The sequence below is a fragment of the Stegostoma tigrinum genome, chromosome 35, assembly GCF_030684315.1.
Source record: "Stegostoma tigrinum isolate sSteTig4 chromosome 35, sSteTig4.hap1, whole genome shotgun sequence".
Taxonomy (NCBI): domain Eukaryota; kingdom Metazoa; phylum Chordata; class Chondrichthyes; order Orectolobiformes; family Stegostomatidae; genus Stegostoma; species Stegostoma tigrinum.
In genome coordinates this window covers 13,481,220-13,553,308 of record NC_081388.1, presented here as the reverse complement: position 1 = coordinate 13,553,308, position 72,089 = coordinate 13,481,220, and the positions used below count along the sequence as shown (strand labels likewise).

At 39.6% G+C, this 72,089-nt stretch overlaps 1 protein-coding gene across 4 annotated transcripts; it reads left to right on the top strand.

Annotated features, from left to right (window-relative positions):
* The first annotated feature begins 18,403 nt into the window (after positions 1–18,403).
* On the top strand, positions 18,404–66,863 carry stxbp2 (syntaxin binding protein 2). Of its 4 annotated transcripts, XM_048521792.2 has the most exons (19): positions 18,404–18,473; positions 30,797–30,846; positions 36,029–36,110; positions 38,405–38,481; positions 40,873–40,951; positions 42,113–42,216; positions 42,935–43,083; positions 45,937–46,021; positions 51,603–51,733; positions 52,235–52,342; positions 54,652–54,709; positions 56,795–56,860; positions 57,189–57,269; positions 57,540–57,678; positions 59,570–59,676; positions 60,544–60,642; positions 61,056–61,141; positions 61,756–61,913; positions 63,167–66,863. In XM_048521792.2, exons 1-19 carry the CDS (start codon positions 18,437–18,439, stop codon positions 63,244–63,246), a joined length of 1,776 nt encoding a protein of 591 aa, XP_048377749.1. In that variant the 5' UTR covers positions 18,404–18,436; the 3' UTR covers positions 63,247–66,863. The 4 variants fall into 4 exon arrangements, with proteins under 4 accessions (XP_048377749.1, XP_048377751.1, XP_059496012.1 ...); XM_048521794.2 differs by lacking the exons at positions 18,404–18,473; positions 38,405–38,481 and having other exon boundaries at positions 30,820–30,846; XM_059640029.1 differs by lacking the exons at positions 18,404–18,473; positions 30,797–30,846; positions 36,029–36,110 and having other exon boundaries at positions 38,467–38,501.
* The last annotated feature ends 5,226 nt before the right edge of the window (positions 66,864–72,089 follow it).

The following is a 72,089-nucleotide window of genomic DNA, read 5'->3' as shown; positions in this document are numbered from 1 at the left end:
ATTATGTGTCTGTGTGAGTTTCCTCTGCGTGCTCCAATTTCCTGCCACAGTCCAAAGATGTGCAGGTTAGGTGGATTGGCCATTCTAATTTGCCCATAGCATCCAGAGATGTGCAGGCTAGGTGGATTAGCCATGGGAAATGCAGGGTTACAGGGATGGAGTAGAGTGTTGGGCCTGAGTGAGATGTTCTTCAGATGATCAATGCAACTCGATGGGCCAGAATGGTCTGCTTTCACATTGAAGGGATTCTGTGAAGACACTCTATAAAATGTGCATCTTTGACCAAGCCTTGTGATCATCTGCCCTGGTATCTCCCTATATGGTTTGTATTTCTTTAAAGGAAGGTTGGACCAGTCAGCAGAATTTTGCTCATCTGATTCCTGGAATGATGAGAATGTCATATGAGGAAAGATTGAAGAAATTGGGCCTGTTTCTCCAGAGTTTCAAAGAATTAAATTTACAAAATTTATAAGGGAGATGTTGACAGGATATTTTCTCTGGCTAACGAGTCTATAATCAATGGACACATTCTCAGAATAAAGGGCAGGCCACTTAACAAAGATGAGGAAGATATTTTCTCAGTCAGGGGATGGTGGACCTTTAGAATTCTCTACCCCTGAGGGCTGCAGAACCTCAATCATTTGAAAACAAACCTCCGAGCTTGGCGAACACACCAACATCTACAACCAGCACCTGAGCTACAAATCTTCACTCAAACCATGAATGTTCCTGATATTAATGACATCAAGCATATGGGGATTTTGGGAGAAAATAGAGGAGGTAGATGTTCAACCATAATTTGTTTGGATGTCAGAAAAGTGAGCCTAGTGGCCTATTCCTGTACTACTACTACTTAAGTTCCTACAATGTCTCTGTTAGATCTCGTTATGTTAATGGTGCTATACAGATACAAATTGCTGTTCTCATGAACAGGAGAAAGGCTCAGTGTAATATTCAACAAGGGTAATTATTTAAGGTAATTGTAGACTCAAAGATAAGTTGCAAAAAGGGATGATAAGACATAACCCTATATGTTCATCTTGACATAGGAATTATTACAGACTCTCATTAGAGCATCTGGAAAAGAGATACATGATTCATCAGCTTGTGAAATTATTTGAGGCAACTGGCAGTTTAGTTCTATACTGGAGCTTTTTGTCAAGGTGCTGCACAAATAGCTATTGGCTGTTTGTCTTGTATCTTAGCACACATTTGTTTTTCTTTGTGGGACTGGATTACCAAGCTGATCATCAACCTGTAAACTGTATTGTGTTGGCCGAGGAAGGAACTTCTGGCTCAGAGACAGGTCTGCCACCAACTGACCACCTTAATGGCTATTTAATAGGATAGAGCCCTTGATTGGACCAAATTGGTGGATTTTGTGTTTTATGAAGAATTGGATATATTCTTGGAGGTGGAAGGTTCTATTAACTGTAATGATACAATGTGGCCATTAATTACTTGTGTGTTCTCTTCAGGGGGATAAGGGCTAGGGCCATTGTTCCACATCACCATCTGTATTCCGGACAAAGGTATTAGACAACCGACTGAAATTCAGAAATGACGAAGAGATTTATGAAAATTAAATAAATTAGGGAAAGTCTTTGACAGATACAGTCATGATGGACCAAATGGTCTCCTATGCTATAACATTTAAGGAAAGTGAAAATCAGTGATTTCTCCAGTTTTGCGCAACCTAGCAACAGTCACCATCTAAATGCATTGTGAAGACTAGCTTTACTGTTAACATTCGATCAAAAACCTTTATCCTTCTGTCTGCAAAATGTGGAAGAGAATTTCAGCATCAGTACTGCTAAAGCAATATTCAACTTCAAAAAGAATAATAGAGTGCATAATGCATTCCTATGCTTTAGTCATTTTTCAGAAGAAATCTTATTTGTGCAATTACGGGTGACTTTGAAAGTGAAAGTAGGAAGGTTATTAAAATTTGTAGTGTGAAGTAGCTCGTTCAACGTCAGTAGACAATGATTAGTGCAGAGAGCTCAAACACTCATTTTAATTGACTGCAATAATTAAAAGCACTCTCTCACTTAGAAGCATTAACTCTTACAAGCTCATCACCCTCAGGAAATACTGCAAACTCTTTGACTATTGCATTTTCCACATATTTATTAAGGACAGCTTCCATTTATATTGAGTCTTTCATAAGCTTGAACTTTATGAAGCCCTGAACAGCAAATGAAACACAGTCATTGTTATCATGTAGATAAGAATGGGGGCAGGCCATTCAATCCCTCAAACCTGTCCAACATGCAGTTCAATCATGGTTGATCTGCATTTTCATCAACTGCCTTGGTTCCGAAACCCTAAGTACCTTTGTGTTGCAAAAATCTATTGATCTCACCTGGGACATTCCCAATTGTTCCCTGAACTCAATAGCTATTAGGGGAGAAAGTTTCTGATTTCAGTTCTACAAAGTGGGGACCAAATAGAGCTTTATTATATGTTTATTATGTATAACATCACAGCCACAGTATTAGACAGCTACTGTTTTATTCATGACCAGTTACTTATTTACCTGCCTTTTCATTGACAGAAATATCGAACTGCTCAGCTTGAATTATTCACCATTTGCACTGGGTACAGATGAGAACAGGCATCAAAGGAAAAGGTCTTTTGTTTTATATCATTGGTGTCTTCAAAAATTAATTTAATATTTGGCGGCATGATGGCTCAGTGATTAGCACTGCTGCCTCACAGCGCCAGGGACCCAGGTTCAATTCCACCCTTTGGCGACTGTCTGTGTGGAGCTTGCACATTCTCACCGTGTCTGCGTGGTTTTCCTCCGGGTGCTCCTATTTCCTCCCACAGTCCAAAGATGTGCAGACTAGGTGGATTGGCCGTGCTAAATTGCCCATAGTATTCAAGGATGTGTAGATCAGGTGGGTTATAGGAGGATGTTTCTGGGTGGGATGCTCTGATAATCAATGTGGACTTGTTGGGCCAAAGGGGCTGTTTCCACACTGTAGGGATTCTATGATTCTGTATTTAGAGTAATTAAATAGTTTTTAAATTGATACACGAGGAAGAACAAGTTTTGTTTCAAAGTTAGACCGAGAAAGTCACAAACTAATTTTTCATTTAGGTTACACATTCTTGTGTCAAAAGAATAAATAAAAGCCAAACTTGCATTTATATAGGGGCTTTCCTGATCTAAAGACATACCAAAGTACATAGCAAAGCTGATGAAGTAATCTTGAAATGTATTTCCTGTTGTAATGTAGAAAATGTAGCAGTTAGTTTGTACACAGCATGCTTCTAAAAATGGCAAAGTGATCATGACTAGTATTTTTTTGATAACATTGATTGAGGGTTAATTATTGACCAAAACATCAGTGAAGACTAGCTTGTGCTTCCTCAACAGTGCAACACTCAGTGTAGCACTGTAGTATTAGCATCGGTATTTGTGCTGAAGTCCTGGTGTAGGATTTGAACCCAAATCCTTCTGACTAAAGTGTTAGACAATTAAATATGTGGCATGCAAACCTGAACTAGTAGCTTACTTTGGTCTCTGAGATATATACTATTCCATAAGGATGGTTAATGGGTTTGTAGAACTAAATGTTCATGTCAAATTGAGTATAATATGTAATAGTTAATTGTGGACTTGTGGGGAGGTGTTGTACAGTACAAGATAATGTTCATGTTAACTTGAGCACCACCATTCTGATGATGTTACTTAGACTTTGAGCAGAGGCAGTGAGTTCCGTACAAGTACCTGAGGGAGATGATGTATTCTGTACAGTTCCCCAGTGCCCTTAAGCCATATTATGTAGGAGCAGAAGTAGGCCATTCAGCTGATCAATTCTGCTGTGCCATTTAATAAGCGGACCATTGATCAGAATCTGCAACACCACTTTCCTGCATTTTGCCGATAGCCTTTAATTCTGCTACTTGTTCAGATCAGCAAGCTTTGCACAGTCAGGAAGGAGAGATCACATCCAGAGTGAAACACTGTCGATGTTAGTATATAGTTTAGGAAATTTGGAGGCAATGTGGGAATAGAATAGTAAATTTTGCTTTTCTTTCTCCACTTTAAAGGTTTAAAATTCAGTAGTCCAGTTAAAAAGTTAGTAAGGTAGCTGACTAAAGGACAGTTATCAGTCAATCGCCTGAAGTCTGAATAGGCCCTCAAAAGGAGTTAATTACTATTGAAGTTTAACTAGTCTGAGTAAATTGCTGCAAATGCTGGAATCTGTACTGAAAACAAGTGCTAAATTTCGCAGCGGCTCGGACAGCATCCATGGAGAGAGAGCAAGCTAACGTTGCAAGTCTTGATAACTCCTCATCAGAGCTGAAGTAAAGTGTGGAGGGGGCAACGTTTATGCTATAGTCTTTTTCAGGGTAAGGGGGGTGTGGGTAGTAGGTGTAGGGTGCAGGTGGCGAAAAAAATGTTCCCATGGCCAGTCATTTTAACACAGCGTCTTGCTCACATGCCAACCTGACTGTCCTCGGCATGCTGCAGTGTTCCATTGAATCATGGTGCAAACTGGAGGAGCAACATATCATCTTCAGACTAGTCACTTTACAGCCTTCTGGACTCAATATTGAGTTCAACACCTTCAAATTGTGAACGAACTCCCATTTCTTCCCTTTCTTTTAGCTTGTTACATTCTGTTACCTTCGTCAGAAGTCACACACATCAGGTTACAGTCCAACAGATTTATTTGAAATCACAAGTTTTCAGAGCATATCCCCTTCATCAGGTGAAGTGAGAGAGAAGCACACAGAATTTCTGGGCAGAGAGTGAAATGTCGAATAATAAGTCTCTGCAGGTGATCAAAAGTGTTAGAAGGTATGAATAACGTGTCAACAGCTGATTAACAAGTGAAGAGATTACCTCTCATTTAATTAAATGAGACAGAAAGATAATTACAAAACGTTAAGAATAAGGTGGTGCTGAAAACAAACCAAATGACTGGAATAAGAGATAACAAAGCGTGGAGCTGGATGAACACAGCAGGCCAAGCAGCATCTTAGGAGCACAAAAGCTGATGTTTCAAGCCTAGACCCTTCATCAGAAAAGGGGGATGGGGAGAGGGTTCTGAAATAAATAGGGAGAGAGGGCATGTGGATCGAAGATGGATAGAGGAGAAGATAGGTGGAGAGAAGACAGACAAGTTAAAGAGGCGGGGATGGAGCCAGTAGAGTATAGGTGGGGAGGTAGGGAGGGGATAGGTCAGTCCGGGGAGGACAGACAGGTCAAGGGGGCGGGATGAGGTTAGTAGGAAGAAAATGGGGGTGAGGCTTGAGGTGAGAGGAGGGGATAGGTGGGAGGAAGGAGAGGTTAGGGAGGCAGGGACAAGCTGGGTTGGTTTTGGGATGCGGTTGGGGGAGGGGAGATTTTGAAGCTTGCGAAGTCCACATTGATACCATTGGGCTGCAGCGTTCCCAAGCAGAATATGATTTGCTGTTCCTGCAACCTTTGGGTGGCATCGTTGTGGCACTGCAGGAGGCCCAGGATAGACATGTCGTCTAAGGAATGGGAGGGGGAATTAAAATGGTTCGCGATTGGGAGGTGCAGTTGTTTATTGCAAACCGAATGTAGGTGTTCTGCAAAGTGGTCCCCAAATCTCCGCTTGGTTTCCCCAATGTAGAGGAAGCCACAACGGGTACAGCGGATGCAGTATACCATATTGGCAGATGTGCAGGTGAACATCTCCTTGATGTGGAAACTCTTCTTGGGGGCTGGGACGGGGGTGAGGGAGGAGGTGTGGGGGTAAGTGTAGCACTTCCCGCAGTTGCAGGGGAAAGTGCCAGGTGTGGTGGGGTTGGAGGGGAGTGTGGAGCGGACAAGGGAGTCGCGGAGAGAGTGGTCTCTCTGGAAAGCAAACAAGGGTGGGGAGGGAAAAATGTATTTGGTGGTGGGGTCGGCTTGCAGTGACTGGAATAACATGACCGGTCTAAGAGTCGCATGCCGAGGTTCTAACCAAAGTAACAAGTAATCCAAAACTGTACAAATAAATTAAGGTAGAGAGATTATAACAATTTATCAAGGAGATGGTGATACAACAGGGCAGTAGGGAAGATTTTACAGATATAGAACAGTGTGTTAATGTGGTGTGACATGAACCCACGATCATGGTAGAGGCTGTCTTCATGGGTATGAAACTTGGCCAACTGTTTCTGCTCAGCAATTTGCTGTTGTTATGTACCTCGAAGGCTGCTTTGGAAAACGCGTACCCAAAAATTGGAAGCTGAATTTCCTTGACCAGTGAAGGGTTCCCGAACTGGGAGAGAACATTCCTGTCTGGCTTCCTGGTTCCATACCCATGAAGACGGCCTCAACCATGATCCTGTGTTCACATTGCGCTACTATATTCCCTGTTCAATTTCATGAACCTGATTCTCTGTGGAAGATACTATGTAAATGCAATTCCTTCAATTGAACTTTGGTCTAATGTACGAAAACCAAGACTGGTTCACCCAGCTGATTTCAGCTGATCCTTTCAGTGAACGTCAGGGAATGCAGACTTAATAATATGTCTCTCTTGAGTTTTAGTTGAAAGCTGATAATGGAAGTCAGAGAGCACAGTTTTGACAAACTGGATTGCTGGGACCTTGCATTTTCCTTAGCTGAGATCAAAGTGCTAAAATGCCCCTATTGAATTGTAACTCTGACCAGCAGGTACCTGTATGAAATAAACCAGACAAGAGCTAATCTTACATGCAATACAAATCCTGCCAGCAACAAATGGAAATGAGGACAAGTCAAGTTTACACAAGAGAAGAATTAATTTTGCATATTGTATGTGACAAGAATGAAATGTCTCCCCTTGAAAGGTTCCCATTACCGGTTCTGAACACTTAAGAGATGAACAACACACTTGAAAGATTTTATTCTGATTCCTTAAGGCTGGAAATATTTCCTGATTTTTACGAATGGGGATTTTTTGGCTGAAGGAAAGTATCCAATGTGGAACTTTGTTAGACAGTAGCTATACAATTAGCAGAGCTCTGTCTCTGAATTCTAGTCTTGCCTAGACCACATTTCAAATACTGTGTGCAGGTATGGCCAGTAGGATTTCAGTGCATTGGAGACAGTTAAGTGAATTTAAGGGCCATAAGCTATAAGAGCAGAATATGGCCATTTGGCCCATTGACTCTGCTCCACATTTGGATCATAGCTCTCAACCCCATTCTCCTACCTTCTCCCGCTAACCCTTGACCCCTTACTAATCAAGAAGCTATCCATTTCTTTGTTAAATACAATAAATAACTTGGCCTCCACAGTCCTCTGCAGCAAAGGGTTCCACAGTTTCACCATCATCTGCCTGAAGAAATTACTCCTCATTGGAGTTCTAAAGGGTCACCCCTTCACTCTGAGGCTGTGCCATCAGGTCCTAATCCCTTCTAATAATGGAAACATCTTCACGTTTGGTCTACCCAGGCCTCTCAGTATTCTGTAAGATTTAATCCCCTCTCATCCTTCTAAACTTCATTGTGTCCTCAACTGCTCCTCATATGACAAAACCTTCATCTCTAGGACCATTCTTGCGAAGGAAGTTTACTTGATTGATAGATGGAATGAGGGGATTGTCTCATGAGGAAAGGTGTAACTGGCTGACCTTGCTTCACTGGACCTTAGAAAAGTGAGGACTGATGTGATTGACGTGCGTAAAACCCTGAAAGACCTTGACAAGGTGTTTGCTGATGAGTGTGAGTCCATACCAGGGGGGGATTGTTTAAAAATTGACATTGCCCCTTTTAGGACAGAGATGAGATTTTTTTTCTCGGAGGACTGTGTGTGAGTTTGGACCTTTCTGCCTCAGAGGTGGAGATGTTTGCGTACTTATAAGTTGGAGGTGCACAGATTCTTGTTAGGCAGGGGAGTCAAAGGTTATCGGGGTAGCTGATAATCTGGCATTTAAACGGATGAACTGTGATCTTATTGAATGACTGAGCGTGCACAAATATCCTACTTCTCCTAATTCATAGGTTCATACTTTTGGGAGCAGGGCCTTGATATAACCCCGAGTGTACGCTATCAATTTCACAAAAATCGAGTAACAAAGTGTCAATGTTGAGCCTGCATTGATTTGTAATTGTGGCAGCCTTTGATCGATTTAGTCCCAATTCTTTGCTCTTTCCCTGTATTTCTCACCTAATACACTTGCCAAGTAAACATTTCTATCCCTTTCAAGCATCTCAATTGATTTTGCTTAGACTTCTTTCTTGACCTTTCCATCCAATATTCTCACAGCCCTTTGGTCCAAAATGTTCACTGATTTCCTGGAAATAGTCACCAGTGAAATTCGTGTTGAATTTGTTCATGGCCATTGCCAATGCACCAAATGCAGGCAAATGGGGCTAGATTAATTTAGGTTAACATGGACCAGTTGGACCGAAGGGTCTGTTTCCGTGCTCAAGAGTTTTGATCAGGTATTCCTAAAGCTCAACCAATTCAATACTATGGGTGATCTTCTACCTCAAATCCATTTTCCCTCTATCCCCCCATACCCTTTGATTCCTTTAATGTCCAACAATCTAGCAAAACTCAGTCTTGAATATAGTCAATGACTGCACACCCACAGCTCTCTGGGACTGAGAATTCCAAAGATCGCACAAGCCTCTGATTGAAGAAATTTCTCCGTAATTCAGTCCTAAGTGGCTGACCTCTGGTCTTCAGGCCACCAAAGTTCTTGAGTCTTAAGCTAGGGGAACAGGCGCTTTCTGTCTAACCTGTCAAACTCTCTTTCAATGAGATGGTACTATACATTTTTAAAAATGTAACTAGCAGCCAATGCATGGTTCACATTGCAGCATGTAGCTTGAGTGATTCGTGGCTATCCATTCCTACAGCAATAGTTGCCAAATCTCAGTACCAAATCTGTCTGCTGAGCAATTCTTCAAAGAAACAGAACCTGAGATTAGTACATTTTCTAATTAGCACATCTGCTAATGTGGTATACTGCATCTGCTGTTCCCATTGTGGCCTCCTCTACATCAGCAAAGCCAAGTGGAGGCTTGGGGACTGCTTTGCAGAACAGCTACGCTCGGTTCGCACTAAACAACTGCACCTCCCATTCCTCAGACAAAATGTCCATCCTGGGCCTCCTGAAATGCTACATCGATGCCACCTGAAGGTTGCAGGAACAACAGCTCATATTCTGCCTGGGAACCCTGCATCCCAGTGGTATCAATGTGAATTTCACAAGCTTCAAAATCTCACCTCCGACCGCATCCCAAAACCAACCCAGCTTGTCCCTGACTGCCTAACCTGTCCTTCCCCCCACCTATCCCCTCCTCCCACCTCAAGCCCCACCCCCATCTCCTACCTACCAACCTCATCCCACCCCCTTGACCTGTCCGTCCTCCCTGGACTGACCTATCTCTGTCCTACCTCCTCACCTACACTCACCTTTACTGGCTCCATCCCTGCCTCTTTGACCTGTCTGTCTCCTCTCTACCTATCTTCTCCTCTATCCGTCTTCTATCCACCTCCCCCTGTCTCCTTATTTATTTCAGAACCTCCTTTCCCTCCCCCATTCCTGTAGAAGGGTCTAGGCCCGGAACATCAGCCTTCCTGCTCCTCTGATGCTACTTGGCCTGCTGTGTTCGTCCAGCACTACACCTTGTTATCTCAGATTCTCCAGCATCTGCAGTTCCTACAATCCCAGAGCCTGAGATTGTTAGGTTAATGTAAGCAAGCACAATACTATTTCAGGTTTTCGGCAAAGATTTGTAGCTTGGGTTCTGGGTGAGGTTTTTGACTTGCTCTTCAAGTTGGCTGGTTTTTGTTCAGACATTTCGTCACCATGCTATGTAACATCATCAGTAAGACCTCTAATGAAGCAATGTTGTTATACTTCGCTTGGAATTTATACTGTCTGGTCCGTTATGGGAAGTAGTGTCATTTCCGTTTTTTTTTTCTGGATGGATTTGTATATGGGGTCCAATTCTGAATGTTTGTTGATTACGTTATGGGTGGAGAACCATGCCTCAAGGATTTCCTATGTGTGTCAATGTTTGGCTTGGGCTACTATAGTTTTGTTGTCCCAGTAAAACTGATGGCCTTCATTGCCTGAGCGTGCTGATATTAATGAAAGTTCACTGTGTCACTTTGCTGTTGGCCGATGTTCGTGTATTGTGATGGCTAGTTTCCTTCCTGTCTGTCCGAAGTAACGTTTCTGGCAGTTGTTGCATGATATTTTGTAAAGTGCATTAGTTCTGCATGTTGTAGGAGTGGAGTTTTTAATCCTTATGAGTGTTTGTCGTAGTGTGGCTGTGGCTTTGTGTGCTATCATGATTCCTACTGGTCTTAGGAGTTTCGTTGTCAGTTCTGATATAATCTTGATGGAGGCCTCACTGATGATGTTACCTAGCATGGTCACAAAAAGTCTGAATGAAAACAAGCCAGCCCAGCAAGCAAGTCAACAACCTCAAACACAATGCCATAATAATTATTTTTGTTATTCATTCAAGCATCACTGGAATTTACATATATTTTAAATTAACCACTTCAGACATGTTATAAAACACCCCCAGTGAAAGTGGGACTTGAACCCAGGCCTCCTGTCTCAGATGTAGGGAGACCACTATTGCACCACTGGAGGATAATTATTAACTCCCCAATGTCCGCCACACCTTGATTGACAATCTGGCCCTTGGTTTTCAATACCGATGGAAAATGTGCATTGCAGTTTTGACGGCAATACGCTGGCTCATTGGTTAGCACTGCTACCTCACAGCACCACGGACCCAGGTTCAATTCCAGCCTCAGGCAACTGTCTGTGTGGAGTTTGCACATTCTCCCTGTGTCTGCGTGGGTTTCCTCTGGATGCTCCAGTTTCTTCCTACAGTACAAAAATGTGCAGCCTGGGGGAACTAGCCATGGGAAATGTGGGATTACAGGAATAGGTGGGAGGGGCTGATTCTGGGTGGAATGCTCTTCAAAGTGTTGGTGTGGACTTGATGGGCCAAATGGTCTGCTTCCACACTGTCGAAATCTATGAATGTTATTAATCATGCAGAACTCAGCCTCGGAGAGAAGGGACATATCTCCAGACCATAGGTTGGTGGACAATTGATACATTAATAGAAGTGAACTCTGTTATTTTTGGTGGCCATGTCTGACTTAGTGTGTTTTAATGTGGGGTGCATATACCAAATGTGAATTTTTTAATACACTGCTGCAGATTGAGGGAAATATTTGACTTATAAAAACTGTTTGAAATGCAAACTTTAACTGAGCTTAATTTAATCATCCACTCAACTGGAAAAGTGCCATTATTTATTATGATTCATGCAAACAAGGCCTTTGAGATGATCCAGGTGTTGCATAGCTATTAAATTTCCAGAAGGTAAATCTGAAATTATGTTTATACAATTGTCAGCATTCATCAGGACAAATTGTTTTCAATTTGAACAGGAGCTATTGTGGTGCAGTGGTATTGTCCCTGCCTCTAAGCCAGAAGGCCTACATTCAAATCCCATCTACTCCAGTGGTTGGTAGTAACATCTCCAAACAGGTTAATTAGAAAATGTCTTTAAATCAGAACACACACAGTTCAAAATCAGTCTGTGCAATAAAACTTATTTAAGGTTTCACATGATTAAATACAAGAAGTAAATGCTCTGTAGCATAACAGTGCAGAATCACTCCTGTTTATGCATGAAGAAGGGTTTTTAAATCAATCATTGAATCCTACAGCACAGCAAGAGGCCTTTCAGCCCATTGTAGCTCTTTGATGGAGTTTTCTAATTTGTTCAAACTTGCCAGACCAAATGCTTCACAGTTACAAATAAATAGCAGAAATTTTTTTTTAAAAGGCAAGGAGCTACTCTCTTCTTAAGTTCAGGCACAAGATTTCTGTACAGCTGAGAAGCTAATGACTCCCCGACAATATTGTGATCTTGTCCATTCCATGGTTTAGGAACGCAGCTTTGTACTTGTTGTTCGCTTTCTTCAAACGATTGATAAACTTGCCCTAAATTCCCCTATTCATGCTTGGTTACCTGCAGCAAGAGAAATTTTGGTGAGTTTGTGAAGCGTGCCTGTAGCCTTGAGTCCATCATCTGTCACCAGTTTGACCATCATCTGGTAAAAGGTTTTGGGATTCCCTTGCTTACAGCATTTCTGGTCTACCTACAGAACGCGGACAGCGGTGGTTCAAGAAAGCAACTCAACACTTCTTTCTCAAAGGCAACTTGGAGAAGTCAATAATTGTCAACCCAACTGATGACAGCCACATCCCATGAGTGAATCATAGAATCCCTATCATGCAGATAGGGACTGTTTGGTCCATCAAATCTGCACTGACCCTCCGAAGGATACCCCATCCAGACCCAATTCTCTCACCTTATCCCTGTAACCTCACATTTACAATGGCTAATCCACCTAGAGTGAGTTAAAAAAAAATCACAGCGTTGCCAGTTCTTGTTGGACATATTCCTGGAGGCTCCATGCGTGACTTCCCATCTCCACCCAGTTGACCTTCCACCTCTGTCTTAAGAATATTTGTAGTTAATAAGCAAATACATTTAAAATAAACAAAATGCACACTTCTTTTCTAATCACAGTCAACTGTTGCTTGCAGCAATGTTCAGAAGATTAGTCTTTAATTCCACAAGGCTCCAAGGCAAACATGTAGGGTTGCCAACGCTGCTCTGCAGCCTCTGCATTGCTTAAGACTTTTTAATGGATCTATCAGAAAACCTCCAAGTCCCGAGAGATTGAGCAGTCTTCACAATGCAAGAAGCTATAAACAATCGAGCTGACCAACGACAGGTAAATTGGCTGCTTACAATTCGTCCATCTTCTGGGTTTGAAACATACAATCCATGAGTTATGAATTTAACAGTCAAACTACAGACTTCAGATCCTAGAATCCCTACAGTATGAAAGCAGGCTATTTGGCCAGTCCACTCCACACCAACCTTTCCACTCAGACCCACCCTGTATCGCCACATTACCTATGGCTAATCCACTTAGCCTAGACATCCCTGGACGTGGTGGGAAACTTAGCACAGCCAATCTACATAACCTGCACATCTTTGGATTGGGGGAAGAAACTGGAGCACCCGGAAAAAAACACACACAGGGAGAATATGCAAACTCCACACAGTCGCCCAAGGCTGGAATTGAACCCAGGTCCTTGGTGCTGTGAGGTAGCAGTGCTGACCACTGAGCCACTGTTTCGGTTATCTGAAATTAAAACAGAAATTGCTGATATAGGGGCACGGGACTCAAAACGTTAACTCTGTTTCTCTATTCACAGATACTGCCAGACCTGCTGAGTTTCTCCAGCATTTTCTGTTTTATGAATTGAGCAAGTTGTTTACTGCAGTAAGGTGTTCAAACATTTACTTAGTATTGGTTATGAAAAGAAAACTTTAGGAGTGGAAGAGAGATCTTATTCCTTTTGTCAAGCACTTTTCTTTTTGCCAAAATAGTAGTTAGTCAACATAATGTGCTATGAGAGAATACCATCAAAGTTGTCAATGCAAAAGAATTTTGTATTACAGAGCTCCTGCCAGACAGATTTTTAACTGGTAACGATTGAAGGGTTATGGAGAGTGAGCAAGGAAATGGAGACAGTAAAGACTGCAGATGCCAGAAACTAAAGTCAATAAATGTGGAACTGGAAAAGCACAGCAGGTCAGGCAGCATCCAAGAAACAGGGAAGTCAATGTTTTAGGCCTGAAATCCTTCTTCAGAACTGGGGAGGGGAAGGGCTGGGGCAAGATTAGGTGGGATGGAGCTAGATGGATGCAGGTAGGGGATTATTGTGGTTGGTCAGCGGGAAGGGTGAAGCAAATAGGGGAGTAGGAAGACGGACAGGTTGGGGTGGAGATTTTGAAGCTGGTGATGCAAGTAGGGGGTTATTGTGGGAAAATGCAGTCGAGTCCAATATGATATCAGCCATTATTGTGTCAAATGGTACAATAGGGTCAAGGGGCTGAATTACCAGCTGTTGCTCCTAGTTCTTACGTTCTGACCTCAGGATGTCCCCAGACACTTTCCAGCCCTTAAAATAGACCTAGATTTTACGCTCAAGTCTCTGAGGTTAACGCAACCCTCTTGATTCAAAGCTCAGACTGCTACCCAGCAAGTCATCATTGGCTGTGCCACAGGAGATCTTTCTGGAGAAGAAAGGAAGCAAAGAATAGTGGACATTCTGTTAAGGTCTTACAGGACATTAATGAGACCTTTTCTAGAGTACTGTGTCCAGTTCTGGTCACCCTGTTACAGGAAGGATACTATTAAACTTGATAGGGTTCAGAAAAGATTTACCAGGATGTTGCCAGAAGTGGAGGGTTTGAGTTATAAGGAGAGGCTAGATAGACTGGTGCTTTTTCATTGGCGCATAGGAGGTTGATGAGTGACCTTACAGAGGTTTGTAAAATCATGAGGGGTTTAGATAAGGTGAACAACAGGCGTCTTTTCCCTAGAGTGGGGGAGTTGAAGAGTAGGGGGCATATTTTAAGGTGAGATGAGGTAGATTTAGAAAGGGCATGATAGGCAATTTTTGTTACACAGCGAGTGATTCATGTGTGAATGAACTTCCAGAGGAAGTGGTGGGTGTGAGTACAGTTACATTCAAAAGACATCTAGATTAATACTTGAATAAGAAATGTTTGGAGGGATATAGGCCAAGTACAGACAGTTGGGATTAGTTTAATTTGGGATTATAGTTGGCATGGACTGGTTTGACCAAAGGGTCTATTTTCATGCTGTGTGACTCTATGACACCATGTCTCCAATACAGTGAATGGAGCACATTTTAAAAACAATTATTCCAATTTGTTGTAGTGTCTTTTATCCCTTGTGCCTCCTTTAGATGTGATTGAAGGATACTACTGCTATCTTTCATGTTTGACTGCACCAGGCATATCGAGGCAAAAGGAGTGGTGGACACACTTTATACATTGATTTTTCTCACTTTTTCTCTGAATGAATGGTTCCAATCATTTTAGCCGGCTGCCAAACGGTATTATTTGTGGAAGTTGTGCAATAAAACTAGACAGTGCTCAAACAATCTAACATGATTTGTACAGGCTAGCTTTGCAATGTGCAATACCTATATAACTGATGTAAAATTGATTGTCTCCTGAAACAATCAAAAGACTTCATCAGAATTTCAAGCACGGACCACATGGCTTACAGGCATCAATTAATTGAAGCAGGGATTGTTAATCCTTATGGAGAATTTGGAAGATCTTTATTAAGGCTCTTGTGAATGGCTTAAGCAAAGACACTACCTCCAATGATTGGGGCTAGCAGGTGCGTTGCCAATCCAGTAAGCCTGAGGTCTGGAATAATGATCCAGATGGATGTAAATTTAAATCCCACCATGGCCACTTCAGAATTTCTTTCTAAAATAAAAAGGGAAAATTTTTTAAAAAATGCCACATGCGAAAAATATGAAGGACCATTTTTTATGCGGTAAATGGTAATGACCTGGAACTCAGTCACAGTATTCCCATTAATTTCTTATGTTCCGAGCAGATTTCTGAGAAGCCTGTAGAGTTACTGGAACTGGAAGTCAGTGCTCTTACTGGTGTTCAGTGTGCATGGACAGTTGGAGACACTCAGTCAACCACACAGCTTGGTGGGCACGTTGCTTACTCCACATATGGATGATGGAAGAAGTGATGACAAATGATTTCAAGAGGAAATTGGATGGGCACTTGAGGGAAATTTAATTGCATGGCTACAGGGATAGAGCTGATGGGCTAATTGGGAAGTGGTGTCTTTCTGTGCTACAGTGATTCTTGTGAGTGGTAAAACTATTTCTAGATTGCCAATCCTCACTAAATCTCTAGGAATGAAATAGCTAAACACAGGAGGTATAATCAAAGGGGCATTTCAACAAAATTCAGTGTGTTTTGCTTGCCCCTCTGTCTGCTTTGGTGGCAGAAAGTTGTGGGGTGTACCTTTTGATTTGATTAATTATCGTCCAGTGCTAAGATACAATGAAAAGTAATGTTTTGCATAATATGCAGGCAAAGAATACCGTACAAATGTACATCAGAGTATTAGACCAGAATGCCTCTCTGATGAAGGGTCTAGGCCCGAAACGTCAGCTTTTGTGCTCCTGAGATGCTGCTTGGCCTGCTGTGTTCATCCAGCCTCACATTTTATTATCTTGCAGAATATAGTGTTACAGCTACAGAGAAGGTGCAGAGAAAGATCAGGTCTAATATATGAGAGGTCTGTTCATAAATCTGATAACAGTGGGGAAGAAGCTGTTCCTAAATCTGTTGATTATGTCTTCTGCCCAATGGAAGGGGATGGAAGAGAGTATAACCGGATCGGGAGGGGTCTTTGATTATGTTGGCTGCTTTCCCAAAGCAGCAGGATGTATAGATGGAGTCAACAGAAGAAAGGCTGGGTTTCATGATGGACTGGGCTGCATTCACGCTCTCTAATTTCTTGTGGTCTTGGGCGTTACAGTTGCCATACCAATCTGTGATGTATCTGGATGTTTTCTGTGGTGCATCTATAAAAATTGTTAAGAGTCATCATGGACATGCCAAATTTCCTTAGCCTTTTGAGCAAGTAGAGGCACTGTCGTGTTCTTTTGACAGTAGCATCGATGTGATTGGACCAGGAGAGATTGTTAGCGATATTTATTTAGGAACCCGAATCTCCCAACCATCTTCACCTCAGCAGCATTGATACAATCAGGAATATGTACAGCTGGAGTTAGTAAATCTAACTTGTGTACGTGTGCAACAAGACTTAAGTAATATTTAAGTAGATCTGCTCAATTTACAAGATCATTGTGTACCAGCACCAGCGTGACCAAATCTACTTTCTCAAATTTACCAAATTATTTTACTTCTGCATTGCCATCAAGAGTCGGTGCCTACTGGTGGGCAAATGGAAATTTGTTAAACAAAATTGTAAATAATTAAGGCCCCAGCAGTGATCCCCGTGACACTCCATTCTTTATATTTTGTTGACCCAAGATTAACTTGTATTTTGTATGGTAACGTTTGGCATGGTACTTTGACAAATGCCTTCTGGAAATAAATGTGTACCTTATTCACTGGTTTTCCTTTATCGACTTTGTTCCTTCATCAAAGAACTACAAATAAATTAGTCAGACACAATTTCCCTTTCAGAAAACCATGTTAACTTTGCTTGATTGCATTGAGATTTTCTGAGTGCTCTGCTTTTACTTCCTTCACAATAGATTTTAGCAGTTTCCCCATGACAAATGTTAAGCTAACTGCCCTGCAGTTTCCTTTTAAGATAACTAATTCCACCCAGGAATCAACCTAGTGCACCTTCTCTGATGTGCTTCTAAGGCAAGTCTTTGCATCCTTAAATGAGAACACCAAAATTATACACAGTACTATACATGCGGTTTCACCAACAGATTGTGTAGTTCCAGCAAACATGCCTGCTTTTATACTCCATCATCCCTGCTGAGGTAGTTTGGAGAGATAGGAAGGCATGTGGCTGTGCTTGTTGCATCTTATATTGGCGCCTACACTTTTTTTCAAGTGACCCAAATGCAAATTGCTTTTCTTATTTTACCAAGGGGTCACTGACAAGGGCAGCATTTGTTCACCATCCCTTGAAAAGATGGTAGTCAAACATATTGCAGTCCAGCTGGTATCTGATAAGGACTGTTACAGTTCAGTGGCTTGCTAAGCCTTTTCAAAGGACAGTTAGCAATCAACATGTTGGATGTGAGATTTCTTGGGTTTTTCTGACATTCTGAAATGCTAGCTTCAGACATTTTGAAGTCCACCAGCTGTCATTGTTGGTTTTTGAGACTCATGCCCCTAGAGCCTTGGCCTGTGGACTACCAGCCAGTGGCAGTACCGTTCAGAAGAGATTCTTGATAGCAAGGGGATGAAAGGTGATCACGGCATGCTGGGGGGATGGGGGAGGGGGAGGTGGTAATATTGTACAATCAGATCAGCTGTGATCTAATTGAATGGTGGAGCGGGCTTGAGGCTCCAAATTGTGTTGTGGCCTGACTCATTATATGTATGTACGGTACAAGCCCAAGGACAGGCAGCAAGCGCCCAAATACTGCCCCGCTGTGTGCAGACTGACAGGCAGAGTCTTGGATCAGTCAGTAAATCATGGATAATGGGGAAAGGGTTGAAAAGTGAAGATGTGAAGAGTGTCAGATCAGCCATGATCATACCGAATGAAGGACTAGGCTCGAGGGGCTGAAATGGGCAGGGATCATTGAAGGATGAGTGTGAATAGATCATAACCCACCACATTGAAGCCGATTAGGATGACCAGTGATGTCATATGCACGGACAGGATGTCATGAACTGCACATGTGGTGACGTCACATCACTGTCGTTATGTGTGACGTACACAACAGCAAGAATCAGTGACGCCAAAGGGCAATTGGAAGATGACGTGCCCCATCGGGGTAGGAACCGTGATGTCATAAAGCAGTGACGTGTTTCCTGAGGGAGAGACGGACAGGCTAAGATGGCGCCGATGGGGCTGAAAGCAGTCGTCGGGGAAAGTGAGTTTGTTTTCGCCGGTGTCGGTCTTTTTCGTTTTCATTCTTATTTCTCTTCCCACCACCCTTGCCATCTGCGAAAGGGCCGCGTTCGAATGTTTTCCTTCCAGCTGCGGAGAAGGTGCGAGCAGTTTGAAGCAAAATAAACTGACGCCGGCCCCTGGGGGACGGACTTAGCCGCCGCCTCTAATCCTCCATCCCGCCCCGTGGTCCCCGCCTTCGTGTGCCGATTGGGTCTCCGGCCTTCGTTCCCTCTCCTGATTGGCTACCGGTACTGTCCATCCGGATCCGCGGTGGACTTCCCGTTCCCTGAGCTGTAGTTCAGGGCTTAGACTGACAGCAGGCAATGAGTTGATAGCTTTAAAATATCAGTTGCAGGGTGTGGTGCAATGTTCTCTTCATGTCGATTCCTTAAGCTAATGCATGATGTATAAATAGATATGCAAAGGGAATTGAGCCTTAATATTTCTTTTCTTTTTATTTTAAAGGAAGACATTGATGTTGCTGTAAAGTAGTTTCTGACAGACTACTTATTTACTCAACTGTCCAAAACTGCTGGCTTAACATGCCTCTATAAATTTCCTGTCTGACAGATCTTGTGAAATGTGGCTTTAAATGTTGGGTTTTAGTAGCATTCCGGTCCTTAACGGGGTTTTATCTTTTGAGGGAGGCCAGTTCCGTGCAATGGTTAAAGTGCTGTTAAGGCTGCAGAGTTTGTATGTGCCTCTTTTGTTATTTTTCTAGTTATTACCCAGCCAGCAGATCCACAGGCTGACTTTGTTTTGCAACTGTTGAAACAGGTTTTGATGAAAACAGATCTGTAATACAGTACTAATGAAACTTAAACATTTTTTAAAAAAAATTGGCTTGAGGATACAAAATGTTTTAACTACTGTGAGACTGCAACTAAATAAAGTATGTCAGGAAAGACCAAACAATCTAGGGCTCATTTTACTAAGAGGAGGCTAAGGGATGACCTGATAGCCTTTAACAATATGGAACTGTTTCATAAGTTAAACATAGTGATGTTTCATTGTATGGCAATGAAAATAAGATAGTCACCAAAAAATCTAGTATTAAATTGAGAATTTTCTTTACTTGGACTGGTGAGACTGTGGCATATTTTAACTACACGGAATAATAAAGACTTAAGGCTCAGATTTTTTCACCAGTAAGAGAATAGAGCATTATGTGGGAAAGGCAGGTAAATGGAACTGCATGTTATCAGATCAAGAATGATCTCAATGAATGGTGGAGCCTCTAATGCTCTTCCAAAAAAGAAGGAATAACTAGTATTGGTTCATTAAAAGGAAAACTGGAGTAAGCAATGGAAAGAGATGCTAGTAAATTTTTGAATGATTAGTTAAGAATCGTGGGGCAGAAACATTGGTATGAATGCATTGATCTAAATGGCCTGTAGATACGTTAATGTTTTTTCATTTAAATTTATTGCTATTCTTCTTTTTGAGAAGATAGTTTGAGAGGTTAGAAAGTTAGAAATACTGAAAATCAGAAGAGGCCTAGACAGAGTGAATGGGAAAAGGCAGTGGAATGGGAATAGCTGAATTTCTGTTGCAGAAAGCTAACGTAGACATAGTGGACGAAGATGCCGTCTCCTGTGCTGTAGACATTCTCCAGTTTCAGATTTATATATAAAACATTCCACTCATTATGTATATTTCATATACAGGAGGTATATAAAGTTTTCTTCTGAATTTGATGTTAAATCAACTATATGAATATGCCTCTATAATGTTACATACGATGTGAATGTGAATACGTGCAAACTTAGGTTGTTTTTAAACAGAATAGATATCAGCATGAAATGACTTCTTTTTTTTAAAAGAAGCAGTCTAGAGACTGAACAACCCAATTTCTCCCAGCTGAAGCAATTAAGTTATGTACGTTGTAAAAATGAACTCTGTTAAGATCAAAGCATTGATGTATTAAACATCACTCAGCTCAACACAACATTTGTAGAATTTATAAGAAAACACTAAGATGTTTGATAGTACAGCATAGTTGCTTCAAACAGATATTGGAAGTTTTGTAAGAGTATTCAGTACACAAAATGTGTAATGCTTTCACGAAGTCTTTTGCAATAATTTCCGGTATTCATTATTGGTGAAACTTTTCTGCTGTGCGGGTTAAAGTTAGTAGCATTTTTATTCCAGACTTGAATGATCTTTAATATCCAGTTTTGCTTTAAAGGCTATTTGCTCATTGCTGTGTCATTTTGACTTCAGCCAGGAGGCATCTGTCCTGGGGAAGCAGGAGGTGGTTTAAGCACTTGTTAAATGCTGGCTGCTACTGTTGATGGAATTAGACAGTTTGTCTGATGTGCATTTGCATAATTAGGAGTCCTTTTGTCTGAAGTGAGAAATTATGTGTACTAAATAAAGGTATAGAAGATGTTAAACTGGTCTCTTGCAGCTGGGTCAAGAAATTTCATTTACCAGTTCATTTGATAGTTCTTACACATTCATGAAGTTTCACAGAAGCGTTGTTTTGATAGCTGCCCTATTTAAATGTATTAAAAAGTGCATACTAGTGGAGAGAACTGTCTGATGTTCTGCAACCCATTCAGGTCCCAAGAGATGGTGTGTAAGGGCTAATTTAATATTATAATGTTTCCATGGTTTCAAGTGGGTTATGGGGACATGATGGCGGGAGTGGTGTTGTTCTCAGTAGGTTACAGTATTAATTCTTATTCAGAGGTAGCCTTTGATACAGAAACCAGTCTGCACACTGCTTGCAGCTTCGCCCAATAAGAATTGAAAAGTGTAAAGAAACAGTAATGGGTTAGAAGGGATGTTTAATTTAGTTCACAAAATGTACTACAAAAACTGTTTTAATGAATGAGTGAATGGAAATGTGGTATGGTAAATGTAGTGCACTTGTGAGTTGTTAAGGAGCATCATAATATAATATCTCAATGGCCAAACTATTGCAGTCTGAGGAAGTCTGGCAGAAAAACAGAGTTCAGTTCACATCAATCTCTATGCTTTTTGAGTTTTCCTGAACTAGCCATACCGATACACTCAAGTTTCCTTGTCAGCTGTTGCAGAGATTGTGCTTGCTAATGACAGCTGGTTGACACCAGGAATAGTGGTTTAAGATATATGAAACTTTGAAAAGATTACTACCAGTGAGTTACTCTTTATAAGTAATTGGTTTCTGATACCATGAAGTCCTTCTGTAATGTGGTAAACAGATTCCCTCAACAGTGGTGAGGCAGTGACCTAGACAGGCTCAGTGTCATGTACTAAGTAATTTGTGTGTTAGCAGTTGTTCGGACAGTACTCTTCTGTTTTACATTGCTTATAAGTGATGGACATCGGACAGGCAGATGATTTTTCTTGCTAACAGATATTCTGAAATCCCACTTTTCTTGCGCTGTATCCCTTTTAATTAGACAGTCAGTGTTGCCATTTTGGACTTGTCAACACTGAATTTTACATGTCATTTTTCAGCCCAATTTCTAATTGTGTGTAGATTTCCCTGCACCTTTTCTCCTTGCTCCTAATTTTGTGAAACCTTTATCCCTGTTTTTCAGGATAAATGGTAAATGTTTTGTTTCTACACTTCTCAAAAATCATTTGTTAATACTCTGAGCAACATTAGATTCGGCATTAATCCTTCTGCCATCTTGACAAACATTTCCCACTAGATCAGTGCATTTGCTTAAATATCTGTTGTGCCCATTTATCCTGTGCAGGAGATAATAGTTACATTTATAAGAATTGTGATTTAGAAAATCTGTCTACTCTCTCTTTGCTTGCAGTGCTAAGAAATGAAGAAACAGGACATTAATTTTCTTAAAATTTTAAATGTAAAGCAAGGCGTCCTAACTGTGTGTTTGGTAACTTGTGGCTTGGATTCTAGAGAATGGGAGTAAAATTGCCAAACTGTCAGTAGGCCATAAGGCTGCCGTCTCATTAGAGAGAGGTGACTGATGGTGAGCTTAACCTAAAGGTCACCGCATGTCAGACAAGGAGTCAGGTTGAGAAGGTGGGCTATCAGTAACCTACCTAACATCTCTCTAATATTCAAAGTACAGTTTTACTAATGTTCAAATGGATAATGAATGGAAATTTCACCATTATTTTAATCTTAGTGGTAGGATTGATGTAAACTGTAGAGGAGTTTTTTTAAATTTATTTTCAGGAAGTTGAAGAAATGTTTTCATGTTAAAATCTTGTCACAAAAATCTGTTTCCTGTTTCTTCACTCTTTGAGCATTGCGAGTGACAAGGTAGTAAATAGAGTTCCTGAAACACATTTTTGAGATACTTGTGATTCTCTAAACATTTCAGTGCCATTCATGTGTGTAAGATAAATGGTTGAATCCTTTCTGACCAACAGTGTTTTCTACATTCTTGTCAGTTCTGAGTCAATCAATTGGGTAATATTGTGCAATTCGCAATTTTTCCTTATTACCTTGTAATGAATGAGTAGTAGAGAAGAAACATGGATCTGATTTTTGAGTAATTAACTTTACTCTTTTCAAGGTTTATTCTATCCCTTTAGCAATGTTTAATAATATCCTTTTTACCTTTTGTTACTTAAATTCAATTGAAGCATGATTCTAGATTTTGAAATTTGCTGCTATGTGCATTTAAACACTGACAAATGGCATCGATGTTATAGTTCTAGTCCTTTTTCTATTTGAGTTCTTCAGAAAGAGATTTGGAATTTTAAGTAAATCGAGATTGGGGGAGTAGACTCTATGTACCTGACTATTGTACTGATCTGGGAACACCTTTTGGAAGTGGTAAATTAAATGAACAATGCAATATTGAAGTATATTGGCTTTTTTTAAAAAAGACTAGCATTTTTATGCTGTCTGGACTTTGATTTGGCATTTTTATAAGTCTTTAATCTTGGCAGCAAGTTGAGGGGAGTGTCTTTGTATCTCAAAAGCCAGGCCAGCCCACATTCAATCAGAATCAAAGCCTCCTGGTCAAAGCAGCTAATGGTTGTTACTTGTAGTCAAGATGCTCCATGCAAGAACTTCAACCTTTGTATCCTAATTCTGGTTCTGAGACGCATGTAGGTAGATTACTCCCAATTTAATGAACAGTGAGAAAGAATACCTTCATGCAGTTTATCTCTTGGCTAACCTTCTCATCCAAAGGCATTGAAGAGAACTGTGGTCTTGACAGTTGTATTGTTTTTGCCGCTTGCCCAGAATTAAGTTTTATAGTCTGATCAAATCTAATGTTTTGTTTTTGACAGAATAGTGTATGAATTGGTAATTTCTACATGCAATATGATGTTTATTATCAAATTAGTCAAAACTAGTGAATTTTCTATGTTCTGCCCAGGTCAAACCCGTAGTTAAAAAGGATTTGCTGCTACTCTAGATAGTTTGTGCTACTCCTTAATAATTTATTCTGTTAACTCGGCTATGCTAACAGGTATGTTATTTGGTCATTTTGTTTAGAGAAATATTCCTCATTCGGATTTAATGTTGCAAAAGAACCATCATATAAATGGAACCAAAGGGAAATCCTAACCAAATGAAGGGCTGTAATTCTGATTAGCAGCAACAATGCAGATCTGAAAATACTTAACTAATATTCCTCTTTTTACGTTAATATGGAAATAACTTGTTAGCTTGTAATTTTATTCATATGAAGTAAGTATTTGTCTAAAAGATTTGCATTGAAGCAAGTGACAATTCAAATCATAAGTTGCTCCTCTACAGTGGGACGAATGGAGGAAGTTCTGTTCTTCTGTGCAGCATCTCACATGAATGTTTCACTGCTTCATGTGACAGTGATTTAAAGATTGGCACCCCATTCATCACCTTCAGCCTTCACTTCTTTGTCACCTATGCACAATGATAGCAATGTATCATCTGAATGTTCACCAGTGCCCCTTGCTCAACTACTTTCAAAGCAATGATCTCTGCTACTTAGAAGAACCAGGGAGGCAGATGAAGTGAATACCATCAACATCAACTTCCTGTTTAAACCACAACATCCTGATTTGCCGTTATATCGAAGTTCCTACACTTACTGGCTCAATATCCTGACAGTCTCTCCCTAACTGCACTGTGGGAGTCCCTCCACCTCAACGGCTTCAAGAAGGCAGCTCCCTATCACCACCTTCAAGGATGTTAGTGAGAAGCAATAAATTCTGGCCTGACTTGCAAACATACATCACATGAAAAATTTTTTTAAATAGCTCATTGGTTTTTGTAAGTGGCAGTAAGGAAATGCATTTTTATTAAGATTAAACTTCATTTAAAGGGGAACTTTAATGCTTCCTGTAATTGAGGTGTGTGTTCTTTCAACGCAATAAGCTTGAAGCAGTCTGCTAAGACAAGTTGTTGTGTTCGAAGTACATTTGAGGTTTACTGTGATTTAATTTCAACTTTTGAATGTTGAATTTTTTTTTAAAAGAAATGCCGTCTCTTACTTTGCCAAGACCTGCATTCTCGGATGTGGTTGATCTGCATTCTGTGCATTCCTATCACCCGTTTGCCTCTCCCTACATCCCCTGGAGCACAACCATGACAGATATAAGGTTTAATATTGTGGTGTGGAGCTTTTGAGTTGGGTTAGATGTGAGCTAAAATGAATTCTTTTCATATTAGATTTTTGGAGTGACATGACTAATGAAATTACAGAACTCCTGGAGCACACTTCCAGCATCAGAGCATATTGAAATTACACTAGTGGGAAGAAACCTCTGGAAAATCAGATGCTGCTTCAATGGACAAAGAAAACACATAAATATTTATATAAGAGATAGCAAGAACTCCTGATGTTGGAGTCAGAGATAACCGTGAGGAGCTGGAGGAACACAGCAGGTCAGGCAGCATCAGAGGAGCAGGAAAGCTGATGTTTTGGGTCAGGACCCTTCTGGGTGTTTCCTGCTCCTCTGCTGCCTGACCTGTGTTATATCTCTACATATTTTTGTTTGTTTTCAGCTTGCCTTTAGCAAGTACAGACCAATCAGATTTTAAATTAATCACATGAACTTCCAATTAAAATAATCATGTAACTGCATGGCTAAAGGTGGATCGACTTGTGATGTCATGATATTTCCCAGACACACTCATCTCTCTTCTAGGGGTTTTTGACAATGGATACTGTATACAATCACATTCTAATATATTGATAACCACACTCCTCCTCAGACACTTCCCAGCTGCATCGCATTAACAAACAATTTATCATTAAGAGCCTTTGAATTCTGTTGTGTAATTTAGTTTACATCTCATTATAGGAGTTACAAAAGGATGCTAATTTCTATCAATTATTATAAAATTTGCAACATCACTCCCAACATGAAGTTAGTTTTCTTATATAGTTTATCTGGTTATAGCTAAAATTTGACCTTAGAAGGCTACACAAAAACTGTTCCCCTATCTTGCCGCTGCAATTGTAATTCCTCCTATTCACATTTTGTAAGTGTTTTTTCATCTTTATATGTTTCTGAAAAAAGAATCTCGTTAATGCTCACTTACCGATAACTATGGTTATATGTAATTCTGAACAAAAATGAATAAATATTTTCCACTATTTGTGGCAGATCTCAGACTCTAAATTGATTAAGTATAAAATTTGTCTATCTGCATGCAATGCCCTCTTGTCTAATAATTTCTAAATAAATAGCCACAGCTGCATGTAAGCTGCTACCTTGGATATATTCTATCTATTGAGACACAATTGTTATAATTTACAATTTGTTCCAAAACGAATTACACCAAGCAAGCTATACTAAGTTAACTTAAAACCTGCTTTCAGCCATGGGAAGTCTTTTCAGCCATTTTGTGCTGTTTTCTGCCATGAGCAGCCCTAACATCTGAAAATAAGAGGAATATTAGTTTTAAGGTTTAGGGTAAGAGGTTGAGAATTTTTTTTTACACAACACAACAAAAGAAGTAGAGCTGGAGTGTGCTGCCTAGAAGAATAGTGATGCAGAGAAGATTAGTTATTTCAAACTGAAATTAGATAGGCACTTTGAGGGAAATAACTTTCAGAGGGCTGTGGAGGACAAAGGGAGGATTGACTGGATTGCTCTGTAGAATGCTTGCATGGACTCAATGAGCTGAATGACATCCATTTTATGCAGTAATTCTTGTATCTTGTGATGATAAGATGTAGGAGCAGAAGTAGGTCATTTGAGTTCTCCTCCATTCAATGACATCATGGGTAATCTGTTAATCCTCAACTCCTTTCCTGCTTTTTCCCCCCCCCCCATAACTCTTGATTCCTTTACTGATTTTAAAAATCTGTCTAATTCAGCCTTGAATATACTAAATGATCCACCTTCCACAGAATTACTACCCTCCAGTTGACAAGTTTTCATTTTACTGAATGTGCTCACTGTAACAGTTTACAGCTTTGAGTTTAGTTTCATTTTAATGGTGTGAATGGTAATGTTTATGGAGACTGGTGAAAATGTCCCATCAGCAACAGGAAGAGTTTTGTGTCTGAAAATGTGCTTGGTTTTAGATTGAAGCTATTGAATTAACTTTTGGGCTGCTCTTCATATCCATTATTTATGTGGAAGCTATACCAGTGGTCGCCTGGACATTAGTTTTTTGCGTTATTTTCCATGCTCAGTAAGCCTTTAAATTTCACAAAAAAATTTGACTGTCATTAGGGGTATGGAACTTTGCATTTCTCTCAATACAGGGATACCATGTGTGCACAGACAGACAATCTGACTTCCATGGACAGGACAGGCAGCTGTTGGAGGTTAGCAAAGATTGGAATGATAGACATTGACATTTTGTGCAGAATTATGATAGATGTGCCAGAATGCTGAATATTGGATTTGATTTAGGCTGCAGATTGGGAAGCAGTTGAGAATGGATTTCAATCCCTGATAAACAGTGTGACAGTCGTGCCTAAGGCCATGTTGGTTTCCGAAGTAGTTTTTCCTCTCCATTTTAAGAAGGTTTTTGTTTGCATATCAAAACAAAAATGGCCTGCTATAAAATATGCAGCATTTATTCTGACTGAAATTAGGAAGCCAACCTACATTACAGAGTGAGTTGCTTCATTTTCCTTATTCCACTTGCCTGAATATGTTGACTTACTGTTGAAATCATCATATGGGCTTGAGCTGATGAAATTCAGAAGGCCTGTGCTGTCTAATCCACTAACTGAAACTACACTGGCCATTTTTTGAAAAAATTTCCTGCTGGTTTGTATTGTTTAACTTTTGGCCTTGATGTCTGAAAAAGCTAATTTTAGAACTGTTGTTTCATTTGTAGGCCATTGCTGTGTCTGAATTCCTAGAATGGCATTATAGTTAATGTGCAAACTACCAACAGTGATTTAACTTGTAAACATTTAAAAATGGACTGTGTATACAGTTAGATAGTTTTAACCTGCTGTTACAGGCAATTTGGAAAGTATTGCAAGTCAACCTGATACTCTTGCAAACTATTTGCATGTGCTTGTGTTTTTAGCCTATGTTCTTAGCTGAAATGTTGGGTGTGGGAGCATGATTTAATTCCCCATGCAGGTGTTGAGCCCAGTTATAATGCCCAAAGCTTGCTCCCACCTAAAGTCAACTAGCTTAACACTTCTTTTCCTCTCGCCATAAAGTTGTTTTTGCGTGTTACGAGGACCTGTGCCAGTGGTTCTTGACTCAGCGCAATTGGTTTTCACAGGTTTATATTCCACCCCCCCGCCCGCTCTACATTTTCTTCAATTCCTCTATCACTCATCTGGTTTTCCCTTTATTACTAAAGTAATATCAGGAATGAGAATTGAAGGGGTATTTGGGCTTTTTCTTTTTACTGCAAGGTATTTAAAGGGCGACCAAAGAGATTTTAAAATTGTGAATTGGTTGTAGATTGATTGTGAGCTGTAATCTGAGAAACATCCTAACCACTGAATATGGGCAAGATCTGAATGTTGGAACTTGGCTTGGACAATTGAAAAGCAGCTATAAAAAAATATGGCTCCTAATCTAAGCTCAGCTAAATAACTGGAAATTTGTCATTCTACACTTGGTTAATGTGTGATGTTAAACCGAAATAATGGGACCGAAACATCAGCTTTTGTGCTCCTAAGATGCTGCTTGGCCTGCTGAGTTCATTCAGCTCCACACTTTGTTATCTTTGTTATGTGTGAGCTCAGGTTTTTAGTCATCCTGAGTTGTACATCTCGCACCATCAGCAGAAAACCGTCCTCAGTTGTAGCTGCTGAATTCATATGATTGTGTTTTTAACAACTATTATCTTAATTATCGTGATCACTTCTGAATGTTTCTATGATTACAGAAGATTGCTTTTGTCTGATCAACCTTTTAAAAATGTCGGAATATTTTCAGAACACCTCCTGGATAATTGCATCTTAATGTCTATAATCTGACTTTAATACAATGTCACACCATAATCTGTCAAAGGAATTGTTCAAGTGAGCTTCCCCAAGAGGAGATGGGTTGATTGGTATTAAGACCAGATTCCCATTTCAGGTAGCGTAGCTAGTGCTTAGAAAGGACATGTCGATAACTGTTAGAATTGCATAAAAATCAAACACATTTCTGGAAAAGTTCAGGTCTGACAGCATCTGGAGCTTTTCAGCAATTTGTTTCTGATTTACAGCATCCATAGTTCTTTCAAGTTTTTTCAGAATTGCATGACCTGTTTTGTTTTTTGCTTTTTGTCTTAGTTGTTCATGGATGAGTGTGGGCCAGCATTCATTTCCTAAAGCTGAGTGGCTTGTTAGGGCCAATTCAGAGAGTGAGCCATGTTGTTCTGTGACTGTAAATTTTTACCTGGCCTAATTGGTTTTCCACAGGTTTTTATTCCACCCAATCATGCCTTGACTTACTGAACTTAACCCTCTCTCTGCATTCAATTCCTGTATCACACATCTGGTTTTCCCTTTTGTTACTTAAAATAATATCAGAAATAAGAATTGAAGAAGGAGTATTTGGGCTTTTTGTAAAAGGTGGTTAAAGGAGGACCCAGGATGTTTTAAAATTGTGAATGGGTTGTAGCTTGATAGTGAGCAATTCTCACAAAATTGTCTTTGGCAGTCAGGGGGGAATTAACTATAGATTCTTGTAAAAGAATGAAGGAATTATTTTGTTATATAGAATACACTTAATGGTCCTGGGGAGTGTTGCTGAGCAAAGAGACCTTGGAATGCAGGTTCACAGTTCCTCGAAAGTGCAGTCACAGGCAGACAGGATAGTGAAGGTGGTGCTTGGTATGTTTGCATTTATTGGTCTTTGCATTAAATGTGGGTTGTGGCATTGATTAGGCAACTTTTCAATGTGGTGTTTCGATTCTGATCTCCCTGCTTTAGGAAGGAAGCTGTGAAACTTGAAAGGGTTCAAAAGGGATTTACAAGCATGTTGCCAGGGTTGGAGGGTTTGATCTGTAGCAAAGGCTGAATAGGTTTGGGCTATTATCCCTGGAGAGTTGGAGGCTGAGGGGTGACATTATGGAGATTTATAAAATCATGAGCATCATGGGATGAGGATACCAGTCGAGGTCTTTTCCCCAGGCTAAGGGAGTCCAAAACGAGATGGCATAGGTTTAAGATGGGAGGGGAGAGATTTAAACGGGATTTGAGGGGCAACGTCTTCACACGGGGTGCTGCATGTATGAAATGAGCTGCCAGATAGTGATGGAGCCTGGTGTAATTACAACATTTAAAAGGCATCTGGATGGGTATATGAATATGAGCAGCTTAAAGAGGTATGGGACAAATGCTGGCAAATGGATCGAGGTTAATTTAAGATGTCTGGTTGGCATGGATGGGTTGGACTAAATGGCCTGGTCCAATAATTTACACCTCTACAAATCTAAGTGGATTGTTCTCCATTATCATTTATTAAAATGAAGAATGAAATTAATTTTTACATAATACACTTACAAACATAAATAAAACTCCTTCTATATAATTTATGTATTTCTTAGTTATAAATGACAGATCAATAAACTGAACTAGAAGGAATCCTCAGATTTCACCATGTATGTAATACATGTTATAATGCAAAGTCTCCATAAATCTAGCAATATGCTCTGACTGAGTTTTAAGTAATGACTTGGCAAAACGTTTTACTTTTTAAACTGTAGAGCACCACATTTGCACTTTATTTCATCTTGCCCATTAGGTTTTGTGAAATCAGTGATTCTGATCAGGACCCCTTATTTGAGCTACTTGTATAACTTGTTATACTTGTATTTTGATTGAAGAACTTAACTGATCCAGGGGTGTGCTTTGTCATATGCTATATTAAAAAGAAGGAAACAATGTTGTATTACTATATAACGATAGTAAAATAAACTTTTCTCACATACTACTTTTCTTATCAACTGGAGTTTTTCTTTTCTTGTAGAAATTTTGACTGGAGTGATCAAGAATCTGAAGAAGGATGGAGAATGGAAGGTGTGTAATGTCGATTTGGATCTGAATACTTCTCTTTGAGAAGGAAAGAGAAATGTTTGTCTTCAGGCAGCTTCTTTTGTTCTGTATTTAGGTTTGTTCAATGGTTTAAGTACCGATATCAAGATCTGGCATAAGAATATTTTGGACCTTGATGGTGATGTTAGATGGTTGGGTGCTGTTTCCAGTCATAAACTTGGCTGTGCCATCCTTTGGGAAAAATTGGTGCTTGAATTTACGGTAACATTTTTATGGGCTCTATAATTTACATTTTGTATGCAATGTGGAGATTTCCAGCAGTTCTAGGTGAAAAAATGGTCTCTGGTGAGAGCTGTGGTCAGTACCTTGATTTATGTTTCACCTGGAGACCAAAACAGAGTTGATCTTGGAAGAAGGTGCCTAGCAAATCTAACAGTGCTAGTAGAATATGTTAAATAAAATCTGCGCACCCTTAGCTTGCATGCTTGGTGGCAGGTGGGTGATAAATCTTTGGGCATAATTGATAGCTTGGTAGAGTGTTGTCAGTCAGTGTTTGTTTAAATCAGATATGGTAATTACATTTTTCAAAAGCTCATCGTTATGCAGTGCACGAAACACTACTTCATGAACCATAGATTCCTCAAAGCTGTATAATTTATAGCTTAAAGGAGAGAGAGGACCAGTTCTGTCTTTGAAATGGAATAGGATAGTCATAGGCAAGTCATTCTCAATCCCAAGGGACTGTCTAAGATGAGGAGGACCAGTTAGGAACCCCAGAAAACCCAAAACTTCTAGGAGGGCAAAATTGAGCAGAGGTAAAATAGATAAAATTCACAATAGATGAGTGAACGGTATTAGCATTGTAAAAGAGAATGGAAATATGCATTCAATTAGTTATTTTGACTAAGCGGGTGAGGTAAAAGATCTGCAAATGAGAAAATGTAGTTAAATTTCCCAGTCAATGCAGATAATACTCGTAAGGCAGGCAGGCAGGTCTGCTGTATGCTAGGAACATGTAAGACGTAGTTAATAAACTATCCAAAAGGAAAAGAATGTTGTTGTTTTCTATCTCACTGACTGTCTTGGATCCAGATAGACCTGTTTGTGTCACTGCTAAGGCTTGACTGCTGAAAGGCTACGATGTTCTGATTAATCCAAAAGAAGCCCCTGCTCAGGATATGGTGCATTTGATGCCACTGTATCTCCCTCCCATTTCCCAGACTAGTAGCAGCACTAGCAGACTAAGTAATGAGTGGATATGAAAACCTCAGACTATCAATCCCATGAGATAAATGAGAGGAAACTCTAGAGGTTCATTGTGTACCGATGGAATAGAGAAGTTTAAATATATTGATTGCCAGCTTGTCCTGCATTTGAAAAATTTAAACAATGAACAATTATCTTTATGCAGTGTTTATGCACTAGTTTATGCAGTGTCTAGCTTCTGTGTAGGGTAAAAAGGTGGGGAAAGTATAATGAATACTACAAGAGAAATAAAATATACCAAATGATACCTTTTATTCTCTTTTGATATTGGTGCATTAACAAGTTTCAAATGAATGTTCCTCATTATATAATTGTATTGCCTTGTTTGTATTCTGTGAATCTTTTGTTCCTCTGCCCCACCAATAATAAGTGACTCCCTATTCTTCCTAGCACAGTGTACACCTTACAATTCCGTGCATCTATGTTGAACTTGTGAATTAGTCACCAATTCTACAAATTTACTTATCTCCAGTAATGTTGCAGTCTTCCTCCAGAATCAACTGCTCACCTGAACCTCCATTTGGTATCATCGGTTGGCAAAGATTTATCAATAACAATTTGGACTTTGTGCATAATTTACATTTCCTAAATTTACAGTCGTGATCCCAATACAGATTCTTGTGGAATACCAGTTACCACCTCTGAAATTCTGAATATCTACCCTTTGTTTCTGCACTTTATTTTGGGTTTCCGCTGGCTTCAAAATTTTCATTCGTATGTGGGGCACCTTACTGAAGTTATTTTGTGAATTGAAATAAATTACATATACAGCATTGCCGTTGTCTCTTGTCCGCTACCTTCTGCAAAAATCCAATATATTTGACCAAGAAGGATTTTCATTTTTGCAATCCATACTTGACCGTTCATTCATTATTTTTAATTTCAGGTTCTTCCATTCTCTCCTTTTTAGGAAGGATTCAGTTTTTTTTTCTCTTCCACTAAAGTTGAACTAGCTGGTCTTTAATTCCTTCCCTGGATATTCCTTGCCACCTTTCATACATAATGAAATTACATTAGCTTCTACCAATTCACTTGCATCTTTTTCTAATGAATTATTAAATACTAGTAATATTGCCTCATATTTCTTCCCTAAGACAATATTAAAATATATAATTTAGAATGTAATAGAATTTTCCATAAAGTTTGAAAATGATGTAATTCAATTTGAAACTAGGGTATTAAATCTAAACTAAGCAATGGAGCTGTAAGAAGCTCATTAGCTGTTATGGGTTATGAAAGTAGATGGGCAATGTCTAAATTTTAGAATTAATGCATGGTTTATAATATTGGCATTAATTTTAAGGCACAAATCTAATCAGAAAAATGAGTCAACCATGATCAACAAAGGAAGCTAAAGATTGATTTTATTAGATGACAGGAGGAGGCTTAAGGCTTCCAGAAAAATAGTAAGCCTGAGGATCAGGAGCATTTTAGAATTTGGTAAATGAGAACTAAGAAACTTATAAGGGAGGTTAGACTATGAAATAAATGAATGAGAAGCATGGAGATGGACTATAGAAGCTCTAAGCATGCAAAGAGAAAAATATCAGCAGGGAAAGTATCAGCCCGTTAACAGGCAGAGTTGAAATGTATCATGGAAAGTAGTAGAGAAGCAAAATAATTACTTTGTGTCTGTCTTCACCAAGGAAGAGACCCAAAATCTTCCAGAAATAAAGATCCAAGAGCCTAGAGTGAATGAGGAGCTAACCTGTTAGTATTGGTATAAAACAAAAAATTGGTACTGGACAAATTAGAGACTGTATGTTGAAACATTTCCAGGTCTCTTAGTTAGTCATTCAGCACAGAAACAGACTCTCTTTGGTTCAAATTGCCCACGCTGATCAGATATCCCAACCTTACCTAGTCCCATATGCCAGCATTTAGCTAATATCTCTCTAAACCCTTCCTATTCATATACCCATCTAGATTGCTTTTAAATGTTGTAATTGTACCTGCCTTACCACTTCCTCTGGTAGCTCATTCCGTACGGTCACCACCATCTGCACAAAAATAGTTACCCCTCAGGTCCTTTTTAAGTCTTCCCCTCCTTAAACTTACGCCCTGTAGTTTTGGGATTCCCTACCCTGGGGAAAAGACCTTGGCTATTCACTCTATCCATGCCCCTCATGACCTTCTAAACCCCTATAAGGTCACTCTTCAGCCTCTGCTCCAGGGGAAAAATAGCCCCAGGCTATTCAACCTCTCCCTGTAACTCAAATCCTGCAGTCCTGGCAACATGATTTAGATCCTAGAGTATTGAGAAGGGTAACTGTACAGATATTGAATGCATTGGTGATCATCTTTAAAAATTCTACAGATTGTGAAATGGTATTTGCAGATTGGAGGGTTCTAAATGTAACCTCACTATTTAAGAAGGGAGAGATATAAAACTGGAAATTAAAGATCTGTTAGCCTGACATCAACCATCGTAAAAATATGATAGTCTATTAGAAAGGATGTGATAACTGGACAGTCAGCATGGGTTTATGAAGAGCAAATCGTATCTGTTCAGGTGTTTTGAGGATGTTACCTGTGAAAAATGTAAGGTGGACCCATTGGATTCAGAAAGCTTTTGGTAAGGCCCCACAAAGGTTAGTAAACAGAATTGGAGTACATGGGTTAAGAGCTAATATACTGGCATGAGTTGAGAATTGGTTATCAGATTGAAATGCAGTTTTTGAGGCTGTGATTAGTAGAGTACCACAAGGATTAATGCTTCGGGCTGCTGTTTGCAATCTGTACCTATTATTTGGTTATGGGGACCAAACATAATTCTACATTTGTGGATAACATGAAATTTGAGATTTGAGGATGATACAAAGGGGCTTCAAGGGGATTTAGATGGACGGAATGAGTGGGTACAAGTATGGCAGACAAAATAAAATATGGATGAATGAGAGGTTATCCACTCGGTCAGAGGGGTGGACGTGCAGAGCATTTCAGTAATGGTGAAAGATTTGGAAGTGTGAATGTCCAAAGGGACTGGTGTGTCCTTGTTCATAAATGACTGAAATTTAACCTCCTAGGTGTAACAAACATTTAGGGAGGAAAGAAAATGGTATGTTTGCTCTTATCCCAAGAGAATTTGGGTATAAGAGTAATGAAGTGTTGCTTCAAATCTGTAGAAACTTAGAGCACTTCTCCATTATTGTGCATGGCTAACGTTCCTTTACCCATGGTAAAGTATATTTTCCATAAGGGGATGCAGCAAAAGTTCACCATTCTAATTCGTGGACTGGTGGGATTGTCCTTTTTAGGCAAGATTGAGTAGACTGGGCCTCTTTTTTTTCGACAGTTTAGAAAAATGAGGAGTGATCTAATCGAAACATACAGAATGCTCAAATGACTAGACGGGGTGGGTGTAGAAAGGATCGTTACCTTGGGTGGGTTTCCAGAAGCACAGCCAACCATGTCGGATAGGGTGCAAGCTATTTAGCAACGAGATGAGTAAATTCTTGACTAAGAGGGTAACACTTTGAAATGCCTTGTCATGGAGTACCATTGAAACACAGTTGTTGTATGGAAGATAGAGTAATTGATCTTTAGATATTAATGATATTAAGGCATATCAGGATAACATGGGAAATAGCAGAGAGGTGGATAAACAGCCTTGATCCAGAATGGTAGAGCAGTTCTAAGGAGCTGAATAGCCTACTCCTGCTCTTATATTTCTGTGAAAATGTTGGGAATTTTCAATTGCTATCTTACACAAGACCATTCCAATTATTAGTTTCTTCCCAATATATAATTTATCATTTTGACAATTTGTACCCATTGCCCTGCACCTAAATTTAAATTGCTTTTTTAAACTCATTTAGCATTACCTAACCATTTTAAAAAAATATATTTTAGCAGTGTCACACTCAGTCTTGGTGTAATACCTTCCCAAATAATATTGAAACAAATCAATTAAATGTAACTTTGTCTAAACCTTTCCTAGGTGTTGCTGGTGGATCACCTAAGTATGAAGATCTTGTCTTCCTGTTGTAAAATGTCCGACATAATGGCAGAAGGCATAACCAGTGAGTAAATTCACATTTCAATGCAATCATTTGTTTGAATCCCAATTTGAGGAAGGTGTAGAGATGGCTGGCATGGGTGTCAGGGGAACGCCTTGCATGAGGGTGTAGAGACCAGCCAGGGTAACTTGTGCATTTGGTATATATCGCTTTACATTTCAAGGTGATCATTGCTCATTTATTGCATAAAACAACCTGCCTGGATGGTTCTGCCAAGGATTGATTTCATTGCACAGAGGCTCAGCCCAAAGCTACACTAACAACCTAACCTCTGCATGTTATGAAGTGCAGTATTGTATTTGCATCAACGTAACAGGTAAAAAAGTTGTATAAAGGAACTTACAAGAGGCTAGATAGTGTGTAGTTTCTAACATTTAAAAGAAATAAATATTTTTATCAATATGGGAATCAGCCCAGTTTATTACTAAGTCCATAACATAGGAAGACTCCTCTTCCATATGTATTAGATAAGGCCACTGGTTTCTAATTTGTACTGAGTTATCAAATTCAATCCTGAAAAGCATCGTTTAAATCTAGTATTGTAAAGACAGACAGTCCAAGTAAGCCAATCATACAGCAATAATTGAAGTGTGAGAACGTAGGGTGGGAACAGGAAAGGAACATGAATGTAGGATTTCTGCAGCTTTAGAAGAGCTGTGTAAGAGTGTTTTGTTATGAGGTTTGAAAATATCAATGTAGAAGAGTGCGTAGAAACGTAGGATCAGAAATAGACTGTTCAGCCTCTCGAGCCTGCTTTGCCATTCTAGATCTCGGCTGGTCAATAATTATTTTGAGCTTACTCCTTGACTAAACTTCCTCAGCCCATGGGGTGAAGAGGTTTGAAGATTCGTGATCCTCCATGAAGAAATCATCCTGTCCTAAATGATTAGCATCTTATTCTGACACTGTGGCCACTGGTTTTAGACTCCTCCAGCCATGAAAACGATCCTTGCTGCACCTAGCCCTTTAAGAATTCTGCAAATTTCATGAGATCACCTCATTCTTGTAAACTCCAGAGAATACAGGCCCAACTACCTTGATATCTTTGCATAAATAATTCCGTTTTCCCAGGTGTAAGTTGATTTTGCCTTGGTAATTGCTTGGTAAACGCACATGTTGGGAACAAGGATACCTAGGTTTTTTTTGACCATCAATACTTCCTTAACCTCTCATCATTTAAGGAATACCCTGCATTTCTGTTCCTTGAACCAAGGCACACAACCTCACTTATCCGCAATATATTCTGCTTGCCAGTTCAACCAATTGAAATCCCCTTGAAGTTTCTTGTGGCCTCCTTGCAGCTTGCATTTCCACCTAGTCTTGTGTCATCTGCAAATTTGGATTCTGCTTCCAAATAGTTGATTTACAGATTGTTGACAGCTAAGCTCAAGCTTGTGATAAATACGTGGACGCAGACATTCCTTCTGTGTTTTGTTTTTGTAAACTAAATCTGTCTGTGCTCTTCTACTTCCCCTATCCCTTCCTTCTCTTGCTCCCTCTTATCCCCCCACCTTTTCTTCTCTCTTTCCCTCTTTCTCTCCTGTCTCATTTTCCCCATCCAGGCCTCCTCTCAAAAAAGACACCTTTGTACTCTAATTTTGTTTTATTGACCTCTGTGGCACCTCATCCAAAGCTTTCTGAAAGTTCAAATACAACACATCCACTATTTACTTTGCAGGTAACATGCATAAAAACTACCAACAGGTTTGTTAGACATGATTTCCCTTTCATAAATCCACTGCCTCAGATTATTTTCTAGGTGTCCCATTATCTTATCCTCTATAATAGGATCTGGGATTTTCCCTATTACTTGACGTCAGGCCAACAGGTCTATCATTGTAATGAAATGTGAGGCTGGATGAACACTGCAGGCCCAGCAGCATCTCAGGAGCACATGTGCTCCTGAGATGCTGCTGGGCCTGCCGTGTTCATCCAGCCTCACATTTCATTATCTTGGATTCTCTAGCATCTGCAGTTCTCACTCGCTCCTCTGCATTGTTTTTGAAACATATTATTGAAACATACATTATTTTTGTTACATTTGTTAAAATTAGTGTGCAGAAGAAAAGTATCAGGATTAGCTGCTTCTGCAGAAATAGTTGTATGACTTTTAAATGTTCCATCCTTATTGAAATCTGAGATCTGTATTTTTCACCTCTTGCCTGAGCCCTAGATTATACAGGATATTCACAATGTTTGCATAACAGATGAATATGTCTGGCTCCTAAGACTCCCCAATTAATTCTCATATAACAATACTTGAAACTCTGTTGCAACATCAGTGTCTCTTGTTTCAGTTGTTGAAGATATCAACAAGCGACGGGAGCCAATTCCCAGTTTGGAAGCAATCTATTTGATTACGCCATCAGAAAAGGCATGTGCTGAATACAAGCTGCAAGTACAATTATTGTTCAGATTACTGCCCGGGCTCATTATGGTTGCGCATTTGTTAAAATGTTCCATAATCTTTAATTTTGATTATGGGTGTGGCCCCAGACTATTGCAATGCATTTCTCCTACGTTGCTAAGGAATGCAGCTCCACCCCAATTGATGAAAAAGCCACACCAGTCTCCGAGTAACCAGATTGAGGGCAACTAATGCTTGGTTTGACTTGCTGTACAACTATACTAATAGAAGAAGTACTTCTGTGTTTGGTTCTCCTGATCTGGACCCTACCCCAGTTACATTGTAGGGAGACAATTGTATCATCGCTGGCAAGTTTTTATATAGGCTGTCTGTGTAAGAGTATAAAGGAGAGAAGTAAATGGCAGTACAGTTGTACTACCTGACTACATGAACTTGAGGCTAGAATAGTGATATCCTTAAATCTGTTTTCTCTGGGTTGAATTTAGCACAAGTTTCAGCAGTAAAAGGATAATATTCAAATATCCAGGGCAATCTGACTTTTTCTGGAATTCTTTTTAAAAAACTTGGCATTTTAGCTGCAAATTCTGGCTGTTACAAACTAGTGGCAGCAAATTGTAAAGTAGACATACATAATCTTTAAACCTAATCTCAGCATCAATTTCAGTTTAATCATTTAAAAATTTGAGTTATCACACAATGTATGTCCCTGTTTTATAAATTTTATTGCCATATCAACCATTTCCATTTCTTGTACATCTGGGGAAAAAAGACCCTTGGCTTCCAGTTGGTGACTGCACCGAATAATTGAACTGATGATCCCAGGGCTAGAAATGTGGTACTCTACCAGTAAGACTGGCCCCACGTGATGGAATTTTCTCCTATATCTCCTCCTTCCTCTCATCGTCTCCATCCCTCTTGTTTAGTCGCCCTCTTATTTTTGATTCAATGCAAGCTTTGATCTTATGGTCCTTCTATGAAGTGATTTGGGGTGTTTTTCTGTGTCCAGGCAATGTGTAAATGTAATTAGGTACTGTAGTTGCAAATGTTCTTTGGTAAAATCAATAAAGTGGGTTCTCTCGTTAGCAAATGTACCAGAATAAGCTGTTGGAGTGCTGATCCTTTGTCGGGCCTGCGTGGGCTTTATTGTGGGCCTTTTGCACAATATTAAAACTAGTTTTAAAGTGTTTGTCATGTGCACTTTGTATGTGGTATTTACGGGATCTATTGTATTTGATCTGTCAACTTTATTTCTCAGTGGTCACATTTCTGATTTAGATTCCCTACAGTGTGGAAACAGACCCTTTGGCCCAACAAGTCCACACTGATCCTTTGAAGCATCCCACCCAGACCCATCCCTCTATACCCACACACCCCTGAACACTACAGGCAATTTAGCGTGGCCTGTCCACGTAACCTGCACATCTTTGGACTGTGGGAGGAAACCGGAGCACCGGAGGAAACCCACGCAGACACAGGGAGAATGTGCAAACTCCACACAGACAGTCACCCAAGGCAGGAATCGAACCCGGGTCCCAGGCGCTGTGAGGTTGCAGTGCTAACCACTGAGCCACCGTGATTATGAAGGTTAAATGGATTGACGAGTCTTGTTAAACATTTCATCTGAGAATTTGGCATTTCTGATTAATGATTCTGATGTTCCCTACTCTTGCCTCTGTTTTACCCCCAGCTCAGCTTTATTTCAATCCCATTTAGATTATTTATTGTGCACTTATGGTAAGAGCAAACTGCAAGTATTGGCAATTTTGAAATAAAAGGCAGTACTTCTGGAAATGTATTGTAGGCCAATTGGCATTTTGTTCAGATGAAAAACTAACTTAATATTTTGAATTCTGAGCAGAAAGGTAACTGAAATTAAGACACAAATTCTGGAAATAAGAAAGATCTGTGAAAAGAGGATTATGACATTTCAGTTGTTCAGAGTAGTTCTGATGAAAGATATTTTGAAATGTTACAACTGAATAAACATTATTAAATTTTGACAGTTTTTTTCATGATAGTCACTGTTGGCTCCCAACCCACCATATTTCCAAACTTAATTTACTTTCATAATTTATGGGTTTTGAACACTCAACAGTTGCTTTGCTCATTTAGTGCAATAACCATTAAACTGTAAGTACCCTACTGTTCACGTTTGATATGGATTACTGAAGATAAAAACTGTTGGAAATCACAGCAGGTCATGCAGCATTAGTAGAGAGATTGAGCAAGCTAACAACATTTCAAGACCAGATGTCATCTCTTCACACCACCAAGGAGTATGGAGTCGTTGTTCATTGTATACGCTAGAGTTGTAAGTTACATCATGGGCAAAATAACCATGTATACATCTGGTCTATTTTAGTTGTAGATACTACTTTTCATCTTTTTCTTTTGCAGTCTGTTCGAGCCCTGATTAATGACTTCAAAGACACTCCAACATTTATGTACAAAGCAGCCCATGTATTCTTCATTGACAGTGAGTATTAATGTTTCCAGTTTTGTTCCTTTCCCAATTTTAATCTGAGCTAATAACAACATTGAAATGTATTGCTATTCCAAATGTTGGATGTTTTAACATGCATGATTTGGAGCCTTTCTGGGAGAACAGTGATATGTATGTTTTCCATAGTTCTGCATGAGAATCCAAGAGCATATGACGCATGGTTCAATTTACTCCATGGGGTTACTGGAACCTAGTGCAAGCAGCTGTTTGAGGGATGTGGACAAGAATTTGGGAAGGATGTGGTTCATGGTAAATAGGATTAAAGTATTGTTCTGTTTGAAGTGCTGCTACCTGTAAAGTTGGTGTTGCGCTGTCTTCTCATGACGTAAAATGCATTGTATTGACCACAATCAAGGTATGGTCAGCTGTATGCACAGAATTCAATGTAATGCTGGTTTGATATTTTCTGACTTCTAGTTTGGGCCAGTTTGCTTCTCTTTAGGTGTCCATCCAGGTGAAAAGTTCTCCAGTTAGATTAACTTGTGTTACGTTTATACATTTTGTGAAAATTACATGTAATCCTTTTTAAAGTTTTTTTTTTTGTCCCACCTCATGCCTTCCCCTCCCCAAGGCTGAAAGTGTTGGCTTCATCTTTTACTGATTGTATGCTGGTAGGTTGGGGATTGAGGTGTCAGGTAGAACTAATGTGATAGCGCTGAAATGCACCATCATGCCACATAGTGCCCCTACACAACAGCTTTACCCATAGACATTTTCTCATGAAAAATCTATCAGTGATAATGCAAACATTTTCTTAACTCCAACCTAAATACGTAACTAATACTGCCCTAGAATTAGACCTTTAGTAAACCGTTGTATTGCATGTGGTCCAGAGGGGCGCACTCTGTCAGGTGGAATGGATAGAGGAGAGCAAACATGAGAAACTTAAATAAAACTGAATTTATTTCAAAGCATAACAGGAAAGTAAAATCTTACCTCACGAAACCACACTTTTAAATGTTTTTATGTACTTAAGAGTTCGCTGGAAATCACCATTTATATGAACTTGCTGTAAATTGGTCATGATTCTTCTTTGTAAGTTAGCCATTGTGATGATAGATAATCTGACCAAAAATTTGTGTTCGGCATTGATCAATCTGGTTTGGTTTCAGTCCCAATTTTTGCTCTCTCCAGCCTGCCCAGAGTCGCTGTTTACCGAGCTTGGAAGATCACGGTGCACAAAAGTAGTAAAAACCCTCAAAGAAATTCATGCATCTTTCCTTCCTTTTGAATCCCAAGTAAGTAATTGCAAGACAGCTGTTTTAATAATGCATCATTTTAATCATGAACAGCATTTCTAGCATTGCAGTGGGCATGCATGAGTGGCAGATGCATTTTGCCACATGAAGGACACACTTGCATTTTCATTTCACGTTAATCTGACGTGCCTTTAATTTCTTCTACAGTTAAGTTAAAAACAGTTAAAATTGTGATAAGTAACTTGAAACAGAATTCAGATTTTTGTCAGCAGTTTTGCTTTACCATGTTTTGACATTTTTTTAAACTAATATAAATGTGTACTTTTTCTTTGTCATAACAGAACATTTTTAAATATCTATAGAATAAACCTTGCTCTTTAAACCAGAGGGCACTCTATTGTTTCAGGATTGCATAATTAATTCATCTGTGACAGTTCCATAGATGCAGTTGCCTTTGAAGGCAAACCACTTATTAAAGTTATTAATATGCACCTTTTGCTATGATAAATCTCATTCTTTTAACAGCTTTATCTTGCATTAATAAAGTAAACCCTAAGAATATTAACCTGATTTTTTTTTGGTTTTTTGCTTTAAGTTGAATTCAAAGCAAGCTTTATCTTGCATTCTGTCAAAAGTACTTAGCCATGTTTCATATTTTTCCTGAATACAGCACTTGTTGTGTACTTGCCTATAAGGCATAGTGTGCTTATGCTCAGTGCTGGCATTCCAGTGACAGTATGTGTGTGATCTCCATAAGGTGTTCTCACTGGATTGTCTGGATTCATTCCATCACTTCTTCAGCTGTCACACTGCAAATGGTAATAGTGTGCTCCTGGAGGAGCTGGCCGAACAGATTGCAACATTATGTGAAACATTGAAGGAATATCCAGCTGTGAGATATAGAAAGTAAGTCTGTTTACATGTCTCATTTGAGATCAAAGTATAGTTTCTCCTTCCTAGCATACCAAAGTGACAGGCCAAGGGTGTAAATCTTGCCTCCCTCCAGTCCCAAAAAAAATGTTCAGGCTCTGTCAATTGAAAACGTCTGAATTGGTTTTTGAAGGGTTTTGTGTTAAGGATTATGGAACTGCACCAAATAGATGAAATTAAGACACATTCATCATGCTGTAATTGAATAGTTGTGGTATTCATTTGCCTTCTGATTGGTGTCAAGCTCCATAAATTACAATTCATCTTAAGTTCTTCTATTTCTGAATTCCGTAAAAGGAGTTGGAATAATTGAACTAAAGTTGATATAGTATGAATGAAGATCTCTGTGACGGACACAAGGAGCTCAATACAACATATGGAGTTTAAAGTCTTTTCCTCCTGTTTCAAATGAAGCTGACAAAATCTGTTTTAATTCAGGCCAGTAAAGCATCTGAAGTTACACTTCTCAAAACCAATTCCACCCTGTTCTTGCAGGCCTATATTGGTTTCTCTTCCAATTAACTATTGTACTTAAAGAATTGAAGGCTTAAATATTTGATAACCTTGCCCCTTCCTGTCTGTAATCTCTAGGTCTCACTCATTTCCCTACAATTGATAATCATGTCTTCAGCCATCTTGAACTTCCCTCTGTCACTCCACTGTCCTGCTTTTAGAAAGCAATTTTTTTTTAAAATCCAGAACTTTGACCAAGATTTTGGGCACCCAAACTACCCTATTCTTCATGCTTCAGTGAAACACAAATAGGATTTTTTGAGGCTATTGCTACTGCATATCTGCAAAAGTAGTTTTGCAATCTTTCTCCTTCAAGCTTCCAAATTTTTTTTAAAAAGTATAAAATAGAAATACAACAGAATTCAGTTTTTTTTCCTATGAATTTTTTTTGGGCAAAAGACATTTAAATTAAACTTCACTTTGAGGAGTTTTCAATGCTGTGAGTTATACCAATGTCCTTTCACAGAAATTTGGAATAATTTAACACAAAACGAGATCACTTAGTGGTGAAGCTTGCCTCAAAGCTGTGCTGGAAATTGAGTTCAAACATTTGTTAACAAGCTTCTATGGCAGCAAGCCTACAACTCAATATCTTGCCATATGATTTGGTAATATATCATGGTCAAGGAGATGATCTGTGTAGGAAATTGAAAACTTACTGATGCCATTACTGAGGTGAGATGCTGCCTAAAATTTGGAACGGGGAGAAAGCTGATCCTTGCTCTGTTTAGATTAGATTAGAGTTTAGCTGTGTGTTTGCTGACTAACATGACAAAATTCATTCTTGGGAAGATAGTCATTTGGAGTATGCATGAAATTGGGACATTACTTTGTGTATAATTTCTCGAAGTAATGTTGATATTTAACAATTGTGTATGTTAAATGTAGCCTTTTAATTTTCATTTTTGGTCTTTGGATGACTGAAGTGCTTGGGTTTAATTCAGCCCTTCCTTTGCATTTTATCTCTGAACATCTTACAACTTAGTGCCACTCTGCTGCCTTTCCCTTTAACCCTGAACATTGTTTCTGTTTAAGGCAGTATCAAATGAAGCATTCAAGATGGACTTAAATAGAAGCAATATTCAGAGTTATCCTGAGTAAAGACCATGTAGAGTATCCATTTGACACCCCTGCCAGCGCCTCACCTCCATATGCAAATCCCCATTTTGGCCTCTAATTGGCCCCACTCCTCTTGCCTTTTAAATTTCTGTGGCATCTTTTCTGCAGCACTGCAGTGCACTCCCCAACCAATACTGCCGTCCCTTCATTTTTACTTTCCTGAAGATCCCATAACCATGACAATTTAACACCCAGCCCTTCCCTTCTTGAGGCATGTCTTTGTTTATTATCACAACATCATAATTTCACTTGGCAATTTGTACTTATAGCCAATAAGACTGACAAGCTATACTATGTGCATTCACAAACCTGCAGTGTAAGTAACCCGATTTAGAATACGTTTCTTCTTTCCTTTCTGTTTATTCTAATACTGTCTGTCTCTGTGTTTTGTTTGTTATTTACTGTCTGATTATACTTTCCTGGCTTTCACCCCAGCTAGTTTAAAGGCCTGTCAACAGAACAGTACTAGCAAGCGCCCTGCAAGAAACTCAGTCTCAGCTCTGTTCTGGTGCAACCCACTGGCTTGTACAAGAACCACTCCCAAAATCAGCCCAGAAATAGAGTCCTCCCACTTTTCCAGCTATTCATCAACTATATTCTGCTCCTATTTCTGTACTTGCTTGTATGTGACCCTGAAAGTCATCCAGAGATTGCTTAGAAGATTAACAGCACTTAAAGAATAGCACCTAATTTCTGACTGTAGAACCAAGCCCCACTTCCTGCCTGTGTCCTAACAATCTCACATAGACTACTGTATGTGGCCGTTCGCCCTCCTTGAGCCCCTCCCAAAAATGACCTCTAGCCACTCTTGACATGTTTGACTCTGGCACTAGGGAAGCAACATGTCCTGGAGACACATCTGTGGTCACAGAAACGTCTGTATCCCCCATCCAATTAGTCCCTGATGACAGCTGTTTTCCCACCCATCAACCTTCACAAAAACTGGTTGGTGAATAGCACACCAGGGGACTCCTGCACTACCTGTCTGACTCTCTTCAACTGTTTGCCTTCCCTATCTGCTTTCATGTTCCTATCTACGCCACCTTTCTGAGCTGTTTGTGTCGATTTCTGCATCACGAACATACTGCAGTGACACCAGCCACTGCTTCAGTTTCCAAAACCCACAGCGCAAGCTTATGCAGCTGGTGGCATTTATCGTTTGGAGTGCAAAACTTAACTACCTTGTTGTGTTTTTAGGGGCCCAGAAATCAATGCAACTTTGGCAAATCTAATTCATGACAAACTGAATGCATACAAAGCTGATAATCCCAGCATGGGGGAGGTGAGTAATGTTAATCACCAACTTGTTCAATTCATTATCTGTTATCTCATTTTTAATTATGCCCTTTTTTTGCTGAAGGTGTTTGTAAAGTCGACAACATTGGGGGAGAATTGCCATTTTTGCTGAGAAACAGCAGTGTGAATATTAGATATAAAGGAATACGCGAGAATTAGTCAAAGTAAGGCCTTGTACTCAAATAGCTGTTATACTGTATAACCCTTGTATAAGAAAGTCACACTTTTTTTTTGTTTTGGGGGGGGTGAATTGAGCTTTGAAATTGGTCATAAATTAAATCTGAGAGATTTTGGTGTGTATTTCATTTTAAAGTACTAAAACATTTGCATGTTGAAGCATTTCTGTGGTTACAAATTCCATTTGAGAAGTGGGATGGAAGAGGAAATGAAGAGGCACTGAAGTGTCACATGTAATAACTCTAATGGACTCAGCTTGTGCAGAAGGCAGTCTGTGCAGAAGCTGATCTAGCAGTATGTAGCCATTGAGTCAGGATGTGAAAGCAATTTTTTTTTGCTTTTAGCTGTTTCTAACCTCCAGTACTTTTGCCTGTATGTTCCTATGAAATTTGACTTGCAACTATATATGATAGGTTTAATTGAACATCTCCCAACAATCAAATGCTTGGATAAAGAGGGTAGGATAGAATAAAAGTGGAAATGCTTCATACCACAACTGTACATCTCTTTATCTTTACCTGTGCTCATCAAAGTACTTATTTTCCAACACACGCTCCCTAGGTCATCTTCCCTTCAGCTTCCCTTCTAATCCTAGATCACTTATGTGGCCTATTATTATAGACCTGACCAAACTCCATCAATATTTAGAGAATAGTCTATACCCTAGCTTTTTCTTATTTTAAAGGTTAATGTAAGGTGCTGCATTCCAGGTGCAATTCGATTGGTGAAACTACTGGATTTAAAGCAAAATACACTTTGTTTATCCACTATAGTTAAAACGCAACAAAAGGAAGAAGGAATTGGAATAACAACCCTCTTGGAAAACTTAACTCTAAAATAAATACAGTAATACTATCATTAACTGTTCCAGTATGGTAACATCCCACAAACGCATCCTTGACTGAAGGCAGATTCAGAACACTGTGTCATGCAACTCCCGTAGCAAACACCGAGCCCCCAGCTTTTGGCTGTAACAGAGATGGAAAAATTAGCTTTCACTTCAAGACCTCAACAGCCATTGCCAAAAGCAAAAGAACCTGGCTGCTTTTCTTGTTCCAGCCTTTTCTTAAAAAAACCAAAGCTTCACAAGTTGTTTATCTTTTCATAGATTGCTCAGCTCCTGTCCCCTAATCTTTCTGGGCAGAAAAAGAACCAGGACAAAATGCACGTCTTAAAGCCACAGCATCGTCGCACTTATTGAGCTCATGACTTACTTTCCAGAAATAGCATCTCATACCCATAGGTTTTCAAACAGCTGACAGAATTCTGATGTGATGGCCTCAATGTTTGAACAGTCTGTCTGTCTTTTGTTTACTTTTACTTTTCTAATTTTTCCTCATCAGTCTGTTCAGAGATGTTATTACACACCTCTGGAGCAGGTGAAACTTGAACCGAGGACTTTGGTCCTTGGGTAGAGACACTGTGTCTGTATTCTTATCTTGGCTGCAAATTAATAACTGGCCTCTTTGCAGATGCCTGTCACCAGGGAAATGTTACTCAACAAGGGTCAACACACTTAAGTAGATGAGAGTAATTTTGTTCATGTTTCTCCTTCAGAATTTGGATTTTACTATTTAAAAATTTACTTCTGAATTTTTGATTTTATTTGCTCTCGGCTGTCACTGCAGAATCCTAATGTGATGAATAGTTGGCCGTTTTGATAATGGACCAGTTTAACCTGATTTTTCACCTTCAAGAATATTTTTAAGTATTCTCTTTTCATCAGGTGAAAATTCAGTTTTGCTTGTGGTAAATATTAACTCTTTTCAAAAAAAAACCAGGAACGTAACCAGAGAGCTAAAATAAATTTATAATTACAGGTCCATCTCAATTACCCAGATTTGGCCATGAAGAGCCCTTAATCGATAGAGCACATCAACATCAAACACTGTAATTGTGCTCCATTCTACTTTGTAAGCAATGCCACGGACCAGTTGGAGATTTTAGAAAGTAGACTTAAACTTTTAACACTTTTATAATGTCAAGTACAGATGTGTCAAATTGAGTGCTCTGTCAAGACTCTGAAGTGAACTGGTCTCAATTTATTGGTCTGCATTGCAGAGTATCTTTCTTTTGCTTTAAACTGTTTGTTTTCTCTTTTTTTTTCCCCCCTTTTGTCCCTTGCTTCCCTGTCCATTTTCCAATCTCCTGTTCTCTCTTCCAGAACGTGAACAATCACATTTCAGCCAAGGGTAAATAACCATGCATTTATTTCAGTGCATGTTACTGTGTGTCTCATTCTTTGTCCAACAGATCTGCGGTCAGTTCTTGGTAGTAGCTTTCTGCATACGTGGCATTGACCTGCACATTTTGCAAAATGTGCTCTGTCATAAAACTGATAGGTATGTGCTGCACTTGATGGACATCCTGTGCATAAAGTTGCAAAATGATGTCAACAAAATACGATCAAGCCATTTAATTGTGCTGTGCTAATTTTTAAAAATGTCCTGGAAGGTTGAGAAAACGAAAAGTATGATTCAGAGTAGTTGAATGACAATCAATTAAAAGGAATGGTAAGAAAGATTAATGTTAGAATCATAAAATTATACAGCACAGAAGAGGCCCTCCTGCCCATCGAATCTGCACAGACAAAAAACTCTTCTGAATCTACCCTAAGCCCACTTTCCAGCACTTTGCCCATAGCCTTCACCTTCACAATGTCCCAAAGAGCTTCAAGGCCATGGAACTACTTCCCAAGAAGGCTTTCTGGACAGCATATTGGCTATTGACTTAAATGTTTGAGTATTTAGTTCAATGTTTGATGTAAATGCAGGAATTGGTAAAGATGTAGCGAGGTGATTAATTGAATTAATTGCTCCTGATGGCTTCGCTGACGTTGTCACTAACTGCAGACCCATGTGCTGTATTAATCAAATATTTTGTTGATATAGATTTGGGGTTGCTTGCCAGTTGCAAAGTATCACATGGTTTGGAGCTGCTAGGAAGTTGAATAACTTTGTATATTCCCAAGTTTTCTTAGCCATCTGGTGCTGATTAATTTTATCGGCCGTATGTACCTGGAAGTGATTAACGTTGAGGATTTCAGTAGGCTTCTGATGGCACACAGTGAAAACGGTTTATAAGACGCAATGCTCTGTGTGCCACTTTACTCTGATTATCGAAGAACTGAGTACAGACTTAATAGGCCAGCATCTTGGCTTTATGTTGGAGACTTAAATTCTCCTTTTCTCCTCCCCAACTGCCTGCTCCTGTAACAAAACCAGAAAGATGCAGACTGAACCTAACTAACATAATTTGTAAGTCTGTAAGTTGCTGTCAGCATTCTGAATTTGTTCTTCTGTTGAAAGCAATTCTGCAGGAAATGCATGGAATGCATTCACTTCCTTTTTCGTGGAACTGTAGTTCCCTGCTGAGCTCAGCTGACTATTTGTTATCCAGACAATCTCCCATTAAAGCCTAAGTCTTGTTCACCTATATTGGAGTCCTTTATTCATGTCTGCTTTGTAACGAATCAACTTATTTTTAAAGTTCAGTCAACATTAGATGACAAAATATATTATAGAAGACTTAATCTGTTGCATTATTTCTGTTTTTGGGCTCTTAGCACTGGCCATCTAGTTCCTGCAAAAGGATTTTGTGTGACTAGATGTCTGGTATCTGCTGGGACGGTCTTGGGTTATCATTGTGTCAGCTTCGTTTCGCTCATAATGGTTCAAATATCCTTTGTTTTTATTTTGTCTTGCTGTTGGTGTAGTTAGTCTGTTGCTTTGGCCTGTAACACGGCATTCCATTTGTGGATAATGTATGGAAATCACTTCCAGCTGAGGTGGACAGAGAATGGGCAGCAGGAAGGCAGGTGTGCTGTCCAATTTGTTTTCATCCACAGAGCATGAATTACTCACAGCTTAACTAGAATCAGATTTTTTAAAAGTACTATCAATTTATGGTTATTTTACTTGTTACTGATCGTACAGTGATTTAAAAATAGAAGTTGCTGCATTTGAGTTGCAAAATAACACTAATACCTATAAGTCAGAATAGTATATGGCTTCACAGGAGACTTGCAGTCAGTGGTGTCCCTGTGCATTTTCTGCCTCTGTCCTTCTAGTTGGTAGTAGTCACAGGTTTGGAAAATGCTGTTGAAAGAGACTTATTGATTTACTGCAGTGCATCTTGTAGATGGTATACAATGCTGCATTGTGAATCACTGATGAAGGGAGTGAATATTTAAGCTGGTGGTTGGGTGCCAGTCGAGTACTTTGTCCTGAGCAGTGCCAAGCTTCTTGAGTGTTGTTGGAGCTGTCCCAATTCAGGTAAATAGAGAGTATTCCACCACTTTGTTGTGTTGTGCCTTTGTTTTAGATTGCACCTTTAACAGTATCTTCAAATGCAACTCATCATGTATAATTGATCTCCACGGTCTGTTATCTGCAAAATCTAATACACATTACGCGCTATTGCCTTTCTCTCTGATTCTGATATTTCCAAATAAAATTCCTTAGAGTTGGTATTTGCATTCTCAAAGACACACATGGTAGAAACGTTAATGAATTTTTTTGCCGTGTTTTACATTTATTGCCACCCTAACATAGGATAAATGTCACACATTTGCGTTTTTGGGAAGTCCATATTGTATCATTGGATTTATTCTATTTTCCCAAACTTCCATGTTAGGGGAAAGTACTTTGAAATTTCATTAAAACAGAATCCTGCCGGTTGAGGCCATGCTACAATTAACCCATTAAGAAACAGCCCAAAGCTGTTGTCTTCAACCTGAATAAAAGGTGGGTAAATTTACTAAACACTAGGGAGTGATTGGGATTTTCCATCGCTAATGCGGAGTAACTCATTGTGCAACAGCACCCTCTACCTGCAAGTTTTGAACATTACAAACCACAGGTTCTTCACCAATCTGTAACAATTTACCACAAATAACCTTCTGCTGCAGTAATGTTGGTCGACAAAAATGTTAACCTGGCTATTAGAGTTTTACTTAAAACCCATCTTGACCAGTGATTGTATGCTTATTTGTATTCTGTACAATTGTCTTTGAAGATAGACTAATGTATTTTTCTTGAACTGCTTCTCATTTATTCACATTCTCAGAATTGTTTCTGCTTAGAAGGAGACCATTTGGCCAATTGTTCTGAATGAGCAATGGATCAATTTGTGTCTTGGCCCCTTTCATTGATCCTTTCAGATAATAATCTAGTTTGCTGTTGAATGACATGATTGACTTTGCCCCCACCACAGTCTCAGGCTGCTCGTTCCAGACTTGAACTGTTTGTCGTGTGGGAAAATTTCTCTGCTTCTTGTGACCTCACCATGTTGCATAAAATGGGATTCTGTTGCATATAGACAAATCACATTGGGCAAAATTGTCCTTTGTCTTGAGCCTCCTTTTTTTTTTCACTCCAACTTATATCTAGGGTCCTGAAAAGTCCCGTTCGCAGCTGCTGATAGTCGACCGGGGCTACGACCCAGTGTCACCAATCCTGCACGAGCTGACCCTCCAAGCTATGGCCTATGATTTGTTAGCAATTGATCAAGACATTTATTCGTAAGTTTGTTTTAAAATTTACTCCAATAAAAAGCTTTTGAAGCCTGAATGCAAAATTTCCATTATCATGTTCTCTGGTGCATAATGTCGAGAGTTGTGGTGGGTGGTGTAAGAGTTCCAGTGTGTATAGCCATAATCAACTTAAACAAAGCATTTAAAACCCAGGCATTTGGGAATTTTTCCATAGTATTCAGGAGTTCCCCTCCATATCTTACAGATATTTTGTTCCCAGTTTGTCTGTTTCAGAGAGCATTGTCTTTGTCAATTGTAGCAAGTCAGGGCTCCAATGTAAAGTAAAATAGGAAGTTTTTGTTTTAGATGCTGACTTTAATATTTCAACGTTTTTAAAGAAATTGAGTATTTAGATTTTGAAGCAATTATTTTCTTAGTGAGAGGAAGGAAGACTTAGAAATTCAATGTGTATTGAAGGAGACCCAAAATATAATTCGCAGTATTTCTGAATGTGGGATTTGGAGAATTTTTTTTTGCTTTGTTTTTCAGATATGAAACTGCAGGAGTTGCAGAATCTCGAGTGAAAGATACCCTCCTGGATGAGGATGATGAGCTTTGGCTGCAGCTGCGCCACATGCACATTGCTGATGTCTCCAAGTATGTTCTTTGTTATCACTTGGTGTTAGACACACTGCAATTTTCATAGAATCCCTACAGTTTAGAAGCAGGCCATTTGGTCCATTTGAGTTCACACCGATCGTCTGAAGAGTATCCCTCCCAGACCCATACCCCTACCCTATCCCTGTAACCCTCAATCCCCAAGACCAATCCATCTAACCTGCGCATCTTTGGACAGTGGGAGGAAACCAGAGCATCCGGAGGAAACCCATGGAGACACGGGGAGAATATGCAAACTCCACACAGACAGTCTGTTGTGGAATTTGGCTGCCACATTCCCTACGTTTGGAATTGTGAATCTGCCTCAAAAGTATTTAACATGCTGTAAGTGACTTTGAAATGACCTGAGGCTATTGTTGCTACCTAAATGCAAGTTCAGAACCAGGTCTGCACTACCTCTGTTCAGGATAGCAAGTTTGCCCACTATCACTATTTGCAGCCTAGTCCTGACAACTGACATCTACCCATCAAAGTTTTAATTTATAGCAACCATCCCCTTTAGCCTCTTGACTGTAATCTAAAGCAACAAATAGTAATTATTCCCAAATAATTAATACACCGGCAGATTTGCGCTTTTGGCAAAAGCTGCAGATTCAAACCCTTTTGCATGGCCGAAGAAGTTATGTTAATAATGAGCCAAACATATTTGGAAAGGTTGCTATTCAATGTATGCCAGTGGCAGGCAAAAAGATTTCTTGTCAGTCATCTTATGGAAAGAAATTGGAGCCTCTCACGTCACTGTCCAAGCTACAACATGCTGTGACAATCCGAATTTGGGTGTAATTCTGATTCTTTTGGAATGGAGACCTGTTGGTTTAGACAGATCAGTGTGCTGCCAACGATACTGGTTCAGTTCCTGTTCTGGTTGGGATAGATTTGGGATCACATCTCCACCTACTTTGAAGGTCAAGGTGGCGCAAGCTTGGGTAGAGAACTCAAAAATTGACAAGAATTGGGGTGCATCCACAGTGTCCTTTTAAAAAAGGAATGTGTAAGAAGTTTTCTAAAAAGAGCAAGGAAAGAAAGATGTTCATCTAAACAATGCTGGATGTGTTGAAGTGTATTACAGACATTTAATACTTCTAAGGGTAGTCACTTCTGTACTGAATTAATTCAACGTGCACGGGCTCATATTACCATTAATGAAGCTACAGTCACACAATTCTGAAGAGCTTTCCTATGGCCCCACCCACAGCTCTCTCTCCACTTCAGGTTACTTGCCCTTGTAGAGGCTGTAGTATGGCAATGGTAAGAAAATTGACAAAATTGCACTTAATTAACTTTACACAAATTCATCTAAACGCAGGTCCCTTTCAGTCTTTGCTGATGAACACCAATGTTATTTTCTAAATTGGGAAGGGCGAAGGGAAGTAGTTTATTGTTTGAGTTATGAGGTGTAGAAGTTACCTAATTTTAAATTCTTAAATCTGCTTTAATATCATTTCAATTTGTATAGCTCAAGAAATGATTTTGATCTCAGTTGATTGCTCGTGGAATCCCCAATCTACAATAGCAGTACAATCTCACTTTGTCCCCATAGTGCATCAGAATTTTCCCAGGACACAGCCTTGTGTGAGACATTTTGTTATACAACAACTTTTGTTATCTGTATATCAGTCTTTCTTTGAATAATTGTGTATTGTATTTTCCTATGCTTAACATACAAAAGGTTACAATTTGGGAGTTTATTTCTGAGAGGCTGTCATCATTTAAATTAATGTAATTAATTAACTTGTACATTAAAAGGTTTTTTTCAATCAACCGAGCGAGCCATTCCAGAGTTTTCTCTAAAAACAAAATATGGTATAATAGAATCAAGTGACAGCTAGGTTACAAGAAGACTTTTTTAAAGGCTGGGATTGAAATCGAGGCACCTGAGTTTCGAAAAGTGCTCAGAATAATCTCCATCACTCAGACGAAAAGCCTGATGGAATACTCGATGCTGGAGTTGGATGATTGAAAGATACTCCAATTCTAATCCAGAAACAACGTAATAGCTGTTATTACAGACCTCTGACAGTTGAATCCAGAGAACAGTTCTTAAGTGGTGGGGAATTTATGCTGTTTGATGCCCTGCTGTGCTGAGTAAATTCAAATTATTCTGGCTCAATGCGTACAAATGGATTTGTGCCAACCTCTCTCCTGAGAGTCGGATTTGTGGCCAGGTTCCACAAGGCTAGACTATCCATACAAAACATCATTTTATCCATATTCTATCCTTTTTGAAGGGATTGGTTAAGAGCATATAGACATAACCACCTTTTTTGTATTTTTTTTCCCCTCCTAAGGAAAGTGACAGAGTTATTAAAGACATTCTGTGAAAGCAAAAGGATGACAACAGATAAGGTGAGCAGATTTTTCTTCAATGCTCGTGACAGTCTCCAGATCCCCCTCCACACACTGGTGGATATGAATCTGATTTTAAAGTCCCTCTTTCACCTTTTGTTGAGGAGGGCAGTTAGGGTGTAAAATGTCTTCACCCAGAGCGGTGAATCTGTGGACTTCTGTGCCACAGAAAACGGTTGAGGCCAAAGCACTTGAATGTTTTCAAGAAATATAGTTTTTAAGGCTAAGGGGAATCAAAGGATATGGGTAGAAAACAGAATCCAGTTTCTCAGTTGGATGATCAGCTGCGATCATATTGAATGATGGAGCAAGCTTGAAGGGCTGAATGGCCTACTCTTGTAGATCATACAAAACAGGAAGCTACAATATGAAAGAAAGATGTCACATGCATTGAAAATGTTTACATCAATATATGATGTATTTGAGAGAAAGTAAAATAGAAAGGATCAAGAGATTTTGGAGTATAACTACTATCACAAATTAGTTGGGTTGAATGGTCTGTTTCTGTGCTTCTGTTCTAAGTTTTTTTTCTCTCTGTTTAAAATTGCATCTTTCAAGTTTTCCCTTTTGTGTAGGTTATGTAAAATAAATATTTTCTAATTTTCAATTTGGTTCGTTACTTTTTTGTAAAGCCAGTTTTCTGGTATTGAATCTGCTGACATGCAATAGATATGTTATCAAACACACTGACACCCCGAAGCAATCAGCTGTCTCAATCAAAGACCCATAATGTGGTTTGATGTTTGCTTGGAATATTGTGGTTAGCAGCTCTGGCTGCTCAGTGCTGACATTCCAGTGCTCTGACAATGTGTGTGCCGTGAAATTTATCCAGAGATGTTTCTCCCGCCATCAAAATGATGCTGCCAAATCCAGGCACGTTTCACTCTGCCTGATTTGTGCAAGATCGCAACATGGGAAGTTTCCATGTTTTACAGCTTTATTACGTATAAAACGTAAAACTCCTCATTCCTACATAAGCTGAATGGCTAGGTATGGGTGAGGAAGACCATCTCCGCATCCTTTTTTTTATTTGCTCATCTAGAGAGACCCTACTTTTTATCTGTCATTGTCCCCATCCATACTAAAACCTCGTGACCGAAAAAGTGATTTTCTAAGTTTGTTAATTTTGTTTCCACTATTCTATCCTTGTGTTCATTCCATATTTGCTCACACTCTTATGGTATTGTTCCTGATATCTGTATAAAATCTACTATGTGCTAATTTTAACCAGTGTGTCTTGTTCTAGCAATTGTCTAAAAATTAATATTCAGGAACGACCCCTAACAAGAGAATCTCCTTTCCAAATGAAAACCCAAGTTCTCCTGACTTTCTTCATAACAAATAATTATGCACCATCACAGTGTTAACTTCCAATAGTAGTGTTGCCTGAAGGGGATTTCATTGCTTGCCAAACTTGTGCCAATAAATAACTGTGTATTCGTTGCATGTGAAATAAATGCAAAAAATAAGTAAACTTTGCTATAATCTGCCAAAGATGAACTGACATTGAAATACAGCTCTAAAGATGAGCAACGGTACACTGCACTGCCCTACATAGCAGCTGTGTGAAAGAATAGTTTTAGTAATGGGCACCATTATGTGGTGTAGCAACTAAAATATTTCAACATGAAATATCACTTGTTTCAGTGTGGCCAGTTTACTACTTACAGTCCATTTTAGTGATTCTTGGGCTACAATTTTGTAATGTTGAGGATTGTTTCTTTAGCAGGTTTTGCTATTTACTTTTGACATGGTCAAGGGTGGTGCTGGAGAGTCTGGGACCAGATCAGCAGTTGAATGGGGTGTAGGCTCCATTGGACTCTGGCTTTGTGTGGATTGGGAAAGGGAAAGTAATCACCTACAACTGCATTCTTGACCCTCCTTTCAGGTTCCAAGTGGAAAGTGATTGCCGGGTGTGAAAATGATTTAATTCAGTTGTGAAGAGCTTGGTGTTGAGGCTGTAGCATGAAGTGTAGCTACTTAGCCTGCCAATGTTGGTGTACTCCAACAAGAACCAAGCCCTTTGAAGGAAGAGAAGAGAATTGAAGTAAAAATAGTGTCAGAAACGCTCGCCTTTTCTTTCAGGCTAATCTGCGGGATCTTTCTCAAATACTAAAGAAAATGCCTCAGTATCAAAAGGAGCTCAGCAAAGTGAGTACCACAAAACTTTACTACGTCTGATGGGAGTGGGGATTGGAGAACAATGAATATGTGTAGTGTAAGTTGGAAGGCAGAATAACTACAGGAGCTATACTACAAGCTGTCACTAGTGAATGGGGAGAAATGTGCAAAATGTAGTTCAAGAATTTGAAATCCTTCACTGTTAAACTTTAAGAGCTATTTTCCTTTTTAATTTTATTTAAGGTTAAGGAATGATGTTTTGCTGATTTTTGTCAACATTAATCCTGCTATTCTCTTATTTCTCGGTTATCAGTGGTGCCACTCTCTTTGTAATCGTCTTGTTTTTTTTTCCTTCTAGTACTCCACACATTTGCATTTGGTTGAAGACTGTATGAAGCACTTTAAGGGCTCAGTAGAAAAGATGTGTAAAGTGGAGCAGGTCAGTGTGTGTGTGTGCGTGTGTCAGTCCGACGTTAATACTTGTGGCAAGTACTGTCTTCAGTTACTGATTTGCAGTGACACTAAACGTGAAATTATCTGAAATCTTTTTGCTTGATGCTTTTCAAAGCGTATTTTGAAATGTCCAGGCTATATTATGAAAGTAAATTCTTTTACAGATGTTCTACATAAAAACAAAAGACAAAACTGTAATTATATAGCATGCGTATATATATCAGATTAATAAAATGAATTTATGATCTATAAACAGGATCTTGCCATGGGCACTGATTCAGAGGGAGAGAAGGTCAAAGATCCAATGAAGATAATTGTGCCGATCTTGCTGGATACGAACATTAAACCCTATGACAAAATCAGGATTATTCTTCTGTACATCTTCCTCAAAAACGGTGAAGCATAACTTCCAGAAAATTCATTTTTATATTTATTTCAAGTAGTGTAACATTGCCCAGTGTTGGTCTTGCAGTTGTGGTCACCAGTATTTGCGATCTCAAAACAATCTTGGTGACAAACTTCATGTTAACTCTGTGTAAACCTGCATTGTAATTGTGTGGTCAAATAATTAAGTTGACAACATGTAGCCGTTTTATAAGATCACTTCACTGAGGTTGTTTGGCTTTATGACAGCAAAATTCAAGTGGGCCTGGAGAACTGGGTGGCAGGGTAGCCTAGAATTGGCCCCTTGCCTCTGCATACTGGCTTTAAATGCAGCCAGAGTTTTTTTTCCGAGTTGTGCTGGTCAGTGAAATAGATTTGAGCCTTCAATTCACTCCTTGTGTGTGCTGCTGGCCAGCCCAGCATTTGCCCATTCCTGTACCTTTGCGTTGAGTGGTTGGCAGACCCTGTCAGAGGGCAGTTGAGAGTCGGGCACGTGGCTATGGATGTGGAGTCATCTAGGCCACACTAGGAGAGGATGACAGATTCCCCTCCCTAAAGGATATCAGTGAGCCAGATGGGTTTTTACGGTTATCTATGATTATTGTCATGGACACTGTTGCTAAGATTAGCTTTTGATTCCAGATTATATTGATTGGAATATAAATTCCACCAATTGTCATGATGGGATCTGAGCCCAGTTCCCCAACTGTTAGCCTGTACCTCTGAATTATCAGTCCAGTATCATTTCCCACTACCTTCCCATGTTGACACAAGCCAGTTCTAGAGGTTGGTCCTGATTCTGCTAAATTTCCATGTCTTTCCAGTTAAATTTTTATTTTGAAAATGTCTGAAAAAAGTAAATTGACGGTTTTTTTCAGGTTGGGATGAAGACAAATTCTGTGGAACTGTAATCATGTTGAGTTGACACTGCTTGTTCGTTTCAGGCAGCCAATTCCTTTCCATAGAATTAATACCCCTTGACCTTGAGCACGCAATGTATCTTTTATTGTAGAGGAAGCATATTTAAATAAATAAACATTTAAATAAGTAAATATTTAAATAAAAGATTAGTTGATGTAATTTGTCAAACTTTTTGTATTCTTAGTAAAGTGGCTCTTTTTGAGCTTTGAAGTGGAAAGTCTCTCCATCTGAATGTTTAGAGGCTTGTTTAAACTCCACCGTTTTGGTCCTATACTGAGCCGTGTGCATGATATTATTGAGCTCATTCTGAGTTATTTGACCTCTGCTAGGGTTGGGCTTGAGAATAGTATTAACTGCTGATCGCTGCCCAGTCACCCTTTGTGGGGTGTTATTGTGTGCAGTTTGGCTAAGGACAGACATGAGCTAAGTCAGGGTGTCTTCCCTATGAAAATAGTCTGCCATCATTTTCTCATTGAAACATATAGGATTCTGAAAGGACTTTACAAGGTTGATGCTGAGAAGTTGCTTCCTGTGGATAGAAAATTTTGAACAAGCTAATGTCGTATTAGGATCTGATTGTCCATTTAAAACTGAAAACTAAGGAATTTCTTCACCCTAGTAGGTGGCAAGTCCTTGGAATTTCCTACCACAGAAGCCTGTAGTTGTGCAATGAGTTTATTCAAGGCTAAGATTGCTTCAGTTTTTGACACTGAGGGAATCAAAGGATAAGGGCTTAGAGTTGAAAGTGCAGTTGAGATCGAAAATCAGTTATGTTTGGTGATGCGGGGTTGAGGGACCATAAAGACGTGTCAGTCTTCCACTATCAAAATCCACTGTTGCATGACCAGTGCAAAGAATGGCTAAGTTGCTGTCAGGTTATTGGTTCTTGTGTAGGTTTTGGGAACCACGAGGGGAAAGTTAAGAAATATTTTCTTGCTGTATTTCTATCATATTTGAACCAGCTCTGCTTGGTCATTTTAGGGATCACAGAAGAGAACCTCACCAAACTTATTCAGCATGCAAACATCCAGGAAGACAGCAATATCATCCGAAACTTTCAGAACCTGGGTACGACCATCATAACTGGGGTATGCACCACTTAAGCCAACTAATTCTCATTTTCAGTTTTTGCTTTGTGTGTAGTAATCGAGAAAGTTAGATCCTTTTCCTGGACAAAGACACGAGTTTAGTTTATCAAAAATGTAACTGTAATCCTTTCCCAATAATGATTTGAGTCTAGCTGTAAAAAGGAAGTGAATTCCTAAATTATGACTGTTTCCAAAAAGTAGAAAATGCTGGAAGTGTTCACATAAGGCAGCATCCATGCTGAGAGAAACAGTGTTTTCAGGTTGATCAGAACTGGAATAAGTTAGAGATGTAACAACTCTTTTAAATAAGTGGAGGGGCCAGGGGAGGACAGGAGAACAAAAGGACAAGCCTTTGACAGGGTGGGAGCCAGGTGAAGTGAACTGGCAAAAAGGATGGGTGCTGCAAGGCAAACAGATGGTAATGAGGCAAGTAATGAAACAAAAAATGAGGCTCGAAAGATGTTAAATTGGTATTGATAGATTTGATTTTCCTGCATGCCCCAGAATGAGCCAAAAACTCTCAAATGTGACTATTGTGGTATTATTTATGTACACTGTCTCGCTTCACTGAGGTGACGTTAACTTGCATTGCATCAGTTGTTTGTGGAAGTTGGAAGGTCAGTGATTGGAAAACTTGAGCTCCGAGATGACCGTAGTATAAACAAATTTTCTGCTAGCTTGAGTAAGAGAGACAAATGGAGGGTGTTGTAAAGATGGACATTGTGTTTATGATCTGGGATTTGGATATTGGGTTTTGGTTGGGCAGGGCACCAGGAATCCACAGTCACTTTGAAAATAAGGGAAGGCAGAAAATGCTCATTTTTGAAATTAATGGTTAAGTTGTATATGTTTTAACTTCATTTTAAGAGTGGATCATCTTCAAAGCCTAAACCAGAAAGAAAATTACGAACAGAATCAACTTACCAACTTTCCAGGTGGACTCCAGTCATCAAAGATATCATGGAGGTACTGTGGTTGTAATTTGAATGTGTGGGTTTTTGATCTAGACAGGGAGCTGCTTGTCACTTTGACTGCTGCGTACTCGGTGATCATAGGAGGTAAACTCTATCTCTCATTCCTAACTGATATCGTCAGGGTTTCTTAAGAGTGAGCTGTGTTACTTTTGACAAGCAAACCTGAGATGGAGATTAGTATCGATTTGTATACAATAAAAATAGTGAATAGAAAAGTTCTTGGGCGTATTGAAGTTGTAAAAATGCTTGATACCAAAAGTGCTAGAGTTCATAATGTGTAAGTTTTGCACGTAATGATTATGTATTCAACATCACATCTGAGGTATTCATTCTTCTGTGCAAATTTATCATTCATTAGGTTGCAGTTGGATATATGCTCTGTGTAAAACTTGCTTATCTTTATAGGATGCTACAGAAGAAAAGCTTTGCAAAAAGCAGTGGCCATTTGTGTCGGACCCTGCCCCAAGTGCAGCAACTCAGACAGCTGTGAGGTATGTGATTGATATGTGCTCCATCTGCTGGGATTGAAAACTTTAGATAATTATGCAACTTGCATCATTTGAAGGCAAGATAACTTGTCACTTTGTCCCTATAGCAGTGCTGTGCAAAGATCCAAACATTTTCAGAACAGAGTAGAAATTATTGCTGGGGGCATTTGCCAACCCTGGCAAATTGAGAATTTAAAGTTTGTTTTTCTTTTAAATTTGTAGATTGTAAGAACTAGCATTAAATTGTGGCTTTGAAGGTGTCTGTAGTAATCTAGCTACTTCACGAGTGTCCTTTTAGCAGGACATCCCTGCTGCTCATTCCTGATCTGGTTCTTATGTCATTGGCACAAGACAATGTAGTACAGTACGTCACTGATTTTTACCCACCCTCTGAAGGCAGTAGCAAGCTATTCAGTTGAATCAAACCATTACTGAAGATGTTCAATAAATGGTTACCTTGCCAAAGTTGCCAGCCAGCCAGAGTGATGGTTTATTCATTGCTTTATGAAGAAGAGGTTGTTTGCATCTCATCCCAGTGCCGAGATTCTACAACCCTATGACAGTCCTTCATTATTAGCAAATGGGATAACATTAACAAACCTTGTCGCTTCCTCAAGTGCCCGCTTTGGTCATTGGCACAAGAACAAGACACCAACAGAGTACAGAACTGGACCCCGGCTCATTGTTTTTGTTATTGGGGGTGTCTCCATGTCCGAGATGCGCAGTGCATATGAAGTAACAAAGGCTACTGACAGCAAATGGGAGGTGTTGATTGGTAAGTCCTGTCTTTGTTATTTACTGTTAAACTTGTATCATCATTGGTTCCTTGCAAATGTGCATTTGAGCCTCTGCATAAAATCTTCTGATTCCAAACTTATCTATCGTACAACGTGTAAAACTGAATGAATATTGAAATTATTGGCTAGTGAAGTTGGTGGTAAGCTGTGTGTTATGGCTGTTATTTATAAATTACAGCAAACAGCATTGTTCAATTGCAGTAGACTTATTCTTCTCTGCAAATGCAGTGACTTGAGGTTAGTTCATTAATGACAATTGCATAAGTGAGATTAACTCTAGTTACTTGCAGTGCAGGTTGCTCTAAGCTTAATTTAGACCTTCACCCAACTCCACAGACAGGAATTGGAATTGTTACATGGTGGCAACTTAAAATGCCCCTTCTCCTAAATCTGTTTTATTACTTTAGTTCATTTTCCACTTGTGGGTGCCAGCATGAAAGCTTTATATTGACAGAATTTAGTGTGTAGAGTAACTAGTCTGGTTTCTGGATGGTTTACATTTATCTAGAGAGAGAACTTGGAAGAACTTGCTGGATATTGGATTTTTGAATGTTAGAAGCATAATTTATGATGATTGGGAGAGATATGTTTGACAATTGAGTCATTCAGAATGAGAAATGAAATTGTTCACTTCATGTTGGCCAAATGATGATCAAGTTGTGAAATAAATGGTTTGGGAATCTCATTGTAGTGAGCTCTGCAAATGGATCAAGAGTAATTGAATGCACTAAGAGCAGAAGTTAAAGGATATAGTATGCATTTTAACAGGGACATTCTCATCCCTGAAGTAGAACTGCTTTCTGGAGATATTTTCCTTTGTTTGAAAACTTTCTGTAGGTAAACTGAGAAGATGCTTCCATTGGTAGGAGAGACTAGGATGTGAGGGCAAAGCCTCAGTAAAGGCAAGACCCTTTAGAATGGAGATGAGGAGAAGCTTCTTCAGCTAGAGGATGGTGAATCTTTAGAATGCATTGCTACAGAAGGCTGTGAGGCCAAGTCATTGAGTATATTTATGAAAGGTTCATGTTTGGTTGAGGAAAAGACGGGAGAATGGGATTGAGAAACTTATCAGCCATGATTGAATGGCAGAGGGGACTCAATGGGCTGAATGGCCTAATTTCTGCTCCTGTGTCTTATGGTCTCTTTAGGAAGGTCAAGCTGTTTTTGCTTAAGATGTTGTTCTATGATTTAACCAACACTAGAATGTATCTGTCTTTTAACTCCTTCACAGGTTCTACTCACATCCTGACTCCTGAAAAATTCCTGGACAGCCTGAAGAGTTTAGACAAGCCTCTGGAGACTCAAAGCTGAAGCTCCTGTTGGAAGTTCCCAAACTTGTTCTTAACCTGTAATTTTCCCGACTGTGATTAAACCCACAGAAAAGTGAAATAGTGACTCTAAATCAACTGGTTGTATGTTAAGCTCACTGAATTAGGTGTAATTATTTATTTATCTTAAAATTAAGTTTACAGTTATCCCTTATTGTCAAGCAAGGGTGCATCAGTGCTAATTTACTTGCCACTTAGTGAGTTAGACATTTTTTCTTCTCCAATCCAATTTTCTTCCTTCAAAAATGCTTGCTGTTGGTTTGATTTGTAAACAGATGTTAGCCCCTTTGATACCTCAATCCTGTCCATCTGATGTGTGTTTAACAACAGAGAATTTTTTTTGTTGATACAGAGACACAATAGTTTCAGTCCTTCGTCAGTATTGAGTCATGTCAACATGGGTGGCACATGGAAAGCTGTGTATTCCAAGTGTATTTGACATTAACATTGGGCTCATAGAGTCAGGAGTGAGCTTTGCTTCAGAAAGAGAAAACGACAAAAGTGAGAATATTTGGTTTTAATTAGAGATGGCACCTCACCCATTCCTGGTCTTTATGCCTCCAGATTGTAATACCATTGTAGTTGGCTGCTCTCATGATCAATAAAATCACCAGCTGCAGAAATTAAATTTAAGATCGTCAAAAACACCTTTGGCATAGATGAGGAGCTGAATCATTGGACATGGCATGTGTTACAATGATTACAAAGAGCTAGAGTACAATAAACGATTGAAGATAGAAAGATAAATTGCACTGATGCTACCAGTTAACTTTTGAAGTGCTTTGATTTTGAGCTCAACCAAAGTTGGTAAGCAACGCTCCTCCTGGTGAGTTGTTCTATCTCTGTTAGAACAGAGGTTTCAAAAGCCTTTCAGTTAATGTATAATCATATAGCCTGGCCCTCATCTGATACCTTTGTATTGTTTTTACACTGTACATTTTAATGCACTTTGCATTGTTTGTAAACTGGAAGCAAGGACCAAATCATAAAGGATTATATATTTGTGGTGTGTTGCATAATCTTTTACTTTGTCTCTTCGTAATCTGAATTTTTATTTTCAATTACTTAGATTTGATAGGTTGAGCTGAAGAAGACCCTTCAGATCTATTTGATAGATGTTGCAGAATACCAATGCTAAGCCTTTCCATGATTTGATTTTTGTAGGCACGTGGACCTCCTTTTAACATTTACCAAATCACATTGAATAATGAAAAAGCAAATTTAGGATGCAATTATGTTTTAAGATAAAGTCTCAATGGGATGGATGCTGAATTTGGCCATCACAGTCACAATAAGCAGATGTTAATGTGCGACCCAAAAACAATTGCAGATTATAGGTAACGGTTTTCTATCTGTAAAATTTTCAGTCATCAGTAATCCTTACGTTGACAGTCTGTTGGAATATGGTAACTTACATGCATGTTGTAATGGTGTATCATTTGCATTCTCTCTGACATATTCAGAACATCTAAAGACTGTTGTCCCTCCTCTTCCTTCTTCTCTCCGCCCGCGCGCGCCCCCCCCCAAACCAACTCTCTCACTCACTCACTTTATTTATTTCTCCTCACCACCATTGCCATCTTCTGACAGGCTCTCCCCATTTTCCTTTGTAGTGAGCAAGTCATCTGCTTGAACTAAATACAAGAAGATCAGAGAAACCTGCGTTGAATTTTTCTGTTACCTGCGCTCCCTGGCTTCTTTACCTTCTTATCCCCTCCCTGTTACCGTTGCCAAATTTGCGCTGTTGTATGTGGAATCGTGGCATGAGCCTTCACCCCCTGTCTGGATGGCACCATGCATTGCAACAACTGGCACAGCATAGTATCCCATTAATGTAAAATAACAAATGTTGCATTAGTTTCTAGATCATATAACCTAGTAACGCTCACCTTTTATATACAAAGATGTTTTAATAACATTTATATTTACAAGTAAACACTTATTACCTCAATACAAATTATTAATGGAGGGGGAAAAAAAGGAACTTTTATTACTAGATCAAAGCCTTGCCTTTGGGGATTATGTTAATTTGAGTTAATTTGTTAGTAAGCTCACTACAGATTACGGTGTTGTTTACTTTTTGTCTGACACAAGGTGACTCCTAACTCTGAAAAACTGCATTGCTTCACACTGAAGGAGATATTTTAACTGTTGCAGCAATAAAACTAATCTAGCAAAAGGTATTTTTGAGAACTCAGAATCCCAGGATTTTCACAGGAGAGAGAGAGACACACACGATGCTGTTTGGTCAAGGCTACATCCTCTGAGAGCGTCAGTGTAGATTTGCATGAGTTCACTTTTTTAAGCTTTATTGCACTAATTAAATGCAGCCTTTGCATAAATTCCCATCACCAGTCTGTATGGTTTTTAAACATGTTTCAATGCAGTAGATGTTTGTAAATTTTGTTTAAATGAAGGCCATAAACATATTCATTAGTTCATGTTGAAATCTCTCTTTAAAAATCTTGCTTTGTAAATGGTTCAAATGGATCATTCTAGTCTTGGTTATTATTATGTGACACAATCTTTGTTTAAAGTATGATTGAGAATATCTGTATGCTACATTTCAATTGTTCAGTGACCTATGCTTTGTACGTATTTTGTTAAAATGGACCTTTCATACCCTTGCCCTACCCCAATACTGGTTCTGAAAGGAATGTTGAACAGGATGACATGTATACTCTCTGGGCTCCTAAGTGTTCAGATTCATGTTAAGAAAATCTCTGAATTGTGACTTATTTTAAGATTTTTTTTATACCTGGGCGTGTTTTAAGCCAGTGATAAGCACCTGATGGTTTACGAACTATGCATATTTTGAGACATGCTTCAGCAGACTTGTCATGACTTAACAAATGTGGGCTGTGTTGTCAGTGGTATCTGGCTGTCCATTACCCTCCTTCAGCCAAGAGGATGCTTTTCCACACTGGTGCTCCTGGTCTAAGGAGTGTGCTTAAGGCATAGATATGCGAAAGTTGGTTCTGTAGTGAGCATTCTAAGTTTATCAGAGCCCCTCTGCACTTCGTCCAAAGTCAGTTTGACACGGGGTGTATTCCATATGGTCCCATGTTCTGTAGTAGTGAGACCCTGCTGCAACTCCATCCTTCCTTTGTTCTGCTATCCCAGGTGGCCATCTCACACCATTTGTCTCTAAAATTACATCTAGAATTCAATCAGTACTTCCTTGTCCCTGTGTTCTGCAACCATTTTACATTGGTCTCTGTGTATATATGCAGTGTCACTGTGGCCTTAATACCAGCCAGGATTTCTAATACATAAGTTAGACCTAGCTTCACCAGTTGGTCTGACCCCTTGTGAAGTGGCAGGGGACACTTTAAGCATTCTGTCTTGTTGCAGACCAGTTCATCACAGACCATGACTGGGTAGGGGGGGCTAACTAACTCCATTCTCTGACTAGTTTGAATCTTTTGTTTCCAGCATGTAATCTGCCTATATTTGATCATTTCAGTGTGTTGAATTTCATTGTACCCATGAGTTATCTAGATGGCAAAAGTTGATGTAAATATTTCACCATTAGTAGTTGGAACCAGTGTAACTTTTGTATGTATGTGCATTGAATAATTAAAGTCCTATAAGCTCGCACTGTTTTGTTTTTATCTCAATTTATTTTATTCTATTTCCAGCATGCTATGCATTTGTAGTTTATTTAAGTGCTACATTTATTCAGCACTGCTGTCATCTCGTGATCTTTTACAGTATCACATATCTAACTGAAATACTGTAGTAATGTATGGAAATACAGTTCTAATCTGCCTTAAAGTAGCAGTTAAGTGGCTAAATAATGTGGTTCCCTTCCTTGGTCCCCCCCATTCCCAGCATTGAAAGATCTCCTGAATGGGCTATTTTTCTCTAAAACTTATTGATTCATATCTCTACAGTTCTGTGATCAATTGTTCAATCTTAAAGGTGTTTCAGAAAAAGCTCTGTATGAGGCTAAATTAATGAGGTTTGTTGGCCTTGAATGAGCTGGTGAGCTTCACCTTGATCTATTGCAGTCCTTGTTGGGATTGGTATGCTCCTGATTTGGTGACTGAGATCATCGCAGATGCCTTCCTAGGAGGCATTGTTGAAGCCTTTATGTATAGCTGCAGTGTACCTTTTTGTAGATGGTGCATACTGCAACCAACTCCTCTGGATCTGTGGTGGACCATGTGAATGTTGCAGGTGGTGCATGGGTTACCAGTCAGTAGGAATATTCTGTGCTGGATGGCAACAAGCTGGAGCTGTGCTCATCCAAACACGTGGAGACATTATATCAGGACTTCTACCTGGTAGATGAAGGAAAGGCTTTGAAATTGAGAAGATGAATCACTCTTCACAGCCTATGACCTACTTTTGTAGCCACAAATATTTACGTGGGCTGCCAAGAAAAAGATGGTTAGAATCTTTGAAGATGATTTTGGCATGTTACTTGTGTAGTGTGAAAGTTAATTGCCCAAGCTCTGAATATTGTACAATTCTTCCTGCATGTGGGTGTTGACTATTTTGTTAAAGAACTGAACACTAATCATCAGTGTATATATATCCAGTTGTGAGCTTTCGATGGAGGGTAGATCATTGAAGAAACAGCCGCAGCTTGATGTTACCCTGAGGAATTCCTGTAGTGCTGTTGCATCTTCTAATGAAAATTTCATTGTTCAATGGTGCCAATAATATAACAAGAGGGTTAAAACTATAGTGTTCAGTTTGTAGGACCATGTCTTATTTTGTTTCTGGAAACTGGACTGATGAGAAAGAGGTGTTTTTTAAAAAAAAAAAGTCTCAACTGCTGACTGAAGTTTTGGAAGCTACACATTCATGGCAGGTATTGTAAATAACTGTCTGAACAAGCTGTTAAGTGAAGGTTGTAGACTGTTTGCTGCGGAGGAGGGAGTGTGCATTTGCAGTTTGTGCTGGCAGTGAGAAGTTGGTTGAGACCTGGTGACAAGTCCATAGACCAATGGCAGATCTTGCCTGCCATCAACTGAGATTGGTTCTCTGGTAGTTGAATAGCTTGAAGTTGGGAGTAGTTACTGACTGAGAGGTTGAAGTGTGCTGTTCTTCCCAGTTTGAGAGCGGTCTCCCTGTTCTCCACGATGGTGTCAAAACTCATGGTAACCCTGAAGAAAACCAGTTTATCTTTCCTGCAAAAATTGTTGTGTGCTGAGCCTTTAACTATTAAGTCAGAAACTTTTTGCAATGGAACGAATTGCCTCGTGTCTCAGCAACTAGTGGAGAAAAAGACAACTGAAGTAACATGCTGGCCAACAGAAAAGTCATAATCATCTCAACAACAGAACTTAGGAATAAATTATGTGGAGGTGCTGGTATTGAACTGGGATGGACAAAGTCAGAAATCACACAATTCCAGGTTATGGTCCAACAGGTTTGTATGAAATCCCAAGCTTTTGACATGTAGCTGCTTCACCTGACTAAGGGGCTGTGCTCAAAAAGCTTGTGTTTTCAAATAAACCTATGTCTATAAACTGGTGACATGTGACTTTGATCTATAAACCAAGACTACTGAGCTGTCTTTACCTTCTATCTGTAATCGTGTGCGCGCGCGTGTCTGTGTGTGCGCGCGCGTGTCTGTGTGTGCGCGCGCGTGTCTGTGCGCGCGCGCGTGTCTGTGTGCGCGCGCGTGTCTGTGTGTGCGCGCGCGTGTCTGTGTGTGCGCGCGCGTGCGCTAACTAGTGTTGCATGCTGGTGGTTTGACTGTTTTACCAATAGCTACAGTACATCTACTTTGTAATAAACAGTTACTCTTGTTCAGCATAGAAACCTGGTCCAAACTGGGGCTAAAAACCTGGTGAATTGGGAAACTTTGTACACTTCTTAGAATTTTTAACTTTTATGATGATTTCAAGAAGACAGGTCTCAATTTCTGGTTTGCTGACCCAGTCATGGCAAGTTATTGAACTACGATTTCATCAGGTTTTTTATTTTGTTCAATAAAAATCTTTTTTATATTTGTTTACAGGCTGGAAAACACCAGATGAAACACTAGTGGACATGAAGTGTCCTGAAAATTAGGTGGGGATAGAGAGAAATTGTTGGTGAGGCAGGTTTTGTGGAGTGTGTTGACTTAATTGCTCTCTGCTTTTGGAGTAGAATTATGGGCTCTTACGTGGTGGTGGTATCTTATAGAGACTCATAAAATTCTAACAGGACTGGACAGAGTAGATGCAGGAAGGATGTTCCCGATGGTGAGTATCCCCAGAACCAGGGGTCACAGACTGAGATTTCAGGGTAGACCGTTTAGGAACAGACATGATGAGACATTTCTTTACCCAAAGAGCGGTGAGCCTGTGGGATTCATCACCACAGGAAGTAGTTGATCCCAAAACATTGAATATATTCAAGAGGTGACTAGATATAACACTTGGCGAGAATGGGATTAAAGGTTATGGGGAGAAAGCAGTATTAGGCTGTTGAGTTGGACAATCAGCTAGGATTGTGATGAATGGAGGAGCAGATTTGAAGGGCCGAATGGCTGCCTCCTGTTCCCATCTTTTATGTTTTTATCATGCTTGTTCTATAAATATAAATATAGAACATGGAGCAGCACAGCATGGGAACAGGCCCTTCGACCCACTGTTGTACATAACATGACGCCAAATCAAACTAATCCCTTCCACCTGCTCCTGGTCCATATCCCTCCATTCTCTGCATATTCATGTGCTTATTTGAAAATCTTTTTATTGTTCCTTTTGTATCTGCCACCACCACCCTGGGCAGTTGGTTCCAGAATCTTACCTCTGTGCTTTTTAAAAAGAAACTTGGCCCTCATCTCCTTTTGAACTTCCTGCTCTCACCTTAAATCCAAGCCCACGAATATGAGACATTTGAACTCTTTGGGGCATGTGATGGAGGGAGGAAGGATTGATAGGCAGAAATCTATCTATGCCCGTCATAATTTTATAAAGTCCTATCAAGTCTCCCCTCCTTAGCTCTTAATAGCCCTCTAATATCAGATTAGATTAGATTCCCTACAGTGTGGAAACAAGCCCTTCAGCCCAACAAGTCCACACCACCCCTTGGAGCATCCCACCCAGACCCATCCTCCTATAACCCACACAGCCCTGAACACTAAAGGGGCAATTTAACATGGCTGATCCACCTAGCCTGCACATCTTTGGACTGTGGGAGGAAACCCACGCAGACACGGGGAGAATGTGCAAACTCCACACAGACAGTTACCTGAGGCTGGAATCGAACCCAGGTCCCTGCCGCTGTGAGGCTGCAGTGTTAACCACTGAGCCACCATGGTGTTCATCCAGGAGCTCAGCTGAGGTTGGTTCTGATGTGGTAGGGGAGTCACTGGAGTGTTTTGGACAGTCTGGATGAGTCTTGGGCAGTTTTATTTGGAGATTTGTCATGTCTGCTACTTGCAAAGCCATCAGTATCATCAGGAGCTTGCATGTAATAGTAAGATGTACTAAGAATGAGCCATGACTACGTTCTCGGAAGCCCCTAGACTAGGATACGAAGGAGGATTGATTGCAGCATCCTACCTAAGGTACCCAGGCTTTGCTATCACTAGTTATCATCAATATTATAACTCTACCGGCCCTTTGAAATTTCAATGGTGCAGTCCTTGTTGATTTTTAAACAAGGAATCAATCCTTTAAACCTTAGCCTTGCCCTGTAATCAAATTCCAAGTGCTGGGCACAATCCGAGCGCCATTTGATCACCCTTCTTGCCGAAAGTTGTTGGTGCACAAAAGTGAGCAACAGAACAATTAAACAGCAAGAGAAAATAACTGCTGTGATTTTATTTCTAAAGCACTTTGTGCTGTGAAGGGAATTGGTGATGTCACAATAGGATAAGTAATTGCATTGAAATGCAATAAAGAAACCATTGGAAATGGGAGTTTTTAAAATGACTGTCCCTATACTTTTAATAGAAAAAACGATGAAGTTAGCTTATATTTATGTATTTATTTGGAAGCTCTTAGATGCTTGGAGGCACCCTGGTAAGTACGCTTTGATTAATTTTGTGTGTGTGTGTGTGTGTGTGTGTGTGTGTGTGTGTGTGTGTGTGTGTGTGTAGCAGTTTGTATCTCTGGTGTTCTATTCTACAAGATACTGTTAAATATCCCTTCACATCATCTCCCTCAGTAAGTAGGAACCCGTAAAACATTCCAAAACCCGTAAGACATAAGAGTAGAAATAAGCAACTTGGATCATTAAAAATAAAAATACAAGCTGTTGGGAAAGCCCAGCAGGTCTGGCTACATCTGTGAAGAAAAGACATTTCCGGTCTGGTAACCCTTCAGCAGAACTGATGGTGGCTGGGAAAACGTCACTCTATATGCAGAAAATAGGGAATGGAATGGGTTAGGGACTAAACAATAGGATAGAGCCTAAAGAGAAAGAAGAACAGTTGGACAAAGGAGTTGACAGTGATCCAGCTGGGAGGGTGAATAGTTGTTAACGGCTATGTGGCTACAAGGCCTGGTGTGGGGGGTAGGGGGCTGGGACATGGGGGAGTTTAGGTCCTAAAATTGTCGAACTCTAATTCGATATTGGGTCCAGAGGGCTGCAGGGTGCTCAAGCAGAAAATTATGTGCTGTTCCTCTAGTTTGTGTTGATCTTTGCTGGAAAACTGCAGCAAGCCAGAGACCGATGTTGGGCTGGAAACAGGGTGGTGTGTTGAAGTGACAAGCAACTGGAAGCTCATGGTCTTTTTTTGCGAGCGGGGCAAAGATATTCTGCGAAGCGGTCACCCAGTCTACACTTTCTCCAATGTAGAGGAGACCAATTGTGAGCAGTGAGTGCGGTAGACGAGATTTATAGGAAGTGATAATGGGAACTGCAGATGCTGGA

Bases quoted from the DNA above. Each gene is read 5' to 3' on its own strand.
- stxbp2 (XM_048521792.2), top strand. From the start codon at position 18,437: ATGGCGCCGATGGGGCTGAAAGCAGTCGTCGGGGAAA. The intron at 30,847-36,028 runs GTGTGTAATGTC...AACCTTTCCTAG, and splicing joins AGAAGGATGGAGAATGGAAG to GTGTTGCTGGTGGATCACCT. The intron at 61,914-63,166 runs GTAAGTCCTGTC...ACTCCTTCACAG, and splicing joins CAAATGGGAGGTGTTGATTG to GTTCTACTCACATCCTGACT.